Source organism: Impatiens glandulifera, chromosome 1, assembly GCF_907164915.1.
Source record: "Impatiens glandulifera chromosome 1, dImpGla2.1, whole genome shotgun sequence".
In the NCBI taxonomy this organism is placed as follows: Eukaryota; Viridiplantae; Streptophyta; class Magnoliopsida; order Ericales; family Balsaminaceae; genus Impatiens; species Impatiens glandulifera.
This window is the reverse complement of record NC_061862.1, coordinates 92291073-92363161: the sequence shown is the minus strand read 5'-3', so window position 1 is coordinate 92363161 and position 72089 is coordinate 92291073. Positions and strand designations below refer to the sequence as shown.

The 72089-nt window shown below is 27.4% G+C and overlaps 7 protein-coding genes and 1 non-coding gene across 10 annotated transcripts; 6 read left to right on the top strand and 2 right to left on the bottom strand.

Annotated features, from left to right (window-relative positions):
- The first annotated feature begins 13477 nt into the window (after positions 1 to 13477).
- TRNAA-AGC lies at positions 13478 to 13550 on the top strand. Its single transcript has one exon. It is a non-coding gene; the product is annotated as a tRNA-Ala (tRNA).
- Positions 13551 to 27358: 13808 nt separating this feature from the next.
- LOC124922268 (cyclin-D5-1-like) lies at positions 27359 to 29409 on the top strand. Its single transcript, XM_047463003.1, has 5 exons — positions 27359 to 27814; positions 27897 to 27983; positions 28070 to 28376; positions 28639 to 28772; positions 28851 to 29409. The coding sequence occupies exons 1-5, from the start codon at positions 27548 to 27550 to the stop codon at positions 29049 to 29051; spliced, it is 996 nt and encodes a 331-aa protein (XP_047318959.1). The 5' UTR covers positions 27359 to 27547; the 3' UTR covers positions 29052 to 29409.
- A 3635-nt stretch (positions 29410 to 33044) lies between these two features.
- Positions 33045 to 33723, bottom strand: LOC124922266 (60S ribosomal protein L26-1-like). The gene has a single exon (XM_047463002.1). The coding sequence runs from the start codon at positions 33656 to 33658 to the stop codon at positions 33218 to 33220; it is 441 nt and encodes a 146-aa protein (XP_047318958.1). The 5' UTR covers positions 33659 to 33723; the 3' UTR covers positions 33045 to 33217.
- Positions 33724 to 33816: 93 nt separating this feature from the next.
- LOC124919304 (cysteine--tRNA ligase, chloroplastic/mitochondrial) lies at positions 33817 to 38759 on the top strand. 3 transcript variants are annotated; one of them, XM_047459528.1, is made up of 10 exons: positions 33817 to 33927; positions 34239 to 34704; positions 34786 to 34849; positions 35443 to 35604; positions 36128 to 36298; positions 36657 to 36938; positions 37182 to 37307; positions 37631 to 37837; positions 38159 to 38260; positions 38338 to 38759. In XM_047459528.1, the coding sequence occupies exons 2-10, from the start codon at positions 34337 to 34339 to the stop codon at positions 38572 to 38574; spliced, it is 1719 nt and encodes a 572-aa protein (XP_047315484.1). In that variant the 5' UTR covers positions 33817 to 33927; positions 34239 to 34336; the 3' UTR covers positions 38575 to 38759. The 3 variants fall into 3 exon arrangements, with proteins under 3 accessions (XP_047315484.1, XP_047315485.1, XP_047315486.1); XM_047459529.1 differs by lacking the exon at positions 33817 to 33927 and having other exon boundaries at positions 34229 to 34704; XM_047459530.1 differs by lacking the exon at positions 33817 to 33927 and having other exon boundaries at positions 34491 to 34704; positions 34782 to 34849.
- A 3622-nt stretch (positions 38760 to 42381) lies between these two features.
- LOC124922265 (BTB/POZ domain-containing protein At3g49900) lies at positions 42382 to 45452 on the top strand. Its single transcript, XM_047463001.1, has 4 exons — positions 42382 to 42649; positions 42732 to 42798; positions 43876 to 44385; positions 44504 to 45452. Exons 1-4 carry the CDS (start codon positions 42513 to 42515, stop codon positions 45242 to 45244), a joined length of 1455 nt encoding a protein of 484 aa, XP_047318957.1. The 5' UTR covers positions 42382 to 42512; the 3' UTR covers positions 45245 to 45452.
- Positions 45453 to 54829: 9377 nt separating this feature from the next.
- LOC124919302 (adenylyl-sulfate kinase 3-like) lies at positions 54830 to 56996 on the top strand. Its single transcript, XM_047459526.1, has 7 exons — positions 54830 to 55225; positions 55501 to 55626; positions 55703 to 55852; positions 55933 to 56051; positions 56143 to 56227; positions 56468 to 56514; positions 56736 to 56996. Exons 1-7 carry the CDS (start codon positions 54928 to 54930, stop codon positions 56844 to 56846), a joined length of 936 nt encoding a protein of 311 aa, XP_047315482.1. The 5' UTR covers positions 54830 to 54927; the 3' UTR covers positions 56847 to 56996.
- On the bottom strand, positions 56940 to 58919 carry LOC124919303. Its single transcript, XM_047459527.1, has 4 exons — positions 58639 to 58919; positions 58398 to 58551; positions 58230 to 58300; positions 56940 to 57258 (listed from the first exon to the last, which is right to left on the bottom strand). Exons 1-4 carry the CDS (start codon positions 58840 to 58842, stop codon positions 57010 to 57012), a joined length of 678 nt encoding a protein of 225 aa, XP_047315483.1. The 5' UTR covers positions 58843 to 58919; the 3' UTR covers positions 56940 to 57009.
- Positions 58920 to 61158: 2239 nt separating this feature from the next.
- On the top strand, positions 61159 to 66866 carry LOC124919301 (peptidyl-prolyl cis-trans isomerase CYP65). Its single transcript, XM_047459525.1, has 11 exons — positions 61159 to 61490; positions 61594 to 61656; positions 61765 to 61868; positions 61968 to 62059; positions 62263 to 62352; positions 62453 to 62528; positions 62610 to 62977; positions 64382 to 64638; positions 65287 to 65575; positions 66134 to 66244; positions 66354 to 66866. The coding sequence occupies exons 1-11, from the start codon at positions 61363 to 61365 to the stop codon at positions 66549 to 66551; spliced, it is 1776 nt and encodes a 591-aa protein (XP_047315481.1). The 5' UTR covers positions 61159 to 61362; the 3' UTR covers positions 66552 to 66866.
- Positions 66867 to 72089: the final 5223 nt, after the last annotated feature.

The following is a 72089-nucleotide window of genomic DNA, read 5'->3' as shown; positions in this document are numbered from 1 at the left end:
TTAGCCATAAATTGCAACATTATGATAACAAATATTTTAACAAATGGCATAGTCCTTAAACATATTCTAAAACTCAAAGATAGTGTTGGTAAGATGATCAAGCTTTAGATTGAGAATGAAAACGGAACTCTGTTTTGACATGACTCCTGGTTCGAGAATCACCCTATTATTCATAATAGTGTATTCTCTCGTATTCGAATAAGACGGAAATGTCAAGTGGCTACTATCCAACAAGTCAAAAACGGGGAATGAAATAACCTTCTCAGAGGAATTCCAGAAGGTACAAGGATCCTCAATACTCTGTCTTCCTATCACTTTAATAATTGTAAGGATTCTCGAGTTTAGAGTGTTGAAAATGAAGGCATTGTTTAACTCGGGATTAACATGGAATATTGTTCGCGATAGAGGGGAGGTGGTTCCATGGTCCCATTTAGTGTGGCCCACGAAAGTTATTCCTAGACACCAATTCATTTTGTGGTTGACGTTCTGTGAAAGACTTAACACACACCAACGAATTAAGAAGTATATGAATATCCCGGATCTTAGCTGCCTTCTTTATATGGAAAGTGAGGAGACCATTGGTCATATCTTTGGGGACTGCCCATTTGCTTCCTTACTTTGTGGTAAGTTTTCTACATCAATGAGTCTCCTAAACTTTCCAAAAGAATGGACTAATATCAAGGAAATGTCAATCATCAAGACAAAAGGTAATGACTTTAGGTCAAATGTCTTCAAGTGCTTTATTGCAAACATTTTTTTTTATCATATTTGGATAGAGAGGAACACGATAGTATTTTCAAAGGTTCGAAATGATGTGAAGTTTGTTTGGATTGAAATTATCTTTGATGAAAACTCACTCATTCGAACGTGGAGGCGAATTCCCACTTATGAAAAAAATTGGTTGATTCGTCAAAATGGAGCATTGCATATAAGAAAGTCATCATTATTTCTGATTTCAAGACGCTTTAAGCTTCGTTGTTGATTTTTTACTTGAATAGTTTGTTATTTTGTATCAAACTACAATACAATTCCTATCCATGTTCTTTGACAAACATAATAACATTTTATCTAACAAATCACTCATTAATCCTATCATCCTAACAAAATTAATTTTTGTTATTTGGGGTCTAGTTTAAAAAATTAACTAAAAAAATTGTTCTTAGTAAGATTTGAGCCAATAACTAAATAAAATTTTTGAATAATTAACTATTTAGGTAGGTTGGACTGTCCTAGCCGAGAACTTGCTGAACTTACCCCAGGACCGGTCCTAACTTACTTTAGAGAATTCAATTGCACCAGCTTGGATTCACTAGTACTGCATTCCATTTTCAATTAGATAATCATCCATTTGAGGGTCAAGATTCAATGTTTATCATGGTTAATGGAAGTTTTCAAACCTTAAATATTACTTTTGCTTTCAACTTTCTCAATTAAATTAATTATCTCATCGCACTGTTTCAATTTTGGTTTGCTTAGCTCATGATCATATGGCGAAAGCAATTGCATATGCATAATGAATCTCAAATATAAGATGAACCACATTCTAAGACCAATTAGACAGAATATTCAATTGCATGTTCTATTTTTTGTGATTTTTCTACAAGGATGTTTTGTTCAACATGTGCATTTGTTTGGACAATAAAAAAGGTTTAAAGTTCATCCAGGGATTATGTTGTTTTGCTAATATAAACCTTATCTTCTTATGTTTTTAATCATATTCTAAATGGCAACGATGACATACTATTTTGTAACTGACGAAAATTATGACTAAATTAAATACATTTATTATTTAAAGAAAATTTATCCGTTTATTATTATTGGACCCGCAAACAAGCAGTTACTTACAAATATAACCATGATTTTTGCTGATAATAATTAACACAATAATTTATTTTTTATATTCTCATTAACTCATCGATCAAGGAGTTACAAAAAAAAAATATAGTAACAATATATTGCCTTACTTTATATACATATAAATATATATAGAGGATAAAGGTCAAATTAAATTTAATACCTCCTAAAATATTTTCATATTTAGAACTGTTCTTTAAAAAATTGGTCATATTTAGCACTTATCCATTAACAGAGTTAATTTAGAACTATTTTTATAAAATTTTGTCATATTTAGCACATAGACGGAATACATTAACCTAGCTAATTTTTAGCTTCTAATATAGTTTTTCCAAACTTTTTAATTACTTTAAATAGGTCCATTGATTTGAAATTAGGTTAATTTTGACCACATAATTTAATTAGTATGAAATCAAATCGTCCTATAACCTATTGTTTTAATTGATTACGGTCCTCAGCCAATTTTTAATGACCAATTAGGACTCTAATATCTAGGTCAAAATTTACCTAAGATCAAATCAAGGGATCTATTTAAAATAATTTATTTTTAAAATGTAAGAAGTGAAAATTAACGGCTTAGACGAATTAAGTGAATTATAAATTTGAAAATATTGTAGAAGAGTGATATATTTATTTTTTATTTTTTTTTAGCTTTGACACTAATCTAGTGGTATAATTTTTAGTTTTTATACTAGAGATTCAGATTAGTTAAATACCCATAATACAATAGTTTCAGATTATTTAAATGCCCCTAGTTTCGTGATTTATTGTCTATTTTAGAAGAAGAAAAAAACGATTTAGAATAAACTCGAGCATCTGCAAAAATAAATCTAAGTATTCTTGATGTAAAAAATGATAGTTTAGTAAAAGTCCAATTTCAAGTTCTTAGGAATAATTTTACTTTTCATTTATTTAAATTTAGAAATTTATCAAAACACAAATTTGTATGATTATTATAAGGCTCATTCATCAATATGCTCGGAGACAAGTTTAAATAATACGTGACTGTCAAATATATCAATAATTACGTGATTTTTATTGAATGAGTTAGTAAGAACGATGAAATAAAGAAAAGGTATTGGCAAAGAAAGAAGCTTACAAACATTAGAAGATGATAAATTATGAACAAAATAAACCTTGTCATAACCTCTAAAATCTGGTTGTTGAGTTTGATGTCCTATTTTTTCCAATTTTGATGTTTCTGTCTAAAGAGTTTTGTATTTTGTGTTCTTATGTTTGTCAAGATACTAATTTATTTTATTGGCTATTTATAGATTATACATTATTAACAAATGTTTTGGTTTGGTCTCCTTAAACAACATGCGACAATATCATAGTGTGATTAAACAATTAGTATCGTGATTAAATGAGGAAGAAGTTTTAATTTAAAACATTTCTTTTACCATCACTAGTAAAATATAATTTTCCTATCAATAACAATGGTATAAAAGTAGTGATGTTTTTTTTTTATATAACTTGGTGTTATTGGTATTAGTTAATAATTGTATTTTTCTGCTAGGATTACTATCTACAAAATCATATATAATAAAATGACACTTTCAAATATTTATAAACTTGAATAATTCTAATTTTTTATTTCAAAAGACAAAGTAGAAACATAACATAATTCAACTCATAATTTAGATTAAACTACTTCTATGATTCTATCTTGCGTGTCTTCAATTTGTCTTCAAACTCTGCAATAAATTAACAAACAATTCATTAATATAAAAAATACAAAAAAAAAAGTAAATTAGAATTATGAATATACTATAAAGAGTGATTTTTCATTTTTGTTCTTACATATCGCAATTAGTTTTAGGGTCGATGGGGATATTAGTGGTAAGGTGACAAAGAGGGACGATAGCTTTAGCATTTTTCAGATTGATTTGAAACTGGCCCGAAGTAAAAACTGCCTTAATACACCGACAAATTGCTTGGCGATCGGGTCTGGACCCAGCTGCAATTCTGTCAAGACCATGGGCAGCCGAGCAACATTGCGGGCTAGGAGTGGCAGGACCGGGTGCTCTTAAAAAAGAAAGGCATGGAAGTAAAGGTGTGACTGCTTGCTGACATGTAACCAAACTAGACGTGTGATGAACCATAGAGGTTGCAATGGCTAGAACAAATAAGAAACCAACAATGAAATTCTTATCCATTTTAACAACTAATCTTTAGAGGGAGGTGTGTTATTCTTGATTAAGATGAGTTTTTTTATTGGCAGTCTATACCTCTATTTATAATGTTTTGGAGAGGATAATTAATAAAAATCAGTCTACTAAAATTAAATTGATAATATAAATCTTATCTTTTATGCTTTTAATTAGCATTGCATAATAATGATGACAAATATTTTTTGTAACAGAAGAAAATTGATTTGGACTAATTGAATACATTTATTTTTAAAATCAATTACCATATTTAATATTAAAGACCACCAAATATGTTGTCAGTTACATAAAAATATAACTATCAATTTGTATGGTAATTAATTAACAAATTAAATTAAATTACCTAACTATATATATATATATACAAAATGTGGGAATGGATTATTTTTTAGTTTGTATTTACTATGTACTTTCATATTTTAACTCATACAATAAATCGATCAATATGATGAAATGTGATGTCAAATAAAAAGAGCAAAACTATATAAGAAAAAAAAATTCATATTTTGTGTTATTTAAAAGTTCATGCATTTTGTTTTGTTTTTTTAATAAGTTTAGGATAAAAGGATTGAATAAGAAAACATAATAATATAGGGTTAAAATGGGTACAATATGCAAACTAGAAAGATTTGGGTGAAATCAGACCCATATAGTTTGGGGGTCGAAAGGAAAAGAGGATAACAGTACAGGTGTTGTTTCAGAATACTCTATCCTAAATTCCTAATCTTGGAAAAATTAACTTGGTTCAATTCTCTTTAGGTGCATTGCATTAGCTCGTTTGATCCAAATGGGATCCCATGTGAAATGTTCCCCTTTCACATGTAGGGACAATAACGTAATTTTTTTATTATTATTATGTTAGTGCTCCTCTGTGAGAGAATAGAAAGAGAGAACAACCAATTGAGAGCAAAGGATATTTAGGGTTTTTTTATTATTTTATTTAGTTATTTTAACAATTTTCTAAAACACATTATTATGATTTTAATTATTAAATTATTCATTTTATCAATTAAAATATTTTTAATTTATTTAAAAAAATATATTTTTAAATATAAAAGGATATTATAGTAATTTAACAAATAAAAGAACCCAAATAATTTACTCTTTTTATATATAAAACCAGAATTTTTTAACAAAATTCAAGGAAATTGTGAAATAACCTAATTGCTGCAAACAATCTTCTTGATTTTTTTTTTTTTTCTAACATTACGTTAACTTTATATTAAATTGAAGTCAATCCAAATTTTATTTTTTAGCCTAGTTTTTTTTTTTGGTACATGATAGGGTAAACATTGGTTAGATTAATCTAAAATCCAATTCGTTTCGAATTTTAAATACTAATTTGGATCTGATCGAAGTGAGTTTGGATCAAATTAAATTCAGATTGAAATAAGATTATCCAAACTATCTAAATAAAAAAATATTTTTTCATTTGTTTTTTTTAAATTACATTTCACTTAAATATAAAATATAATATATTTTTTAGTTATTTCCGAATTACTTAGTCAACAATTGTTTTTAAAATTAATATATATATATATATATATATATATAATTATGTTTAATTTTTAAAGTGTCTAAATTGTAGATTGGAGAGTTAGGTTAATTTGGATATATATGTGAGAGTAATGAATATTTAGGTCGAATGGTGAGTTGACACGCCCATAAAATTATAACGGTTAAAAATAAAATTTAAAATATTATCACATTTTTACCGTAATTATTTTTCACGAATTTTTATATCTTTACTCGTGCTAGTTTTTTTAATATCAAATTTTAATGAATTAAAATATTTGAAAGTAAAATAAAATACTAATATAAATAAACATAATTAATTATAACATTAAAGATCTAATAATACCTTTTTATAATTAAACATATTAAATATTAAAATAAAATAAAAAAATTGTACACTGAATCTCCAATACTTTGCTTAAGTGAACATTTCACGGATTAATCTAATCGAATTACAATATTATATATAATATACTTAATTCAACTTTTCATTTTGTAATTAAATACAAATATAATTAATTAATTATTAATAAATAATTTTAAGTTGACACCTTACAAAAAAAAAATATACATATATTTTTATTTGAATTATTCCAACCATATTCAATCAAATTCATATCCGATTCGTATTAATTAGTAAAATTATTTGAATTAGATTATATATATATATAATATACTTAATTCAACTTTTCATTTTGTAATTGAATACAAATATAATTAATTAATTATAAAAAAATATTAATAAATAATTTTAAGTTACACCTTACAAAAAAATATACATATATTTTTATTTGAATTATTCAAACCATATTCAATCAAATTCATATCTCATTCGTATTAATTAGTAAAATTATTTGAATTAGATTTTACTCTACCTACTTATAAGTTTTAAAAGATGATGAACTATGAACAAAATAAACATTGACATAGCCTATAAATGTAAATCTGATTGCTGAGTTTGATGTCCTATTTGTTCCAATTTTGATGTTTCTTTATTGTGTAGAGAGGTTTGTATTTTGTGTTCTTATGTTTTTCTAGATACTTATTTATTTTATTGGCCATTTATAGAGTATACATTACTTATTAACAAGTGATCCGGTTTGGTTCCCCACACACATGTGACATCGTAGTGTGATTAAACTAAATGAAAAAGAATTCACTTAATTGTTTTTTTTTACTATTACTATTACTAGTAAAACATACAATTTCAATCCATCAATAACAATGATGTAAAAATAGTAGTGTTTTAATTTTTATTTATTTTTATATTGTTATTGGTATTAGTTAATATTTGTATTTTCTGTTAGAATCAACCATCTAATAAAAACATAATAAAATGACAAATATTCTTAAACGGGAATAATTCTAATTTTTATTTCCAGAGACAGACAAAGGAGCATTGAAACATAATTCAACTCATAATTTACATTAAACTCCTTCTATACTTCTATCATGTGTTGTTTCATCAAATTGTCTTCAAACTCTGCAAATAAACAAGCAATGCATTAATATAAAAATACACAAAACAAAATAAATTATAGAGATTAATGTATTATAAAGAGTTATTTTTCTATTTAGTTTAGCTCTCACATGTCGCAATTAGTTTTAGGGTCAATGGGGATATTAGTGGTAAGGTGACAAAGAGGGACGATAGCTTTAGCATTTTTCAGATTGATTTGAAACTGTCCCGAAGTAAAAACTGCCTTAATACACCGACAAATTGCTTGGCGATCGGGTCTGGAGCCAGCTGCAATTCTGTCAAGGCCATGGGCAGCCGAGCAACATTGTGGGCTCGGAGTCGCCGGACCGGGTGCTCTGAAAAAAGAAAGGCATGGAAGTAAAGGTGTGATTGCTTGCTGACATGTAACCAAACTAGATGTATGATCAACCATAGTGGTTGCAATGGCTAGAACAAAGAAAAGACCAACAATGAAATTCTTATTCATTTTAACAACTAATCTTTAGAAAGAGGTGTATTATTATGGTGAAGTTGAATTTTTTTTATTGTGAATCTAAACCTCTATTTATAATGTTTTGGAGAGGATAATTAATAAAAAAAAAACGGTATACTGAAATTAAATGTGATATTATAAATCTTAGCTTTAAATTGCAACTTAATGATGACAATATTTTTTTGTAACGGAAGAAAATTGATTGTGATTAGTAAATAAATTTATTTTTGTAAATCAATGACCATATTTAATATTAAAGACTACCAAATTACAAAAAAAAAAAAAAAATATGACCATCCATTTGGATGGTAATTAAATTAACAAATTAAATGCAATTACCTAACTATAGGGATATAAAATCATTTATCCATTAGAATATTATAACAATAAAAATAATAGGGATTAAGATATTTGTCTTAAGAAAATAAATTAAGACATACTTAATAAGAAAAATGTTTAACTCATCCATAGTTAAGAAATTTATGAGTTATGATTTCATAGACAAATTTTAAGAACAATGTTAAATTAAGTGTAGAGATAGGTGGTAAATTATAGTTTATTAATACTTTGTTTGTATGGATTATATGTAATTTATATTTTTCAACTAATTATAAAAAAAAAAATTTGCAACTAGTTATCAAGATTCAACGTCAAAACTAGAGTTAAAGTTATAAAAAAGACTTATTAAAAAAGAATTAAAATTATAACTTGAGATATGTAAGTGGACGCAGTGAATAATGGGTATAAAGATTTTATGCTCCAGTGTGACCCTGTTTCCTTTCACACATGGGAGGTCAACAAGATAATAAAAAAATATTTTCTTTTTTTATTACTTTATTCTCCTTCCTTATGAGAAGAAATTAAGGGAGCACGTTAAAATGAGAACAAAAGATTTCATTTTAACTTATAGATACATTAATCGTGGAAATGGATTATTTAAAATTAATAGTGTAATTTTCTAATGATTTTTAAGATAAATTATATATATCCATTACTTTGAGTTCAATTATCCTAAAGTGCATTTCTTGTTAGAAATTTTTTCATACATTAAATTCAAAGTTCTAACTTTATATTAAGCAAAATAAAAACAAAATCAATTTAACCGTATATACTTACAACTAACTTAAAAGATCATTTAAACTTAAGTTTTATAAAAAATAAAAAATAAAAATAGGTTCATTTAACATTTTTCTTAAACACAAAGTTAAATTTTATTTTTTAATTTATATATTTATATATTTATTAATTAAATATTAATATATTTTTTCTTTCCTTCTTTTTCGGTATTAAAATTTATCTCATTTCTAAACTTTTTATTATTTTTATATTAGTTTCTCTTACTTTTATTTCATCTTTTTTTATCAGTTCTCTTAATAATTAAATTCTCATTTTAAAAAATATTTTAACAACTTACTTATAAATTTTGTTCAATTGTAATATTTTTGTGAAGAATTTATTTCTTATTTAATTTAATATAAAAAAATGAAATTAATAATTTTTTATTCTTGACTTATAATAGTAATAAAGAATGTTATTTTGTATTATTATTCTTTTATTGTTTGATGAATAAATTGATATTATTATCTAATTTTTTATTATTAATTTATTTTTGTATTGAAGAATTTTTTGTTGTTAAAGGGATAAGTCACATTATTAAAATTTGGGACAAACAATTTTAAAATAACTAATAATAATATAAAAAACATAAAAAAAAAATAAAATAATTGATGATTATATATATGATTATATATATATATATATATATATATATATATATATATATATTAAACTGATTAATAATAAATACTTGAATAATAAAAATTATATATATATTAAATTTTATGAAAAAGATAAAAGTAAAGGGTTGATTAATTAATAAAAGAAAAGGAAAAAAATAGTAATATTAATTAATAAATATATAAGTTAAAAATTAAAAATTAAAAATTAAAAATTAATTATGTTTATTAAATCCGATTAAATAAATAATAGTAAATACGAGATTTAAATAATATTTTATTACTTCTAGTTTTAATATGGTTTAGTGAGGTAGTTATACTGAATTTTTTTCTTTATATTAAATTGAAATAAATCTGATTTTCATTAAAAACATGCTAAAACTTTTTGAAATGTGTGTTTGAAGAAAAAGAATAAAAAACATATATATATATATATATATATATATATATATATATATATATATATATATATATATATATATATAATTTATTTATTTGATATAATAATATAAAACAATTCAGTCTAAATTCATTTTTCATAAATAAAAATAAATATTAAATAATTATTCGTTTATTATATTATAAATATATTATAAATATATATATACATATTGATATATACAAATATTTTTATAATAAAATAAAAATATTTTATTAAAATATAATAACACATTAATAAAAAAAAATAACATATATTTACAATATTTAATAAATTAATAATTTTACAATTACTTATAAGATTATATAATATAAATTAAAAAAATTAACTAAAGTTTATCAAATTAAATTAATATATTAATAAATTTTATAAATAAAGAAAGTAATTAATTTTTTATTTCAAATTTTTACCAAATTTTATTATACTTTTTTTAATAAAAATTAATATTCATATTTAATAATAATTTTAATAAAATATATAAAACAGTTATAAAATTAATATTCTTTTATAATATATTAATTTTTGAAATTAATAATTAACAAATACATAAATTGTATAATAAATAAAATTAAATTATTATTATTTAATTTAATAAAATAATAATATAAAACATAAATTCATCCTAAATTAAATTTAAAAATAAAAAATTAATAATATATAATTATAAATTAGGTATTAATATATATATATATATATATATATAATTATAAATAAGAATATTTGTTTAATTAATAAAGATTGAAACAATATTAATAAAGATTAAAAGAAATCAATATATTATAAATTTGGTTAAAAAAGGAAAATAAATATTATAAAATAGTTAAAATTTATTTTATTAAAATTTTTAAAAAATTATTATAAAAAAACATAATTATTATTTAATATAAAATATATAAATAATTTTAAAATAAAAAATATATTTAACCTTTTCATATTAAATATTGCGTATTTAATTATTTATTTAAAATAATATTTATTATTTATATTATAATTAAATTATTTATAATAAGAATGTTTAATATATAATAAATGTAAATTAGAAAATAAGTAATATTTATTTTTTTATAACAAATAATAATATAAATGTTCTAAAAAATAAAAAATGATATTCATAATTATCCATTTTTATTTTTATTAAGATTGAATAAGAACTAAAATTATTAAGTATTGATATTAATTTTTTTATATTAAGAAAATAATAAACAAATATAGTTATATATTTATATATATAGTTATATATAATATTAATAAATAAAATATAAAGCTTAGTTAAAATATATATATATATATAGTTATATATGAAAAAACTATATTTCAAAATATAATAAAACATTAATAAATAAAATATACAGCTTAGTTAATATATGAAAAAACTCTCACTATTAAAACTGAATTTAAAAAATTTAATAACTTTTAACTTAAATATAAAATATTGTTTTTACATTTTGATTTGATTGAATAATATATTAAATGAAAAATATTAATTTAAAATATATATTATTTTAATAAAATATTTATATATAATATTTTATTAATTTCAAAACTAAAATTAATAAATTATTTATATTTAATATTTTATTAACTTCAAAACTAAAATTACGGTATACTCAAGAAAAAGAAAGAAAGAAAGAATAAAACATTTTTATTATATATTATTATTAAAATATTTTATGTAAATTTTTTTTAATTTAAAATAAAATAATATTAAAATATACATAATTTATTTTTAATTTTACACAAATAAAATTTTTAATTCAAAATTTGAATATAATATTTAATTGAAAAATGAAAATCTATATATTTGTTTTTTTATTTTATATTTATTTATTTTAAATAATTTAGTCAATTATTAATTTTTGTTTAGTTAACAATATTGTATGTATTCAAAAATAAATTAGTAATTTTAACTAAAAAAATGTAATTAAAATTTAATAATATTAATTTTTTATTAAAAATATTATTATTATTTAGTATAATAATATTTTTAAAATTAATATATTTAATTTTAATTATATAATAATTATCTTAAAAATTAATAATATATTGACAAGTAAAGTTTTATCGAAAAATAAATATTTTGTTAAATATTAATGTTTGTTTAATATAATAGTAATGTAATTATTATAAATTTTATATGATTAATAATAATGTGATAAAATATTGATAAAATAATGTTATCTTAATTCATAAATTTGAGAAAATGAGTTATATTAAGTAAATATACAAGTAGTTTAATCTATATAATAATATAGCAATGTAAACCTTTTATTTTGTTTTATTATATGTCAGTTTTAATTGTTGTGTTTAATGATCAATCTTATTATATAACTATAGTTTAGTTATAATATCATAAGAAAATTAAAATTAAAAAGTTTGAATCTAATAAATATGGAAATGTTAAATCTATTTGGTAATAAATAAAAATAAGAATTCACAATTAAAGATTGAATATTTTAAATAACCACTTTCTTGTTCACTACTATATATCATTTTCACTAAAAAAAAGTACATTTTTTTTGTTGTGTGAAATCAAACTCATAAGTTTCTTAAATTTTCTTTGAAGATAATATTAACTAATCAAATTCGAGGTAGATTAATTATTTTGCAGTTTTAATATTTTTTTAATTTGTCAAATTATATTTTTGACAGTTTTAATATTTTAAATTTTTTTTTTGTGACATTATGATAACTTACCTTAATTTTATTAGATATTATGTTTTGTTTGGCAGATTAACCAGAGCCGGCCTCGATGTTTGAAATGTCCCAGCCTAAAAAAAAATGTAATTTTTGATTGATAAAAAAATAAGTTTTGTGAGGTACAAATGATAAAAGGATAATTTTATGTTTTTTTCCAAACCACTAGTCTAGACTTATTTATGTTCAAAAAATATAAAAATTTATTCTTTATTTTATTTAATGGGTTGTTCTGGGGTGGGTTGCCCTATCCCGAGGCTTGCTGGGCTTACCCCTGAGAATAACTTGTTTAGTTGAATTGAATTTATTATTTAGAAATTATACAATTTGAGTTGTTTGATTATTATATATTATCTTAGTAACCATTTCTTGAGTTTGTGTTTATCATTTTCTTAAAAAAAAAAATAAGGTTATCAAATTTAGAGTTATTATTTTTTCAATAAAAAATTACTAAAATTCATTATTTGTATTAGTTTTTCACCTTTCTTAATTATATCATATATTATTCGATTATTATTTTACATAAAAAAATTTCGCTAAATTTGTCATATTTTTTAACATTTAAATTTTGTTTAGATGTGTTTGATTTTGTTCATGTTATTTTATAATTTATTTTTGTTTTTATGTAATTCTTTATTTGAATTATTAATAATTAATTTTTTTTTTTAAACAAAATTGATAATGTTGACATTTCTTTTCATTATTAAAATTCTCCAAAATAATACATAACAAACACACATTTTAAGATCTTGTTTCGATTTTGATGATTAAATATATTATTTAAATAATTTAATATATTATTTAATTAATTTTATTTAGTATGATATTATAAAAAACTTGATTATGGGTGATAAACTTAAAAAAAAAATTAATATATTTAATGAAAATATTTGTTTAGAAAAATAAATAAAATATATTTAAATTAATATATTGATTGATAAAAATATATAGTTAAGAAAATGTTTAATTATTTAACTAATCAAATAAAGTATTCAATTAATTTTTAACATGTCCAACTAAATGTTCAAACCAAATTGTTTATCATTTGGATAATTGATTTTAAGTTATAATTTATAAGTAGATTAGAAACTTAAAGAATAAAATATTGACATACAAGGGGATGTAGCTCAGAAGGTAGAGCGCTCGCTTAGCATGCGAGAGGTACGGGGATCGATACCCCGCATCTCCAATTTTGTTTTAGCTTATCGAGTTTTCATACTGTTTCGTTTTTTTTACACCTTATCGAGTTCTATCCCCTTCATGAAGTACCACTTCATTTGGAATTCGAGGTTATATTTCATTTGCAATACCAAAAATTGGTCCGAATAGGATCTCTAATCTTGAGTCTTCAAGTAGTTTGATTTGCTTTTCATTTTTATACTTTCATTTTTGTAAATGGTTATTTTCAAATATAATGGAATAGAGTTGAATTGAGCTAAGTAGCAAGGATTGAAAATGGAATTTGGGGGTATGAGATGATGCATAGGCCTGAAAAAATACATTTGCTCCAAGTGATTGATTTTTAGTGACAGTCTTTAATGAGTGTCTAATACAAATATAAAAAGTCTTAACCTACCAATTATTCATTTATCAATCCCTAAGTCTAGCCATGAACTCTAACTCATGGATAAACATATAATTATCAAAATATCAAATAATATAAATTTCATGGCATCAAAATTATAAATATAGTATTATTAATTAGTTGTTTAATCAATTAATAAATATATATTATAAATTAATATATTTTTTTCAATTATATAAATATTTTTATATATATTGAATATTATAATTATATATTTAATTTATGTATATATTTTAGAAATATGTAGATGAGAGATATTTAAAATATAAAAGGGTGAGTAATACTTACTAACAATAAAATTCAAAAAGTTTATTTTTATTTTTTCTTACCTTAATAATTTCTCTCTCTTTACCTATTAATTTGTAAATATATATTAATTTGTAAATATATATTTATATATTCTACCGGTTTACTTATTTATTTATTTATTTATTTATATATATATATATATTTTTGAAAGTAATAAGAGGGAATTAATAAATGAAATAATAAAATATATATGTTTTAAAATATACAATATATTTTTTTAAATAATAAAAATAATAATGAATAAATCAAATAAAATATTATCGAAGTAATTTGTTAAGTAGTATAATTATGTTTTGAAAAGTAAGATTAAAAATGAAAAAAATAGACATTTCTTTAATTTCATAATTTGTTGAGTAAATTGTACTAACACTATATACTGAAATTATTCCCTAATGAATTAAAAATGTTAATATCCTGCAATGCCTCGTTACTAAATGAAGAATGAAAACTTTATTTTATATTATATGAGGAGAGATAAAGAATAGAATTTGGGAAAATAAAGGAAAAAAAGAATAATGTGTTACTATATTAGTCGTTAAGGTTGATAAAAGAAAAAAGAGATAGAAATTTTATTATTTTTTTGGACAATCAAATTACTCACCTCAATCCTTCTCAATTCTTCAAACTAAATTCCACTTATAATATTACCTATTTCATTTAATATTTTTATTTTATGCACCACAATTTTTTATTTTTTATTGGGGGTATAGTTTTTTTTTTAATTATTTCCATTTTCTATTTATGTATTTCCTTGATAAATACCTTTTGCATTTATTAACTGTCTTGATGAAAAAATTTATGGGAACAAATTTATTTTGTTAGTAAATTTTTGTACAAAATAAACATAGAAGAAGTAAATATTTTTCGGCCCATTAAACAACTATATAACATCCATGGTTCATCTTAAAAATAAAATTTGAAATTAGCCCAAGTTAACAAACAAGTTTTAAGATTTGTTCATAGTTAAAACTTTCAAATTTCTAACATAATTATAACTCTAGAGAAGGGAATTTAACATATTTCAAATTTCTAACTTAATTTCAAAAAATATCTAATTCGAATTATTTTATAGCTATTACGTAAACTAGTTATCTTGTGCATTTGTACGAGTAATAATATATAAAACCGTGAAAAAAATATTACGGTAAAAATGTTTATGGCAGGTCAACCCATAATCCGATCCAAATATTCATTTACTCTCACAAATATCCAAATTAACCACAGCTCTCTACCCGATAATTCGGACACTTTAAAAATTAAACATCATTATATATTTATAGATTATTAGTTAAAAAGTTAAACTTATATTGTTAAAATGTCCCGCGTTCATCAAATTTTGTGTTGAATTTAAAATATAAAGTGTTATTAGTCTAGTTGGTTAAAAGTTTGTACTTGTTTTCAGTGGCGGACCCAGAAATATTTTCTCGGGGGGGCCAAATATATAGTAACGTAGCATTTTTTGGTGATCAATTAAATACATCTTCTAATTAAAATTTTACTCGATAATTACATAAAAATACTAACAAACACAATTATAAAATACTAATAAACACAATCACTAAATTATTCTTGTTCATGAGTCGGTTCAGAAGAAGACAAATTTATTTTACGAGATTCTATTTGTTGAAAATATTACAATATTTGGCACATTTTCAATTGTTGAGAAAATATCTTTCTCAACATATACAACTAAACTATCATTCATCTATTCATCTCCCATTCGATTACGCAAATCAGTCTTCACGGTCTTCATTGCAGAAAAAAACTCTTTCAACGGATGCAGGTGCAACTGATAAAACTAAAGCCAACTCTATCAATCGATAAACCAATGGAAAGACTATATGTTTTTCTGTTGCAATCAATTTTTGAGCAAGAATTCCCAAGTCTTCAATTTAAGAAAATTGAGGATCATCCCGCAAATTAAATAAGTAAGCCCGAAGTTGTTGTTCCAAAAATAAATAATCACTGCCTGTGAAATTTTTGGGATAAAGTTTGGCAAGACGAATGAGTTTACGAATATCAAATTGGGAGAATGAATTTCTGGGAGGAAGACATGATATGCAGCCAATTTTATTATACCTGACAAAAGATTTCCACACGATAATGATGAAGATTAGTGATGAGTTCCTCTTTTCTTCTCCGCCTATCATTGCTATCAATTATCATATGTTTATTCATATCAAATATTAAGATCGAGTGTAATTGACAAAAACTGTTAACTTGGTCCAAAATATCATGTCATCCATCTTCTCTAAATTTTTGTAATTGATTTTTCGAACTCGAAATCAATGACATGCCTTGAACTATATTTTGCTCTCCTCTTTGTAGGCAAAGTGACAACTCACTTGTAATTCCCAATAATTTTTTCATCAAATGCAAAATATGAAAATCTAATTTAATAGATTTCAGCCTAACTATTTTAACTTGTTTATTAATATTAATTTATATTTTCTTATAAATTTTTAAAATAATAAACACTATTAATTTATATTTTCTTATAAATTTTTAAAATAGTAAATACTATTATTATATGTTAAAATAAATTAAAGGTGAGGCCAGGGTTTGATCACCTGACCTCATCTTCAGAGTTTGGTTACCAAACCAACTGGACTAAGACTTACTTGTCAAATATATATATAAAAAACAATTTATCTTAAGGTTGGGGGAGGCCCGGGCCCCCCAAGGCCCCCCTTGTAGGTCCGCCACTGCTTGTTTTGTTAGGTTGCAAGTTCAAACCATACCTATAACATTTGGCAATCCGGACATTTTAAAAATTAAACATTATATATATATATATATATATATATTATTATATATATATATTATTATTACTTTAGGTTGTTTGAAGCTAAAAGTATAAATTATTATTATTATTATTTTACCTTAAATCATATAATACTATATATGTCTAGAATGAAAAAAAAAAAAATCAAATTTCTTAGTGTGGGATTGTGGATTAAAAGTGTTCACGGTTAATTGAAATGGGCCAAATAACTTACATTCAATAGTTTATAACTTGAGAAATGAGAACTATTAAAATTGAGTTTATTTTCAAAAGTTAGTCTTATTTATTATTATTTATATATAATTAAATATAAAATTAATTAAATAATAGTAATAAATAATACTAAAAATTAATAAATAACCCTTTTGTCATCTTTACAAATTCAATCAAATGAATGAATAAATAATTATCTTTTTTTATTTCATAAATATAAATTCACTTTTTTTTTTAAATTATATAAAATCGTAAAATTATATATAAACTCGTAAAATCTTATTATCATAAATTTAAAATCATAAAAATTTGACTAGTTAATTTTTTTTTATCTAAATCGACTCTCACTTAAATCATAAAAAAAGATTGATGATGTAATTTAGAAATTTACTGACTAGGTACTCAATCATATCTCTCAATTTTGGAAGATTTCTATTTGAATGAGATATTTTCTCTTTTTTTAATGACAAAGATGGATGAGTTAGTGCATCATAATAATTTATATTGAGTTTAATAAAACAATTATGAAAATTACTTTGAGAATCAAGGAGTCTTATTTAAAATGTGTTTAACCTCGATTGAGTTTGTCCCTTTGAAAATTAATGTTGGTTTCTATAAGAAATTGTTAAGAACTCTCATTATTTTTTATGTAGATAATTCGAAAAGAAATAATTAACCACAAAATCTTTACTAAATAATGAATATCTAACACATGTTGGAGGATAGATTTGATATTAAAAATAAAAAATTTATGGGTAAATTAAAAAGCTTTCGGCCTTGTGGGGTCACTTATAAAGAATGACATAAAAGGGTCAAAGATGCAGATCCATTTTGGGCTACTGTTTTCTTGGTTGGATCTCAGTCAATGGTTTCATCTTCCAATAAGTAACACCTCTTAGCTGTATGCAATTTCAAATAATTTCTTTCTTTTTAAAAAATAAAAAAAATTACCATTTCTATTCTAATAATTTTTTTCTTTTGACAAATACAGAATGCAATCATTTATTTTTCAGACCTAAACAAGCATAGGCCCATTATTTATAAATCTCATTGGGTGATAGTCATTTTTTCTATATAAAAAAAGTGACTTTCATGCTTTTTGTGATGAATGAAAAAAATAATCTAAATGGTTCTCCTACCATTGAATAATTCAACAATTAACCAAGTAGACATCAAAGATTTCTCATTAATTAATTAAAGTAAACTAAAACACAATTATTTGTTATTTTCATATTAAACAACTATCAAACAATATGTCAATCTTTGAGTATTTACCCAGACAACAATTATACCAATGTCATTGCAAAGTTCTTCATTGTTTCTTGGCTTGCCATTAATTTCCATAGCAAATTTTAAACATCTTCATTCACAATTAATAATATGTAATTATTTGATCAACTTATTAATACAAAATAAATATAGAAAAATAACATTAGCTATAAAAAAAAAGACGATGAGGAAGTGAGGAAAGTTGCGTTTAGTATGGGACCGTTGAAGGTACCAGGAATGAGCACTATTTTATCAGAATCAATGGAGCGTGGTTGTCCCCTCAATCTGTAAGTTGGTTCGCAATGTGGCTTGGATGGGCTGTCTCGCTACTTCCTTAGTTGTGCCCTTTCAAAGCCTAGACCAAGGGATAAGAGTTTATTAACTATAGCAGAACTCGAATTCTTCAGTATGTGACAAAATATTTAAATAAAGACATTTGAAATAGAGTATACGGTTTTGAGGTCCAATTTGATGTGCATCAATGATAGGTACAAAAAGGGAAGGAAGATGTGCATGATTTTTTGTTGGATTAAAAAAGGCATGAAATCACATAATGATGAAGATGTCAATCAAATCGTATTATTATGAAAATGTCAACTAAATCGTCACGAGATTATATCATGGTGAAGATGTCAAAGATATCACATGATCTTTATCCTAATTATTAGTTTCAAAAGTATATATATTGTAAACAAGAAGAGCGTGTGTAAGACTAAAACCTAGAACAAATAGAGAGAGTTATAGTTTGTAATACCTATTATAACTCTATTAAATCGATTTTCTGAAAGCAGGACGTAAGACATTGTTGGTCCGAACATGAGTAAGATTTGTGTGTCGTTATTTCGTTATTTCTTATTTTTACGCTATTGTTCTGTATTCCACTACGGTTGCTATTATTCCTCTTTCATTCTTATGGTGATAGTTTTCACTACAAACTGGTATCAGAGCCAAGTTGGCATAAGGTGGTCGCGGTTCGATTTTTTTGGTGAGTTTTGTTTTCTTGATTCGGTCAATTATTTTGAAGATTTACGATGGAGTTGACTTCTAAGGTTGATATCGAGAAGTTCGATAGGACAAAGGACTTTGGGTTGTGGAAGATGAAGATAAAGGCACACTTAAGCAACATGAGAGTTTCTAAAGCACTCGATGGAATTGCAATTACCGACCTCGATGGATGCGGTGAAAAAGATGAAGGTGTTTGAAAAGGGACTATAACACCTTGATTCTTAATATTAGTGATAAGGTGTTACAAGAGGTTGTTAATTTCACAACGACAATAGAGGTGTGACTTTAGTTAGAGTCTTTGTATATGACTAAAACATTGTCGTCTTGAATCTACATTAAGTAGAGATTCTCCATGTTTAGAATGACTAAGGGGAAGGACTTGTAGACGCATCTCGACAATTATGTCAAGATTCTCCTTAATTTGGAAAACATCGGGGAGAAATACAAGGATGATGATAAGGCATTGATGCTTTTGAATTCTTTATTGAAGTTGTATGAGACGTTCATAGACATACTCAAACATGGGAGGGAGAATCTTACCCTCGATGATGTGATGAATGTGTTGAGATCGAATAACCAAAAGAAGAAGAATGAAGAGAGTAATGTAAGTGGAGATGGACTTTTGGTTCGAGGAAAAACCGAGAGGAGAGACAATAAAAGAAATAAGAAGAGGCATTCGAAGTCTCTCAGGAAGAAATCTACTAAGTGCTACAATTATGACAAGGAGGGGAACTTTAAGCGAGATTTTCTAGATTTGAGTAATGACGGGAAGAAGAGTAGAGAAACAACGTTTGTTCAAGAGGTCGAGAATGGGTACGGAATTGTAGAAATTCTTGTTGTCTTCACTAATCATTCCGACAAGCATTGGATTATGGATTTCAGGTGTTCGTTCCATATGACACCTACTGAGAGTTAGTTCGAGACCTATGAGAATACATTGGTGGAAGATGTTTTGTTATGTAAAAACAAGTCTTGTAGGGTGATAGATATCAGAATAGTGTGTTTTAAGACGCATCATGGAATTGAGAGGGTATTGAAGAACGTACGACACGTCCTAAACCTTCGGAGGAATTTAATCTATCTTGGCTCACTAGACCAACTTGGTTTTGCATGGAAGGGTGAGAAGAACATATTGAAGATCACAAAAAGGTCGTTAGTGATAATGAGAGGCATGTGAGAGAGGAGTCTTTACGTTTTTCAAGGCAACACTTTGGTTGGTGATATGGTGGTAGTGACGGAGCCTCGAGAGGTATCGCCCACGAGTCTATGGAAGAAGAGATTGGGGCACGTAAGTGAGAGGGGTTTAAAGGAGTTGAGTAAGAGAGACTATTTTGATAAGGAGAGACTTGATGATTTGGAGTTTTGTGTGAACTGTATATACGGTAAATCTATGAGGGTGAAGTTTGGGTGGTCAGTTAAGGTGACTCGGGAGACGCTCAGTTATGTTTATCAAACTTATGGTGGCTGGTAAGGATTGTAACTCCAAGTGGAGGTCGGTACTTTATCACCTTCATTGATGATTGTTTGCGCAAGGTTTGGGTATACATCTTGAAGCACAAGGATGAGGAATGTGTTAAGTTCAAGGAATGGAAAAGATGATAGAGACTCAGACCGGGAAGAAGGTTAAAAAGCTCTGAAAAGATAATAGTTTAGAGTACATAGGCGAGTAGTTCAATAATTTTATCAAGGAAGAAGGAATGGTTCATCACAAAACCGTTTGACAGGCGCCGCAATAGAATGGCTTGGAAGAGCGTATGAACATAATGTTACTTGAGCGTGTCTGGTGTATGTTATTTGAGGCCGGTCTACCAAAGCGGTTTTGGGGTTAGGCGGTTAACACTACAACTTATCTTATCAATCGTTGTTCATTGACGACATTGGAATGCAATCCATCATAAGAAGTTTGGAATGACGCTCCTCCAAAACTCGACAGCCTGAAGGTATTTGGGTGTGTGGCTTACATGCACCAACGGGATGGAAAGTTTGATCCGAGAGTGAAGAAGTGTATGTTCTTTGGATACCTTAAGAGGAGTAAAGGTTAGAAACTATTTTACAAGGATGGGGAGACGACCAAGTGCATCATTAGGTGACATGGTCTTTAAGGAAACCAAGTCATATTATGGAGCAACACAGTCAATCGAAGTTGGCGAAGTCGTTAGAAAGAGGACCGAGTTTGAGGTGGTATTCCTAGGAGAGATTACTAAAGAATCGGTAGACACATGGGAGGCTAGTGAAGAGAATGAAATAGACGGTCAGGTAGAGGAGGAAAGTACGGATTCGAAAGAGAACCTTAGATCCTACTAGTTAGCCCGAGATAAAGACCATAGGACAACCCCGGCTCCGAAGAGACTTGTCCAATAACTCGATGTTTCACAAGCGCACAAAGCCCATCGACATTCGACTTCACTGCATTCGAGATGTCATAGCGAGTGAAGCGATAGTTGTGAAAAAAGGTTCACACATATGAAAATCTCATAGATATGGCCACAAAGGTGGTGACGAAAATCAAGTTTCAGAAATATTGCGACTTGATTCACGTCACAAAGGTTGGAACGTAATCGGAGAAGTAGAAGGATCAATTTTAGGGTGTTCTTAGTGATGAGGCCCATTCATTTGACAATAGACATAGAGGCAATGTGGAGAATTTATGGAATTGGGCTTTGGGTTTTGAGGCCCAATTTAGTGTGCCTCAATGTTAGGTAAAAAAGAAGAAGGAAAATATGTGCGATTATTTATTGGATTTAAAAAAGTATGAAATCATATAATGATGAAGATGTCAATCAAATCGTATTATTATGAAAATATCAACTAAATCGTCACGAGATCATATCATGGTAGAGATGTCAAAGATATCTCATGATCTTTACCTTAGTTATGAATTTTAAAACCCTATATATATATATATTGTAAATGAGAAGAGTGTGCGTGAGACTAAAACCTAGAACAAATAAAGAGTTAGAGTTTATAATTTCTATTATAACTCTAGTAAATCGATTCTCTGAAAGCAAAAGGTAGGACATTGTTGGTCCGAACTTGGGTAAAATTCTTGTGTCGTTATTTCGTTCTTTTTTATTTTTACGCTATTGTTCTGCATTCCACTACGGTTGCTATAACCCGTTTTCATTCTTAGGACGATAATTTTCACCACAAGACATCTATAATAATATCATATATCTTAAGGTTTTTTCGATTTGAGGTTATTTAAATAACTCAATATTATCAAATATCATTTCACTTCACTCTCATCAATCAGATAACTCAATTCTACAACTTAAATGTTAAAATATATTTTATTTTATATTATTATTTATTATTTTATTATTATACATTAATATCTTAACTATTTTTATCAAAAAAAAAAAAAAATCTTTAATTTCTTCAAAATTATCCTGTCATTACTTTATAAATAATTTATGTTATAATTAAAACCTTAGTCTAATGCAAATAATCCCTAATAATTTGATTGTAGAGTTCCCCATATCTTCTTACTATTAAAAAAATAAAAAGTGAGAAAATGGAGAAACACTAAAGAATATTAATATAAAGTCCACTATGGAGATAAAAGAATAATGAATGAAATGCACGTTTTGGACCCTTGGCTAGGCCAGGCAGGAGCGTCGTCAACTTTTGCCTTATCATCATCATACATATACATACTTCATTTACTTCACTCTCTCTCTCTCACACACACACATAGTCAGAGATGTCACATGGAGAAGATAGGTTTAGTTTGATTCAACTTATTTGATAAAGTTTAATCTTTTCAGGATTTCTTTTTCAGCTTATTGGTGAATATCTTTCATACCCATTTTATAATCTATTTATTTAAACTACTATTGTAATTTAATTATATAATCACAAGTTATTTATTACAAAATAAGGTTAACCAAACAAGCTTTAAATTTGTGGGGACATGCATTAGCATTAGTCTAGCTTCTTTATCAATAGAGTACGCTCCCCCTTTCATTTTCTACTTACAACATTCACGTGTCATTCAAATCCATTATTACATTTTCTTTGTTTAATTTCACATAATTAAAGCTCTTTTTTTTTTTTGATTTCTTATAATGTTACAATCCTATATAGATATGGTTTTGTGCAAAAATATAGGTTATAATTACCTTTATGTAAATTATACAAATAGATGGCCACCATGTTTATACGTGTCTTAGCTTGTTGGGATTTAAGATTTTGTCAATTCGTGGCCCCCTAACAAACATGTGAATGTACTAACAAAATCTTAACTCATTAATTTCGGATAGATGATTTTCGTTTTCTCTTTTATAGAAAAAATTATAAAGAAGGTGATTAAAAAAAAAAATTGACATTGAAATGTGACTTTCTTTTCGTCACTTAAATTTGAATTTATAGTGTATTTTACTCGGTATGATATTCTATTTAGCCTTATTGAAATTGTTGTCTTGTATTGTTATAATCCGAATAATACTCACTGTCAATGGTGCGTGGTGCGTCGTTTGTTGTGTATAACATTCGATTATGTTGATAATTTGTTTTGTGTTCGTTATTTCTTAGTAACAAATGAGACGAAGTAATCGAATTTAAAATTATTTTTCGAAAGTCGATCCTCTGCATATTTTAGTTATATGAGTAGATAGAAAATTATTATTTGATATTTCATTATTCGTTTAAAATATTTGATAAAAAAATTTAAGACACATTTTTATTGTTTAACTTATTTTACTTTCATACTTAATAGTTATTAGAGTCATTCTCGACTTTCAAGAGATTGTTTAATGATTAGATCTTCTTCCTATTGTTCTTGTAAATTGAATTTCTAATTTATTATTTATATTCACAAATAATTATTTTAATTTTATTTATGTTATTTTGTATTAGTTGTAAATTAATATTGTATATAATTTTTTTAATTAAATTAAATATAAATTAATTTTTTATAAAAAAATAATAATATCTAGAATGGGTTTAAAATTTGATTCTTACTAAAACAAAATATTTAGATTAAAATGAAGATTATGAGTTTTGACAATAAATTATTATGTTATAAAATTTTATCCTCTTTTTTTCTAGATTAATCAAATTTGTGTAAAATGTATCAACTACTGTGGTAATAAAATTTTAAAATAAAAAGAAACCTATATTTTTATTATCCTAATATCTACTTTTTCCTTTTAGGTTATAAAACCCATAGCACTACAAAGTTGGTGGAGGCGCGTATTTATGTCATTACTAGTATGGGCCTATGGCCCCCATTATTTGAGAATTTCAATAAGTGTCCCTTTTTTTTATTAATATTATAAATTTTGTTAACAATCTTACAATAAATATATATATATGTTTAATCTTTTACAATAAAGAAAAAATAAATTAAAAAATGAGAAGAACAATGGTGAAACAACAATTTGCTAGATCAACATGGTCAGTCTCACACCAACCAAATCGAAGATCCGAAACAAAAAAGCACAAGAAAATAACGTGTTTCCACGCCGAATGTAATCAAATGAAACCGAGCCACAAGTCCAAAGAATACTAACAAACTGAATTAATCAAAGATCGATGATTACAAAAGAGAAAAGCATACTATAGAACAAGACAAAAACCAAACTCATCTCATTAAATATGATAATCGACTCCACAAAGCCATCCAAAGAACCGAAAGGTCCGAAACAATCGAGCTAATACAAACTAAAAAATATGGGTTTCAAAAAATAGAATAAAGCGGATAAAAACAACCCAAAACTTTACTTTGTACACTTATTTGTGGAGAAGATTCACTTTCTCGTACTTAAGGATTGTAATTTAATTTAATCAACACAAATTTAAAAAATGAAAGGGCTTGATTGATTTAATTTATATAAATATAATCTAAATAAATCACATCAAAACACAAAAAAAAAAAAAATAAATAAATAAATAAATAAATAAATCTTAGTTTTTAATCATTTTTTAAAGGTTATTAGGAATCAAATGATCATCAATTTTATTAATCTTCTTTTTTATTTTATTTAAAGAAAATCTAGAATCAAAAGAAATTATTAATAAATATTTTATTTTGGATGCACTTATTGTATTTTGATGCCCCACACAATATATATAAATTTGGCTATTTGTCCTAATTCCTTGATCACGATATGACACTGTGTATGTGGGTGGGTAGGGACTTGTTAATTTTCAAAGATTTTTTTTTTTTTTGTTTTTTTGTAGAAGAATGGGTCTACTATTTAATTTTGACTATGTTGTTGCCCTTGTCGAAGAGCATGTTAAGTTTTTAATTAAAATTATAATTGTGTAACTATTTGGATTTCTCATATTTTTATTCAACTATTCATTTCTAAACCTTAATAATAAATAAAGATCAACATTAACAAATATCATTTCAGAATATATATTAGACCGGTAATAAAAAAAATATTCTTATTTAAAAAAGTTGTAATACATAAAAAAAAAATTTGATTAGGTAATAAATTGCAGTATTTGGTTTGGCTTAAGCCCAATCCCTGCATAAATTAGTTAATCAATAAAAGTAACTTATAAATAAGTTTAAGCAAATAAATTGAATCAAACATGTTTTTAATTAATTATTTAACGAGTAATAATGATGTTTGATAATTTTGATTAGTTAAAGATTTTTTTGATAAATATATTTAAAGGGGTATTAATATATAATGATAAATAAAAAATAATAATTTAAAATGTAAGATAATTTGATTAATAAATTAAATAATAGAATAAATAATAAATAGAATAACATTGAATAAAATAAAATTATTTAAATAATTTCTAACCAATTACTCCTAAATGATAAATATTAACAAATGATATTGCAAATAAACAAACTATGAATAAACTGAATTGTAATTTATATTGGTTGGTTGAATTAAAAGATGTGATTAGATTAGTCCTCCCTATCTAAATTACAAAAACAAAAAAAAATATTAAAAATTTTTAAATGATAAATGTTTATTAAAAATGAAAAAATTCATTTAATAACACAACAATCAAGCATGACAATGTGAAAAAAAAAAAGCATACTTAATAAGTTATCGAACTCATAAATTTTTGAAAAAAACGATTAATTTCCCGACACGTTTTACTTCTACTGGTTTTCTTGAACGAATCTTGGAAAGCGTCATAATAATAATAATAATAATAATATGAATGATACGCATATAACAACTACGATTTCTCTCCAACCAGATAATCTACCAAATAAATAATTGGGATGATAACCCAAATATGTAGGTCTGCCATATCAACCGCATCAATCCAAACTTCTCAGCAACTAACCAAAGACTCGAGCATCACCCAATAAATCTCATTAATACTCCACAAAAAACTCAAAATACTAGTCATTTATCGACAATACAAAATAAGTGAGTTGTTGATTCAAACTCTTCTTGACACATACGACAATGACTAATCATAATACAACATTTTTAACTCAGATATCATGAATTCATTTTTAATAAGAAAAATATTTTACCATTTATATTATAGATAATATAAATAATATTTTTATTAAGAAATATTTTAACTAACCACAAGTCAAAATATGGTAAAAAAAAGGTTAAAATTTTAAATTAAAGAGATAAGATAATAACTTATTAATTGAATTGAAAAAAGTATTTGACAAATTTAATTTAAAAATAAATAATAAGTGGTATCTAACAGTCAAACAAACAAAAAGAAAAAACACTTGTCTTTTATTAACTCATTTCAATGCAATTATTTATTAATTTTGTTTTAGCTAACTAAATTATTCGATAAATTGGCGCTAATATATTCTTTTTGTATTATTTATCTTATACATAATCTCTCTAAAAAATCTCCCCTGTTATATTATCCCATCACTCAATTTGGCGGCATCAAAACCGCTGCTCATCTGCAAAACCTCCATTCTTCTTCTTCTTTCTTCACTCCTCTTAGGAGAATCTCCAATCGCCATAGATTTCAGTCCTTCAAATCTCCAACCATTTGGCGGTCTGATTGCAAAACTCGCGTTCATTATCTCCTGGCGCCGTATAAGGCGACAAAAATCGAGATGGGTACTTCCGATTCCCCTTCCTTTAGTTTCCCTGACCTCCGATGTTTGGAAGATGAGTTCAGTTTGAGTGAGAAAGAAGACCCATATGCGGACTTGACCTCCTCCTCCTCATCTTGCTCCATTTCCGAGATCGATGATGAATATTTCCAGGCATTGATCGAGAGAGAGACCCTGTTCGATTCAAATCACTTTACATCTAAAGATGTTAGCACATCTAGTTGGTTGAAGTCCGCTCGTCTGGAAGCTATAAAATGGATTCTAAATGTTGGGTCTTCTCTGTAACTGTTTAGTTTATTTTCTTTTTGTTAACATTGTGAGAAACATCTAACATGGGTTTTTGATGCAGACAAGAGAGTTCTTTGGATTTCAGTTCAGTACAGCTTATCTATCATTAGCATACTTTGATCATTTTCTTTCAAGGAGATCAATTGATGTAAGTAATGAAATGATTGTCTATTTGATTTAGAGTCATATGTTGATGTTGTTGTGATTGTGATTGTGATTTGTGAATGATGGTAGGAAGGGAAACTATGGGCTGTTCAATTGTTATCAATTGCATGTGTATCATTGGCTGCGAAAATGGAGGAAATGAAAGCACCTGTTTTGACACAATTTCAGACGGATGATGATGATTACAAGTTTGAATGGAGTTCAATTCAGAGAATGGAGTTATTGGTTTTGAGTCATTTGCAATGGAAAATGCATCTAATCACTCCATTTTCATATTTGCATTACTTCATTACCAAATTATGCGTTGATTTTAGAGATTGCAGTCTTCAAGACTTTGTTTCTATGGCCGTGGATTACATTCTAACCATCACAAGAGGTACTGATGATCCTCTATTTATATCCAGTGGTAATATGCTTGAAGTAACCATGATTTGTTTGGTATAGTTTAATCCAAATAAAGGTATTTTGGTAAAAGTGCTCAAATAAACTATTTGTTTGAAAAGTTAGATCAAACAAGACTTTTTATCCATAATCCAGTTCTTTTGTAAACAACCCTTGATCAAAGATTTAGTGGGATTCACCCTGGTTGTACCACTTTTGGTTTGAACATTTTTGTTTTTTTTACCATTTTGTTGCAGAAGTTAATCTTGTTGAGATTAGACCATGTGTAGTTGCAATGGCAGCAATCTTGGCTGCTGATGATGATCAATTGACTAGAAAAGCAATGGAGACGAAAATGAGTTCAATTTCATCTTGGAATTCCATCTTGAAAGTTAGTATCGTCGATTTATTATTATTATTATTAATCTGATCGATGAAATCATGATATTAATGTTTTTGTTGTATTCAGGAACAAGTATGTAGGTGTTACGATTTAATGGTTAAAATGAAGAAGGTAAATAATTGTACACCTGAATCCGAAAAATGTGGGGATTGTTCTTTTTCTTCTTCTTTGGCTGTCAAGACCGGTGCAGGCTTTAAAAGAAGACTTAGTTTTACGATATCAAACAAGGAATGTTTGAGACCTTATCGTCGAGTTCGACGGTCATAAAGGGTTGTTGATTTTGAATTATATGAGGGTAAAATAGTTCTTTAATTTATTTTATTTGACTGTCATTGATGAAGCCTCAAGCTCTCATTGAATGCTTCTTCTTCTTCTTCTTCCTCACTTTGTCTTTCAAAAGGTTGAAAGCCAAAATAGTACTGATCAAGAATGATGTGATAATGGTTGCTCCTGTAAAAGAGGAGATGGGTGTGTAAAATGTGTTTGTTTTCAACTTGCAATATTGGTTTTGCATTTTGATTTATTTTTGCTAAGATTGCATTTTGATTTATTTGTATTCAGCTATGGCATCTATCATCTATGTCAAGCTATCTACAAAATAAATGGAGATTTTGCCTTTTATTTTTTTTTTGTTATGTCAGTTAACAATTGGAACTACTATTCAATTAGTCAAAATTGAGATTTAGAATTAGAATGGATGGTCACTTGTCAAAAGTATTTCATTTGAATCATAAAATGTTAAAAAAAAATGTAAAAATTATTTTTTAAGTTATGTTATTATTATTATTATTTGTATATGTAATCAATTATAAAATTAATGTTAAGAAATAATAGTTATAAAATTAATTATATGAATTCATTGATTTTTTTAACTCAAAGATTTAGTTTATGTGGGAATGGTAAAATTCAACAATGGATGAGTAATAATTTATTTTAAAATTTATTAAAGTATAGATTTGTAAAATTTATAAATTTCTAAACCTGAAACAATTTACAAATTCGTAAAACAGTAAGAATTATATAAATTTGAACAGTTTCCAAAATTTTAATCTTTACACAAATAGTAAGAATTTATGTAAATTTGAACGGAAATTTTAATTTTTCTTAACTAAATTTTGAGTGAAACTAAGACCATACACAAATAAGGGTATAAACGAGTCAAGTAGCTTAGTATAAATTCGGTTTGACCGAACTCGAATCGAGTAGCTCGATATTATAATCGAGTTCGAGATTTATATTTATAATTCGAATAATTTAAAAAATTAAAATCAGACTGTACAATAGTTTTGGAGATATAACTTAAATATAAATTAGAGATAAAAGTTATAAGATAAACTAGATAATGAGAAAAAAGAGTTAAATAAAAAATGTTTGAATCTTCTTCAACCATATATACCAAGAATCTTATAATAACAGCTTTGGGGCTGGAGGTTAAGCGATCCAGGAGTAGGATAAGGGCCCACATTTGTCCTTTAAAATAGGCCCAGCCCAAAACCTATCACAATACAGGGCCATGGCCCATTAGGATCATTCCCAAAACTAATGAATATGCATAGAAGTATAGAACTACTAAGTCCACTTGCATATTTCAGATCTTACAGATAGATAGATTCTTCATCGATCCTTCACATCTACTATAGTTACTACACTTTCGTATTTGATTTGTTTTACAGATTATAATCAGTATAGTTGCTTTTATTTTTCTAAATTGTTTTTGCACGTTGAAAAAAAGTCTCTTAGACCATCTCCAATCCACAAACCCATTTCTAAATCCAAAATGCAGTAAATGTCACTTCAAACAGTAATTCATCTCTAACTCAAAAACTCATTTTCAAACTCAAAAGAATATTCTTAGAATATTCTTTTCTTATACTAACTTTTTAACCTTATTAATATTATCTATATATTTATTAACTTTACATATTTAACCCTAATCTTTTTTTATTTTTAATAAAATTAAAATAAAATTAATTATATATCAATAATTCATACTTAACATATAATTTAATAATATATTTAAGTAAATAAACATATTATACTAAAATTTAAGTTATAGAATATAACATAAAAATATATAATAAAATTAAAAATAAATTAAATAAAATTTAAGTATAATAAAATTTAATATTTAATTATAGAGCAAATGAAATGTTTCAAATAATTCATATAAACAAGTTTAATATTTAAATTAAAGAGTATATATATTTCAAGGGTTTATTTGAAAATTTATAAAAAAAATAATTGGGAAATGAACCGTAATTACGCATATATGGGTTTTTTTTGTTTAGAGAGAGAGTAAATTCTCATTTTGGGTATGCGTATGGTGGCCGGTTGGAGCAAAAATGGGAATGCGTTTGCGTTTTGGTGTCCGGTTGGATAAGGCCTTAGGGTGGTAAACTAGTCCTTTGGGCCGGCCCATTGTAGGGTAGGAGGAGTTTTGTTTGAGACCTTGTATAACTTTTCAGAGATGACACACATGGTTTAAAACTCATAGTTAATCTTAAACATCCCGGAGGTTGAGTCATATATACATCCTCATCTAAGAAAACATTACTTATCAATTTGGTGGATAGGCCATTGTTTAAGTCATAGGAAGATCCAAAATAGTATTGCCACCATGTTTTATTACAATGATATTCCAGTCTAATCATTGTAAAAAGAAATTTGCAAATAAATATAGTCATAAGAAACAAAAGATTTACATAATCTTTGAACAAGTAGGAAATTTTTTTACAATGATATTCCAGTCTACTAATCATGTGAATAAATGAAGTCATTATCAAAAAATCTATCTATACATTGAAAAATGAGTAATCTGCAAAAATTAAAGGAGCATTAAAACATTTTTTCTTTAAACGAGCATCCTTATCCATGACCCAAAAATAGGTCATGATGCTAGTTATGGTTGATCTTGTCAATTTATCATGACCAAATGGTTGGTGATTCCATAACCAAAAACCACAATCATGTCATTGGGTCTTGGTTTTTGTCAAATTATGACAAAAATCACAACCAAAGTCATCCAATCAAATGCTGCCATTTATCGGAATCTGATTGGTTGCCAAATATTTTTATCTCTTATCTTTAAAACCCGATTTTAATATTATTTATAATATATATATATATATATATATATATATATATATCAAAATTGAAATCTATAAATAGAGATCGCTCTTGCTATTTTTCGGAGAAAAAAAAATCACAATTTTCTCTATTTTTACTAATTATTCTCCTTTGTTTACAATTATCCATAATTAATACTAAATTATTATGGATAACTACAACAATAATCCAAACACTTCCGATGATTTTGATCCCGAATATGAAAGTTTTTAAAAATAAAAATAATATTTTTTAATTCATGATCAAGATTTTGTTGGTCATGAATAAGCACAATGACCAAAATCTTGGTCTTAAAGCTTTTTTCATGATCATGACAAAAAAATAGGTTATAGATAAGAATGCTCTAAAGGACCCATGCATAATCTTTCACATTTTAAGAAAATTTATTTTCTTGAGTATAAATTTTTATACTCAATGGAGTATATAATATAATCTGAATATTTTTATACTCAAATAATGCAGTGTTGTTTGAAGGAAGTGAGAAGCTAAATTTTACTATTATAATTCCTAAAAGGGTTATCATCCACATAAGTCAGACCAAGGATGAAGCTTAACTTGTGCATTTACAATATCATCTTCTTCAAAAAAAATAACAATTGAAGTAACAGAGAATGAAATTGTTAGATGAGATTGGTGGAAGTTTTGAAAAGATATGGATCAAAATGGTGGCAAAATTTGAGAAGCTTAGTTTTATGTCATCTTCAATAATCATGCACAACATAACAAAGTTAAATCCAGATTCAAAATGACTTTTTAAATAGTCTCATTATGAAATGGCTTCTTTTCGACCATTCTAACATCAACTTTCAAGGGAACAGATGTTCAATAAAAGAGACCAACATACCAGTTTTGGTACTCTAAGAAGATTTGCTCACATTATAAACTTGTTCAATTTAACACAGCAAAATCATGACAGAAGAACCCAGGATTGTGTAAACAATATACACATTCAATGAGTGTGTGTTTGATAATACTTTGGGTTTCATTGGAAAGCAGAAAAATCAAATCTTGTGGGTTTTCCAAGAACATTATTAAGAGCCCACAATTGGCATAATTTATAGAAATCACATAACCCTAATACTCTAAACAGCAATAAACACAATAAGAATAAGAAATGGATCAGAAAACGTGAGATCAATGAAACAAAAACATTGTTATAGGCGTTGAATCAAAATGCCAAAGCTAAAGATGTTTAAGTCTATGTTTAGCAATGATTTCAAAATCCAGGTAGTAAAACCCTAAAATTGTAGCAAAACATAAAACTCAAATGAACACAAGGAGAGATACCCATATAAAAGATGATGAAATCAATCAACATTTTCCATGACATCATCAGTAGTGAACTTTGTACCCTTCTCCTTATCAGCAGCAGCGCGGCCCTTCGCCTTGCGGTCGAGAAGAGATTTGCGATCCTTATCGAGGCGGAGCTTGGTAATAACAACCTTAGATGGATTGATTCCAACATTAACAGTTGAACCATTAACCTTCTCACGAGTGATGCGCTCAATGTGGATCACCCATTTCCTCCTGTAAACCTGCACGATCTTTCCTTCACGGGCCTTGTAGGTTCCACGGACAACCTGAACCTCATCATCCTTTCTGATAGGCATAGATCGAACATTGTACTTCGCACGGAGATCTGCTGACAGAGGTGCGCTCATCAGCACACGTCGAACGCTAGACGGAGCTGTGAAATGAGCCTTCCTGTTCTTCCTGCGGGAGCTGGTTACTCTCGGGTTGTACTTCATTTTCGCTCTCTAGAAGCTCCGCTCTGCAACTCCAATGGCGGCGGAAGATGAAGAGGGTTGAATCTAGGGTTCTTAGAAGAACTTATAGTGATGTTTCTAAAAGGGTTTTCTTTCTAATAGATTTCGGCCCATTAATAATAACAATCAAAGCCCGGCCCAGAAAATTATAAAAAAAATAAAAAATTGCAGATAGAAACGAGAGATAAGAGTGAAAGCTTCCATTTTTGTTACCTTGTTGCTGCTTCTTCATCATCTACTTTTAAATCCAGGTATATTTACTGTAGATTACAATAGGGTTTGTGTTTAATGCAATGAAATGGGATTTTGATGAAATGAATGACTGAATTCTTGCTATTTGAATTGATGCTTCTATGGTGCTTTTGATTGAGAAGTTGGATTGAGTATTATTCATGATTGATTTGAATTTTTTTGATGGGTTTGTCAAAAGATGTGTGAATTCAATTGCTCAGTATCTTGATGAATTGAATTGTGATTTCATGAAGATACAAAGTGTGACGGATTATTGGTAAAGACTATCTTTTTGTATAGCTTATTTGTTTACAAGAGTTCCCCGTTGCAGATAATGCAATACCCATCTCTGTTCTGGGCCTCTTCTAACTTCTAATCTAAGAACCTGAATCTGGAGAGTGAAAAGCAGAGAGAAAGGGTTGGTTTCCAATGCTTCAACTCCTAAAATGTTGCAGTCCATTGATACCTATCCGCCGTTCTTCATTCTCTCGCTCGCAGAAGCTGAGTCAGATTCTCCGCCACCAGATACTTGTTAACTGTGAAAAGTTAGGCCTTCATAGAACCACAGCTCAAAGGTTCAGTTGTGTCCCTCGAGCTCAGTCTTCAATACATGGAGACATACCAGAAGGAAAATCGCTGATGGAACTATGGGTGTACAATACAATGAGCAAACAGAAAGAAGTGTTCAAGCCGAAGGTGCCTGGTAAAGTTGGCATGTATGTCTGTGGAGTCACTGCTTATGATCTCAGTCACATTGGCCATGCCCGTGTCTACGTTTGCTTCGATGTTCTTTACAGGTTCATCTCTATCACAACTCTTTTGGTGAAACGGAGATGAGAGATAATTAATTTGTTGAATTTTGTTTCTGAATTAGGCAGATATCTTAGGCATTTGGGGTATGAAGTTTGTTATGTTCGCAATTTCACTGATGTTGATGACAAGGTGAGTGATGCTTTGTCTCCCATCTTCTGTATGCTTTTAGTTGTTAAAAGAACCCTAAAAAATCCATTCCATTTTCTTTTAGTTATGTAGTGTTAAGGAGAAGAACTTATCACCTTTCAAACATGAGTTCATATACTCTACCACTTAACTAAATTAGTCTTCATACTTATTTAATTATTTAATATCCTATTGGATTCAATAACCAATTGCTTGAGACTAGACTAAGTTTTGATAAACACCGTTTTCAAATGTGATCAGATCAACACCCACATGAGAAAACTGACTTAAATAGTTTTTTCAAATGATACCAATTTATTAGTCCTTATTGCTTCATTTTTAAAGTTCAGATACACCCCCATTTTCAAATGTGATACCACATAGATCCATTCCCACATGAAAAATTGACAGAAATGGTCTTTACAAATGAAGTATACTTATTGCTTCATTTGTATGTTAATGATGGAACAGTGATGGGATATGTTGGAGGCAGATTAGTTACTTTTTCATTTTGGGATGGTGGGAAAGTTGAATATCTCATACCAACAGCTTTTTCAATATGTAATTGACAGGACTGCAATTTTCGAATTATGTAGATAATTGCCAGAGCAAATGAATTGGGGGAAGATCCCATCAATTTGAGCAAACGTTATTCTGAAGAATTTCTTAGGGATATGGAGCACCTTAACTGCTTAAGCCCTTCTGTGCAGCCTCGTGTCTCAGATCATATGCCCCAAATTATTGACATAATCAAGCAGGTTAGTCAATTTTCTCTGTCTCTCACTAAATCAAGTTCTTGGTAGTTCAATACCTAACTTCTTATCAATCTTGATGTGAAAGCTGTTCACTTTACTATACCACATTGGCTGTTTTGGCATTCCATTTTTCATATTGGTGTCCATAAAAATCTACATTTGTTTTGTTTGTAAATTTCACAACGATATAATAAATAATATGTTTCATGATCAGAACAAAAATACCAAATGAAACAAAACTACACTATAATTTGGATCATTTGGATCATGATCCAAAAGATAATCTGGATCATGAACCAAAAAAGAGATCTTGTATGAAACAAAAAAAAGAAGTCACTTTCACTTTTTACTTTAGCGATGTTTCAATGGGACTTTGATGAAGATTGTGACAAAATCCCAGTTTTCAAATAGGCTCATTTATTCGGGTGAGATGCCAGCTCATTGACCCGTCTCCAAAACAGGCCAATTGTTGATTGAAAGATGTTTCAAGATATATATAGACTTTGACTCGTCTAATGATTCCTAGATTCTTGGCAAGGAAAGCGCCTACATAGTTGACGGTGACGTATACTTCTCAGTTGATAAATTCCCAGATTACGGGCGTTTATCTGGTCGAAAGCTTGAGCATAATCGAGCAGGTGAAAGGGTAGCTATAGACACAAGGAAGAGAAATCCTGCTGATTTTGCTTTATGGAAAGTAAGTCTTCCTATTATTTGGATGATTAATTTCTTATTTGAGTTAATAAGTTTATTTGATGATTGTTATTTAAAATCATTTAACTATCTGGATTCAACTCGAAGCCTCAAACTAAGTTAAAAAAATTAACCCAAAAAATCTGGTTTAATTGCTTAACTCTTAATCTAGTAAAAAGTCATTTTAACCCCTACAAATTAATTAAGGGAGAAAAGTCTTTAAATAATCAACCTAAGACTTAACTCATTCTGCACTTAAAATCCAATATTCTTGCATTTAATTCAAACACATGCCTTAATGATCATACCATATGGTTACACGACTATCCTAATCAGCATGGCTGTTTTTACACGCACTGCAGTCTGCTAAGGAAGGAGAGCCATCCTGGAACAGTCCGTGGGGTCCAGGAAGGCCAGGTTGGCATATCGAGTGCAGTGCCATGAGTGCTGAATATTTAGGTTTCCAGTTCGACATACATGGTGGAGGTATGGATCTTATCTTCCCTCACCATGAAAACGAAATAGCACAGAGTTGTTCTGCTTGTGATGACAGTAATGTTCGTTACTGGATACATAATGGTTTTGTTACAATTGACTCCGAGAAAATGTCAAAATCGTTAGGCAACTTCTTCACTATCCGTCAGGTATTGTCATTCATGTGTGTATTCATACCGCGCATCATTTGTCATTCATGTGTGCAAAATTGAGATTAAGGAATGTAGATATTATTTAAGAAATAACAGAGTTAACCAAGAACTGAAGATGGGAAGGAAGTAATTTAAGCCATTTTAGAAAGTACAGAATACAAAACAAGCCATACAACTTGAAGAAACAAACAAGGAAGTACATACATAACTGTTCGTTTATTTTTTAACACGTCTATACAGGTTATAGGTCTTTATCATCCACTTGCTTTGAGATTGTTTCTAATCGGGACTCATTATCGAACCCCGATAAACTATTCTGATGTACAGCTCGAAAAAGCTTCCGATCGAGCTTTTTATATTTATCAGGTATCTATCTATCTATGCCATCTTATGTTATGTTTGTACATAATTAGAATTAGAATTAGAATTATAATTCCAATTTTGTAAGGATTGGAATTGAATTACAATTTAAGTATTATATTTGGAGAAATAATAGAATTGTAACACTGAAGTGGGAAATGATGGAAATGAAACTTTAAAAAATTATTTAACTATAAATCTAATTTCAATTCCTTATTTTAAGTAAACAAACAAAGGATTTGTAAATGTACCCTCATTCCATTTACAGTCCGAACCATACATACCCAAATGATTTTATGTTGAAAATCCCGAATTATTTGTTTTTCCAGACATTATATGATTGTGAAGAGGTTTTAAGAAGTAAGGATAACGTCGTGAAAACAGAAGAATCTATTCCTCAAGGTATTATAGATTGCATCAACAGATTCGAGGAAGAAGCTCGGTCTTCGATGTGCGATGATCTTCTCACACCTGTCGTCTTGTCTGCAATGTCTGAGCCATTAAAATTTATAAACGATTTGCTACACACTCGCAAGGTATATATATTTATATATAGGCCTTGTTTAATGTGGGTTATTTGGGATTAATTTCAAATAACCTGAAGCTTGTTTGATATTTTTTTTCAAAAATAAATCTTGGTTTATTTGGATAAATCATTAAAACATCCTTAGTATTTAAATTTTAAAATTGTTATAAATGTAAGTAAGGTCGCTTGACATTTTAGTTGATGATTTGATGGAAGAAGTGATTATTTTCAATAACCTACATTAAGCAAGATTATTTGAAAATAACCACTTGGTTATTCAAATAACTCTAGATCAAACAAGGTTTATATGAGGGAGTTGAAAAAAATGCAGGGAAAGAAGCAACAGTCAAGAATAGAGTCACTAGCTGCGTTAGAAAACGTAATCAAGAGTACACTAAATATCTTAGGACTCAACCCGGGTAGCTACGGACAGGTATACTCAAAGAACAGTTATTCATAAAACGGTTTAATAATTTCGAATAATAATGATATGTTCAACAAACATGACAGATTCTAGAGCAGTTGAAGGAAAAGGCATTGAAGCGTGCAAAGATTACTGAAGATGGGGTTTTGAGAAAGATTGAAGAGCGGGATTCTGCGAGAAAGGAGAAAGATTTCGAAAGGTCTGATTCTATAAGGAATGAATTGGCTGCTGTCGGTATTGCTCTTATGGATAGTCCGAATGGAACTGCTTGGAGGCCGACTCTTCCTCTCGCATTGCAAGAACAGCCAGTTGCTGCAACTTAAATTGGCTAAGAAATTTTTTCATAGGTATTTATTTACCCAACTATTGATGAAATGATTAGAGATGTTTTGGTATTTTTGGATGAACCCATTATATTCAAGCTGCTTTATTGTATTATATGAGAACTAGAGGCATATGAAGTGACCTTGATTTTATACTATTTATTTATGCTAGAGTTTGAATTAAAGGCATATGAACTAAAGGCATATGAAGTGACCTTGATTTTATACTATTTATTTATACTAAAGGCAAAGGTGGGGTGACTTTGAATTAGTAGACAAAATCAAGAACAGTGCTCCAAACAATTTAAGTCAATCCAGATATTTTTTATATCTCATTTATTTATGTTTGCAGCATTATTGGTCAACAATCTGTTGACTTTTTTTGGATCAATAATAAATGGTTAATGCAATAATATTTTTGACTAAATGGAAATAAGTAGCATTATTGGTCACTAAATGGTTAATGCAATAATATTTTTGACTTTTTTTTGGATCAATAAGTAGTAAAATAAGTAGTTTTATTATTAATATGTTTTTCTTTTGAAATGGTTAATGTAATGATATTTTGATATCGACAAGAATGAAAAGAGTGATAGGAAGAGGGAATTTGAGAGAATGATGTCTTACTATATCACTAGTTGGAAAAATAATAAAGCGTACGAAGAGAGAAATTTTGTTATTTTTTCGACCAATTAGATTGTACCACGTCATTACCTTCTCCATTCACTCTTTCAAATTCTCTCAATCATTTATTTATAATCAAATAAAAAAAACTCTTTTACTTTCTTTTGTGAGCAACAGAATCAGTTTTTCTCTTGATAATCAGATGTAAGTTGAAAATCTTAAATATGCACCAAAGAGAATCAAATGGACTTACAATGAAACTCCAACAAAATTTATAATTAAGATCATGTTTAGATTATTTAGAAACGAAAATTGATAAAAAAAAAAAAAAAAATATTCTTTTTGATAAATTTTAGATTAAATTATTAGAAAAAAAATTATCAACTTTTTTCAACTAGTAGGAAAGATTTTAATTTATTTTTTTAATTATTTGTATATTTTCCAAATATTACTGCGCAAATTTTTTTGCGTAATTTAAATATTTTCTATCAGAAAAATTAAATAAATATTAACTTTTTATAAAAGGGTGTTAATAGATTATAGATATCTTTATGGGTAATACCTAGCTATATAGATTGAGTTGTGGTGGTTCAGAGTATATTTCTTCACGGGTAACGATACTTGAATCGGGCATTACAGATGGTATTAGAGCCGATCCGGTGGTATAAACAAAGTGTTATGGGGAGCACCTCTTGAATCCCGTGAGAATAAAGTGTCAAGTGGGTCACTAGAGTCCTCACCGGGGGAGTGTAAGACTATAAATGGGATCGCGTGACTAAGTTAAGGAGATTGTGATAGCACACATCAGGAAATTATCATAAATATAAGCTTTTTTTTTAAGAGTGGGGCTAATAAACCATAAATATATTAAATTATTAATATGTACTTTTTAGTTTGAGCGGTGGTGGTCTAGTGATTTGTTCGACGATATTTGTAGTCTATTTTCTTATTGACAAATGTATCCGAGTTCGGCTACATAAATAAAAGTAAAAAAAAAATGTATCCAAACTCTTGTTTGCCAAAGATTTGAGTGATAAGTCCTCTACTAGTCATGTTTCTTGGATTATTTAATAGCGGTACTTAAGGTATTATTTTGTAATTTTGTGCGGCTTATGTACATGAATTCATAGAGGGAACACCTTGAATCAGTTCTGATATAGTCTTTTTCAAATTAGTCAAAGAAAAAAATGTAGTCAAATTTGATTTCATATATAGGTAACCAAGATTGTAAGCATGAATTCATATTTAAAGAGATAAACTCCAATGAGTAGTTAAACAAACATTTCTCAAAATTCTAGGCCTGAATTGAATTTTGCAACAAGTGTTAGTTTGTTATTAATTCAAATATAAAATTAATGTATTTATTGTTATACTATTAATAAAAAAACATGTTTACCTAATACATGTTATTCCAGCATTTTTTTAGACTACTTTAAAATTATTATTTGAATTATAAATTATACTTATTTTAGCAATCAAATAATAATAGTTTTAAATTAAATATGTACTACAAATGAATAAAAAAAATTCCTTCTATAATATATATAGTGTTTGAAAAACTTTCCTTATGACCAATTAAAAATATTATATTGTATTATTAACAAATTAAGATCATTATAATTAACTGAAAATATTACATACATTTTTTTTCTTAAATTAAAAGCATATTATAATAATAAAAAAAATTACACTACATTAGATGTCTAATTGTGGTATAATCATACTGTTGGGATTTACGAAATAGGATGAGTTTTTTTAGTGGCAAGGAAAACATTGTAATCTTATTTTTCATTTATACAAATTGGTCAAAATAAAATATTCTTTATCTAGGTTTTACCTTTTCAACAATATTATATCTCTAAAAAAATTTTATATATTCATATTAAATTCAAATAAAATCACACTTTTAATTTTGACAAAAAAATGTAACTATAACTTGAAAAAAAAATCACTTTTCAAAAAAAATTGAGCGTGTTTATGTTTTTGCTAACCTAATTTTTAAAAAATAAATAAATAAATCAACTAACTAGTTAAATTGAGAACACTATAATACATTTTCATATTTTAGTTCCTTCACAATTGTAAATATATATATATATATATATATAATTTTATAAAATATTTTAGATAAGACTTTTACCAGTTAAATTATTTAAACTTAGAGACAGGAGTTAGGGTGAATCGAAGCTCATAAAAAAAAATATTTACGGTATAAATGTGACATTACCATTTAGTTTCATAATTTTTTTAATTTAATACACTATTTTTTTTATCTAATTTAAAAAAAAAAAAAAACTTACTTTTATATACTCTTATTTTATTCATAATTTTTTCGTTATTTTGTAAGTCTTCTAATTTTTTTTTCATGCCCACCCAACTCAAATTTTTGAATTCGTCCCGGTTTGAACTTAAACTAGTCGGAAAAAAAAATAACAACCTTATCATATAATTTAAAACCCTAAAAAACTATGTTCAAATGACCAATTGGAGCCAAAATTCTTTAAACAAAATTTGAAGGTGACCAAAATTTTTTTTTAGATGTAACTAGTCGAGCCTATAGATCAACAAAGTACAGTCTCTTAATGGACGAAGATAATACAAAATAAATAAAAATATCCAAATCAAATCATAAATATGAAAAAATAAAAATAAAACTTTGGTGAGCACATTAATTAATGGGACCTAGTACAAGGACTAGACTCGTGGGTCTCACTCGAATTTAACATCACAATTATTAATCCCTAAAAATCCAAAAAAAAAAAAAAACTGCTAAATGGCGTATCAAACACACCCCATAATTCCATTGAACTTTCTAATATGGTAACTGAAAAATAATTCCATAATTAATAGCTTTTATTGCATTATCAATATTTAATTTATGTAAGACTAAATTCAAATATGATCCCTTTTTATGGAATTAAAGGAAAGAATATCTAAAATGAAATTTTATTATAAAGCTCATTAAGGAAAGATTTCCATAACTCCCAAGTAAATATCAAGAGAATCACATATGTTTACAAGAACGAGTATCAAATTATAATATATTTAAAAATATAAGGACTTATTTTTTAAATTTAATGTAGTGCGTTAATTAAGGGAAAATTGCATTTATAGCTCTGTATGAATATGACCGTGACCATCCATTGTCATTCAATTCACCAACCCAATTTTTTTGTAATAAATAAAAACTCTTCAAAACCCAAAATAATTTCTCTCTCTATTTTACGACCGACCCTAGAAAGAGATCCGACCGGTGGCCGGTGGGAAGATATAGACGGCGGCGGTGGCGGTTACCGGTGAGTTTTGAGTGAAGAATGAAGCCTTCTTGGAATGGTTTGGGAATGGTGGAAACTATATATGAGGATGAAGATTTAGAAAACGATGTCGTTTCAACATCTTCTACTCTTTCTGTCTCTCCGAGTCCATCTGATTCTAGAGTAGTAGAGCCAAGGTAAGGTAGATTTTAACGGTAATTTAGTTTACTTTTGAGAAATGACGGTTATGTTTGTCGTATTGTTGTTGTTGTTTTTTAGGTTATTGATTGATAGGGAAGCAGATGTGTTGGTACATGTTGAAGATTCGCATTTCTATTTGCATAAGGTAATTTTAAGGTTTTTCATCTTTATTTACCCTTGGTTTGTTTATTTCAAATTCAATTTCAATATATATATATATATTAGGACTAGGATGTGGATTCTCAAAGTTAGAAAGATTTTGAAATTTTTGTGGGTATGTAAATTGGTTATTTGCCAAACAAAAATATTTATGATGAATTTTGAAAGAAAGGAAACACAAAAAGATAATTTAATTCGTATCTTTACAATAAATTTGTTTGAACAAATTCTAACATATAAGTCTTTTGTTAATAACATTGCTGCTACCTAAGATTTCGAGTCAAGAGATTATTTCCCGGGCTTATTTGGTACATTTTTTTTATTTTTGTTAAAAATCAAAATAAATTATCAATAATCCATGATTTTTCATTTGGATAATTTTTACAAGTAATTTTGATTGTGACAAAAATTCAATCTTATTTATAGGAAAAAAACAATGGAATTTGAAAAATCCTTGTAATGTGATAATTTGTAACTGTCTAACTCAAACATACTCTAATATTTTAGATCATTACATTTTTCACTTTTTTAAAAAAAAGAAAATATATAAAAATTGACATGGATTATCAAGCTATTTTTACTTTTTATTTATTTATAAAAGTGTTAGTTTTGGAGAGTCTTTGTTTAAACTAATTTATTTGAATTAAAATTAAATAAATATCAACAAAAATGTAGAATATTATTTTTTATAATATTTTAAAATATTAAATATAAAGAGTATTTTAATCTTTTGAGGAAAATAACTCAAATAATTTATTTTTTAATTACTTATTAAAAAAAATTATTTCAAAGAGAAATAAACAAACCATTAGAATATGAGATAATAGCTTTCTCCGAATTGCAAGAATGGGGAATGATTCAGCTTTCTCCAAACCTACTTTCATGTATATGCAGTCCAAGCCATTAAACACCTACTTATTATTTATTTATTTTTATATATGTAGCTTAATTTTCTTTTCTAAATAGTGTCAAATAAGAATTAAAATTTCATCCTGTATTTCTATTTCATTCTCTATATTTTCAATTTTATTTAATTACTATTTCTTCAATTTTAAATTTTCAGGATATCTTAATATCTAAGAGTGGTTATTTTAATCGTCAACTAAAAGGATCTTCTGAAATCACCATTTCTCCTCCCCTAAAGATAAAAGCAGACACTTTTACTCTCATAACAGACTTTTGTTACGGTTCAAGAATTGTCATCACGCCATTTAACGTTGTTGACATAATAGTAGCGGCTGAGCAGTTGGAACTAACATCGGTCGACGACGATGAAGACCTTCTCGAAAAGGCCGACACCTATTTTCGCCAATTTGCCTCGTTATCCGATGATTACGCTTCGGTCGTTTTTCGCTCATGTTTGTCATTGCTACCCGAATCTGAAATTACGTCATTTCTCGTAAGTAGATGCATACACGCCTTGAGTTTGACTACGAATATGGACCATGTTTTACGTTGTATCGACGAGATAAAGACCGTGAAAACGGAACAATTTGAATTAATTGTTGAGGCATTGCATCATCGGCTAATGGATCATGACCTTATCTATAGAATTATTGATTTACATCTCCAGGTAAACATGTCTTTATCATTATTTTTTTTAATTAATGAATTTTAAAATAAAACAAAAGTTAAGGGGTCTTTTTTTGAAAAAAAAAACAATAACAAATTTATATCATCATCGTGAACAGGTAAATGGGGAGAAGTTAACGGAGGAGAAAAAAACCCGGCTATGTAACTTCATAGACTGCGGTTCACTTTCGCCGGCGGCAATCATGAACGCCGTCCAAAACCCTAGAATGCCTCTCCGATTCATGGTCCAAGCCATGTTCATAGAACAACTCAACACTCGTCGAGCACTCTGCTCGGCCGCAAAAGCCCACCCAAATCCGATCCCCATTGCCAATACCAGTAAAGTGATCACATTAGGGTCAATTCTCCGGCAAGATGCTTCAAACCGTCAAGTGGGTCAGCTGAGGGAAGCAATGGATGTCACAAGTTCCCGAATTCAAAGCCTGGAAGAAGAACTGGGTTGTCTAAAAGAGGTTCTTAGGGAATCAGAGAATCGAAATCGTGGGTCTGTGAGTTTTAGGATGATTCGACCGGAGAGTAAGATTGATAGAGGATCGGTTTCATCAACTGAGTTCAGGGGATTTCCTAGGAGAGGTAAAATTGTTGAGATTTCGAACGAATCATCAGATGGGTCGAATCAGTTTGGCGATTCTTCGACGAGTCAGAAACAGGGGATGATGAATTTTAGGAAGAAATTGATGATGAGATTGAAGAATGCGTTTCGAAGAGGATCTAGCTCAGGAACAGAGACGAAAATGGATAAGAAGAGAGGAGATGAAGAATTTGACGGCACCGGCGGCGGCGGCGTCGGAGAAGTTTTTATGATAAAGAAGAAAGAGATAACCAGTCGCCGGCGGTGATCTCACTTTCCGGTTAAAAGCTTTACTTTGTCTTTCTTATTAATTAATGAAATGTAGATCTGATTCTTCTTTGAAAGTCTTCAATATTGATGAGAATTTAGAGATTCAATGCAATTAGAATTATTAGTGTTATTTAAGTTACCACAATTAAATTGTTTATTTTTGAAAAATATTAATATTTAAATTTAGATAAATTGATGTTAAAATCGCTCACACATTCCTACTGGTTCAATAATAAACATCTTATAACTCCAAAACACCATTGGCTGAATTGATTATTTTATAAATAATGATGATCATTTTAAAAATTAATTAAGTCTATACTTAATATAAATAAGTTTAAAATATATTAATTAATTTAAATATACTTTATTTTATAATCTTCTTTTCTTACATATATAAATATACTACAATATTTCTTATACTTTAATAAATCTTATAACTATTATTTTTTTATTTTATTAAAAGATTATATAAAAATTCAAATTAAAGACCAAAATTATGGTCGGATGGATATAAAGTCAATTATTAATATTGGTTTAATATAAAAAAAAATATTTTATGCATACACATTTAGTTGAAAAATCTAACTAATTAAATCACTTAATTTTTATAATTTTATCAATCTCTAATTTCAATTCTCACTAAAAATACACTATTGAAATTAGGAAAAAAGTTCACTTAAAACGTATGCAGAGTCGACTTCGAGTTTTGGGCTGACCCAACTTAAAATAAATGTGAATTTTGATTGACAGCTAAAATAAAAAAGATAAAAAAAAATTTGGTGAGGTTAGAACAACTAAATAATAATCTTAAATTTTCATCATAAACCACTATGATAGACATTTTTATGTTTAAAAAATGCTAGAAATGTCTTCTTTATTTTATTTAATGGGTTGCCCTAATTCGGAGTTTGTTGGGCTTACCCTAGGGCCGACCCTAGACATATGTACTTATACAACTTGCTCATTTAAACGTATGAACTAATAACTTAAGGAAAAAAGTTCACTTAGACCTATGTACTTGTACAATTAGCTCACTTGCACGTATGTACTAATAAAAGGTCATTTAAACATACATACTATTAAAAATTAGCTCATTTAGCCTCTTTTAATAACCATAATTAATTTTTATTTTTAAATTTATATATTTATTAATTAAATATTAATATATTTTATTTCTCTTTTTTTTTTTATATTAATTAAACCAGATAATTTATTTCATTCTTAAATTTTTTATTAATTTTATATTAGTTTATTTTTTATCTTCATATTTTTTATCATTTTTTTATTTCTCATAGATATTAAATTCTTATTTTTTTTAAAACTTTAGTAACTTATTTATGAATTTTATATTTTACTATAATATTTTTTAAAGAATTTTTTATTTAATTTAATAGAACAAAAATGAAATTAATAATTTTTTATTTAATTTTATTCATAACTTATAGTAACAGCAAGTAACATTATTTTATCTTGATTATTACTCTTTTGGTGTTTGATGAATGAGTTGTTATTATTATCTAAATATTAATTAATTAATTTTTATGTTAAATTTTTTTTATTATTGAAAGTATAAGTTATTATTATATTCAATCATTTAGACCAAATAATTTTAAAATAATTAATAATCCATGTTAATAAAAAAAATATATAAAAAAATATATATAAAGTTAAAATAATTAATAATGAATGCTTATATATATATATAATTAAAATAATCAATAATAAATACTCATATAAAAATAATAAAATATTTATAAAAAAAATAAAAATAGAGAGTTCTTTATTAATAAAAAAGAATAAAAGAGAAAATATATTAATATTTAATTAATAAATATATAAATTAAAAAATAAAAATTAACTATGGTTTACTAAAAAAACTAAATGAGTCAATTTTTGATAGTACGTATGTTTAAATGAATTTTTATTAGTACATACGTATAAATGGGCTAGTTGTACAAGTACATATGTCTAAGTGAGTATCTTTCCTAAAAAAATGTCATTTAAATATATGTACTATGAATAGGCTCATTTAATCTCTCAAATACACGTGTTGATGTGACCCTTTTCTTTTGATTCCTCTCAATAAAATTTGTTATGAAACATTTTAGGGGTAAACACCTATCCGAATAAGTAGGGTCAATAGTTCAACATTTAGGCAGTAACTTTTAGCAATAAAATGAATTTGTCTTTTAGTAAATTATAGATAATTTTTATGTTTTTATTTATATATTTATTAATTAAATATTAATATATTTTTTCTCTCTTTTTATTATTAATTAATTAATTAATTCTTTATTTTTATTTTTTTTATAAATTTTTTTATTATTTTTATATGAATATTTATTATTGATTATTTTAATTTTATCTTATATATATATATATTAATTATTAATTATTTTAATTTTATATTTTTTTTATGTTTTGTTATATTAACATTGGTGATTAATTATTTTAAAATTGTTTGGTCCGAATAATTAGATATAACAATTATTTATCCTTTCAACACAAAATTTAATTAATTAATAATCAAGAATTAAATAATAATAATAACAACAAACAACAAAAGAGTAATAATCAACCTTAAATAAAAAATTATTAATTTTATTTTGTTTATATTAAATTAAATAAAAAAGAAATCCTTCATACAAATATTACGATAAAACAAATTTATAAATAATTTGCTAAAACATTTTTAAAAATAATTAGAAATAAAAATTGATAAAAAAAAATAAAAATGAAATAAAAAAAATTAATATAAAAATAATAAAAAATCTAGAAATGAAATAAATTTAAATGGTTTAATTAACGAAAAAACTGAAAGAAAATATATTAAATAAAAAATAACTTTTATTTACTAGATGAGCCTAAATTAGTCTCATTTTTTTATTATTATTATATGTACGTTAAAATAATCTTTTATTAATACATACGTTTAAGTATGATAATTATATCTAAATAAACTTTTTTTTCTTCAAATTAGGTAAGAGCGTTAAATTTTGAATCATCTCTCATTAGGGATGAAATGGGTGGAGGCAGTACGTTAATGCATTTATTGTCCTCTAGAGTGATTTTTTTACTAATGTATCACCGGTTCAATTTTGAAAAATTCTTGCGGTACTGTTTATTGGTTAACCGGTTCTAACGGTTCCGATTAACCAATTTTTTAGCGGTTTAACCGTAAACCCGTAATAATTTAATCATATATATTTGTATTAGTTATTTTGTAAATATTAGATATATTATAAATAATATTTAATAATATATATATATATTTATTATTTTTAAATTTTAAATTATAATTTATATAGAATTATTTAAAAATAATAATTTATATAGTTATTAGTTTAAATATTAATATTTTTAAAATACATTATATTGTTACTATAATATAATATATTATAACATATTTCTAATATTATAAGATATATAATATAATATATTATAACATATTTTTAATATTATAAGATAGATAAAAAATGGAGAATAACAATAGTACTTATGTAAATAAAGATTTTGAAAAAAAAAATATTTAATAAGTTTAATATTTAATTGAATAAAATTGAATTATCGGTTCACAGTTAAACCGGTTAACCGACCGAAACCAGTAAAACCAAAACCGGTAAAACCGATATCAATACTGACCGGTTAACCAATTTGTAAAATAAGAGATAAAATCAGATTTAATCGAAACCGTTTAACCGACCGGTTGAACACCCCTAGATTCGATAAAGAAAAAAAATTATATAATAAAATTATATAAACGGAATATTTAATATAATATATATAAAAAGTTTTCAATATAATTAACTGATCAGATGAATAATAAGTTTTCAATATAATGTGGTAAAGAAACCAAAACTATGTATATTTTCAATAATTATCCTAGATATATTCGGTTCTTAATTGAATATTTTAACCTTTTTATAGAAATGACTAGAAATGCGTGTGACTTGTTATTTAATTAATATGATTATGCTGAAGTAGTAGGAATCCATATGGTGAGAATAAGATAAACATATGGTGACCACGTCTAGTAAGTTGTTGTAGAAGTTAAGTAATAATATAAAATAATTAAAAAGTTATTGGAGTTTCCTTTCAAATATCACTATAGAGCACTTGAGTTATTTATTTATTTAAAAGAGTAGCAGGAAACTTCACTTCAACTTAGTACTAGTGATGTCAATGGATATCAACAAATTTAATACATGCAGATCAAAGAGTAAACTTGAAATCCATCGTATTCAGGGATACAGGGATAGGTATAAGTTATAATCGACACCAAATTTCATATCCAATTCATACATAAAAAAAATAGCTCATTATATATTAAAATTATCATATATATTATCTAGAACTTTATTATTCCAAACATCTCTTCTATCCATGTATAAAGTTTAGCATTTATTGTCTTTTTTTTTTTTCCTTGCCTTAAGTTGATAAATTGCATAAGAATAAGAATGATGAGAGAAATGTTTCTTCTTTTTGCCCTTTACATGGAATGATATTAAGAAATTAAGAAAGTCAATTTTATCATCAAACTATATTGAAATATTCACATATATCACAGAATTAATTTTTATTCGTTCATACCACTTTAGTTGAGTTTAATGTTCATTTATGTCACTAGTTAACAAAAACATCAAGGTCTGTTAAATTTTCCGTTAAATGATAAAATATTTGATTAACATGTCATTTTTCAAAATTGATATATATTTATTTTTATTCACAATTCTAAATAATAAAACACTTACATTTTATGCATGAACTAAATAATCTATACATTTTGAGAGGCATAATAATAATTCACTTTTTTTTAATTAAATATTTAATTTTATTAACATTCCTAAATAATAAAACAAACAACTTTTACCTTTCTTTGTTACCCTAATTCACTATGAAATAAATTAAAAACATACCTAACATTAATAAAGATTCATATAATATCATAAATTAATTATATAGCAGCAAAATTCATCATTCCACATATTTATCCAAAATCATAATAATGTATTCATTACATATATCTACTCAAATTCATAATAATGTATTCATTACATACATCTATCCAAATTCATAATAATGTATTCATTACGTACATCTACTAAATGTTAAAAGTCTACCTCCTTACAAAAACTTCATATACCAAAACCTACCAATTCATTTAGTAATTTGTCTTTTCTAAACAATTTTCTTTTTTTTTTTTTCATTAACTGCATCTTCTTGCTGTCTAGTTGAAATAGTTGTTGTATCTCTTCACATCAGGCCTTGTACCATGTTGTAATTGAGTGACATCAATAATAACTGGTCCATCTGCACCTTTATTTCCACCAATTTCTACATCTTTATCTTCACCAATTCTTGCATCTCCACATAAATGTGTAATTGTTCCGGTATCTGTACCAATTAATGTAATGATGGATAAAAAATTATTATTTTAAAATATACAAACCTAAAATAATATCATAAGTTATAAGCTTCTTAATATTACCCAAAATATTCTAAAGTAGACTAGGAGAAATTTCTTGTGAGGATTGTCTTTGTGAGAATGATTATTGTGAGGATTGACCTTATGAGAATGGTCTTTGTGGGGACTCGTCTTGTGAGAATGTTCTTTGTGAGGATTGCCCTTGTGAGAATGGTCTTTATGAGGACTAACCTTGTGAGAATAGATTCCATTTCATAAAATGGTAAGTAAATACTATCCTGATAATGCATTTTTGTTGATAATATAAACCCTAATCAGATAGATTCACCTTTTTAAAACAGTACATTATTCAGAATTTAGATATCATAACTGGGATAAGGAAGTATTTGGAAAAAGAGCAAGAACAATAATTCAGAAATAACACTAGTAAAAAAATCATTAATAGTAACCAAAAATAGTAACTGTTTGTTCAGCGGTTGATATTAGAGGGGTAATACCAACCGTTTTAAAAACACCGTTAATATAAAGGGGTCAATATCAACCGCTCTTAAAAACGGTTGATATTAACTTATCTATATTAACGGAATTTTAAAACGGTTGATATTGACTCCACTCTATATCAACAGTTTCAAAAACCGTTGATATTAATCACATCTATATCAACCACTTTAAAACTGTTGATATTAACCAAATCTATATCAACCATTTTAAAAACCGTTAGATATAAATGGGGAAATATCAACCGTTATAATAAGACTTATTCTGATATATATTTTGTTATATTATATTTTATTATTGCCGCAAAACGTTTGAATAAATTTTATTCTTAGTAAAAAAGAAATTATTCAATATTTTTATTAAAAGTTGTTATGAGAATTTATTTGTAATTTTTGAGTTTTTTTATTTATTTTATATGAGGAATAAAAGTGAAATAAGATAAAATATATATATATATACACACGAAGGAATATTTTTTTAGGGTATTAACAAAATTTAGTGTTTATGAAAAATATAAATATTAATAAATTTTAATATTTAATAAGAATAAAAAATATTATTAAAAAGCAGAAATTAAAATTTAAGATTTAAAGAAAAAAAATTAATAAGTGGAGAGATTAGAGAGAAACTAGTAAAGATATATAATCATATATTTTTATTAAATTTAAAATATAATTAATAATTATTTATATAAATATATATGAATTTATTAATAATTAATTATATGAATTATATATATATATATAATATAAATATTAAATAATAATAATAATAATAAGTAAAAACACTAAAATTTTATGACAATATATTTTAAATTTAAAAATATAATATAATTTCATATTTTATGTAATAAAATAAATATATATATATATAATTAAATTTGAAATATTCATATTTATTTAATAATATATACATATAAAATATTTAAAATTTAAAATTTTTATATTAATTAATTTGATTTGTTATTTAATAGAGTAAATATATATAATATTACCATTTTAAAAATAGTTGATATTAAATATTTTTTAATATTTTGAATTTAATAATTTATATTTATATATAATATTTAATAGTTAATATATATATATATATATAATATTTAAGCAATTAAATTTGTTAAATATAATATATATATATGTATATATATAATTAAAATAAATAAATAAAATATCATTAAAATCGTGGGTTGTTATACAAAATAATTAATTAATTCTCCATTATCTGATAACTTCTCCTTAACCAACCTTGATAACTTCTTCTCTCCTCAATCACCTCTCTTCCCACAACCTTTATTTTTATGACCTTGATTACTTATTATCTCCTCAATCTCTCTCTCATCCCTCAACCTCTCTCATCCCTCAACCTTATGCTCTCAAATCCAAGAGACAACTCTCCTCCTTCAAATCAATGCTCTTAATTCCTTTCTCATTTGTCTTATAGGTAAAATTATCAGGTTTTTGATATACACTAAGAAGTTGTTAAATAGATTAGACAGATTCCTCCAACAATGTTTATATTATTAACTTTAATTTTAATTATTTATGTTGTAAATGTCTTTATATGTAGGTATACTAAATTTGTACGGAATTAATTGTAAAAAATAGGAGATAGTTAATTATGAAGAAAATGAGGTTTATGTGAAGGAAGAAGAAATAGATGATAGAAGATGAAGATAAGGAAGAAGAGATAGAAGATGAAGATCAAGGAAGAAGAAATAGATGATAGAAGATGAAGATCAAATTATTATTTTTTAATTTTTGTATTATGGATTTTTTTTTATTTAAATGTAGTATTTGTATGTAATGGAATTAAATTATTTTAATGTTATTTGGAATTATATTTAAAAATTATCTTGTCATTTGAAATTTTGTATAAAATAATTAAATTTATTTTAAAGTGATCTTTAGTTAAATAATTGAAATATTTTTTTTATAAATTCGGAATAAAAAATGTCAACAACCATTATAATTAAGAAATTACAACCACTTTTATAGTTCTTAATAACAAACGCCTATAAAATGGTTAATATTGAGTAATGACAACATTTTTTAAAACAGTTGATATTGCTTAATAACAATTGCATGTAAAACCGCCCCAAAATGGTTGATATTTCATGTTTGAGCAATGCCTACGGAGGCTCTAGTAACGGATGTCAACCGCTTTTTGAGCTGTTGTTATTACTCAATACTAACCATTTTTTGTTTAATAACAACAGTAAAAACCGTTGATATTGACCTTTTTTTTACTAGTGATAAGCTTTCAACAGAAAGAAGAAGATTTGTAAACTTCATTACATGTCATCACCGTTTATTGTGAACTTTGTTTGAGACTGGTCGAAATAAGAAGACAGAGTTGAGGTCTAAGGCTCGGCTAAACGTCAAGGTTCGTTGTGGTAGGGTTCTGAAATCAAAATCTCCCCTCTCATTGCCCTCAATGCTCTCTCCAACTCGTACCCGTCTTCCGTCGGTTCCTTTCGACTCAAACTTATCGAACCCGTCGTAAAACCACTACTCCAATTTTTCAAAAATTCTTTTGAGAAATCGAATCCTTCAAAGAATAAGAATCAGAGAAGAAGAATATTGGGCTTAGTGAATTAGGGTAAGAGAGGGAAATTGTTAACACCTTTCAAAGGTTTTATTATTTAGAATTTTAAATAAAAATAAAAATAAAAATATAATATATATTAATTAAAAAAATGACATGTCAATCTCATTTGTTATCTCATTTAACAGAAAACTGAACGGGCTTGAATATTTTGTAGAGTAGTGACATAAATGAACACTAAAATCAACTACAACGGTATAAACGAACAAAAACGAAAATTGGTGATCAAGTGATATACGTGAATATTTTTATTATAATTCGATGATAAAATTGACATTATTCCCTATATATATTACCCTTTTATCCTCCAGAGAACTAGTAACATGTGATCTCATGATGAATGTCGGGTTAAATGAAGAATGAGAAAAAAAGAGTAAGTGACATATTTGTGTAAATTTCATGTTAAAAATTTAAGAATTTTTGAATTTATTTATATAGGTTGTAAATATGAGAATTTTTTTTTTTAAAATAAATTGTCCAAATAATAAATTGTTAAAATAAATAATAAATATGACAAATAGTTTAATAAAAAAAATATAAATATGGTATTAAATTTATCGATAAGGATCACATTTATCTAACCATTAGATTTGATTATCATACCTAACATTTTAGTATAAAACCGTGTAATTTAGTGGAAATAATAGTTTAATCTGATGTATTTTAACAACCTCTCTTACTACTTGATTTAGCTATTGGATTATGAAGTTTTCTTCCTTAATATATATTTAATTTATAAAAATACAAAGTAGTCAAAAAGAAGGTTTAATTTTATTTAGTTTGACTAAATTTTTTATTTTGGAAATTATAAAGTGTATAATTTAGATAGACTTTAATTAAATAGTCCTCATTTGATTCTTCATTCCAAATAATAATAATAATAATAATAATATTGTATTTTTTATTATGAAAAAAAGTGATAATTAGATAATTTCGTGGCAATTTCTATAAACTGAAAAAGTATAGAATTTTAATTGAATAAAAATACTACATTTATGGACTGAAAACGCTTGTTATTTATGGTAAATAATAAATAAATAATAGTACACCCTAGATAACTGCCAACCTCCGTTTCTGTATTAATTTTCTCCCTCCTCTCTCTTTCTCTCTCTCTCTCTCTTCCCGTCCGTCTTCTCCGTCGATCAGCTTTAATGATTTCAACAGGAAATCCGGTGATCCATTCCGTCTCGCCGGAGTTTGACTCAGACCACTTACCTTCGTCAAATTTGCGCTTGTTGAGGCTATCGGCGCCGACTAATTTTGTCTTCGGCAACGGCAACGGCAACGGAAACAGCGTCTCCCTTCAATGTGCCAAAAGAAGATCAGGATTTCTTTATCCTGTCAAGGCTATAGACGATTCTAAGACATTCTGCCTCAATGCTAAAGCAGAATCACGGCCGAGCTTAAGCCGATCAGGCGTAGATTCAGACGATAAGCTATTGAAGAGCGGTATATATATATATATTCATTCTTATTCTTATTCCCTGCGTGTCTTAAGTTCTAAAGTAACTTTTATCTTGAATATTCTCTATCTATATAGCTTTTAACCTTTTCGATAATGTTCATAAGAACGTCAGTTCTAATTTGAATTTTGAAAAAAAAAACAAGTTAAATAATGAAACTCCTCTTGAATCTCATCTTAAGTGCCGATCCACCGTTTTCTCATGCCGATCTGGAATTCCTTATTTGATAATGAAATATAATATGCACCGTTATTATTCTAGGTGGAATTAATGGCCATGTGTCTAAAAATATTGTCTGGCACAAGTGCTCTGTTGAAAAAATTGACAGGCAAGAATTGCTTCAACAAAAAGGATGTGTTGTCTGGATTACAGGTCTCAGCAGTTCAGGTTTGAATTATCCAGATTCATGATCTCTTTTTATCCATGATTTGTGTATAGAATCACAAATTGAGTCAATTTTCAGGTAAAAGCACTGTTGCATGTGCCTTGAGTAGAGGTTTGCATGCTCTAGGGAAACTGACATATGTGCTTGATGGTGACAATGTTCGTCATGGACTCAACAATGATCTTGGCTTCAAAGCCGAAGATCGTGCAGAAAACATTAGGAGAATCGGTATGTTTCAGTTCCTCTTAACTTTATATAAATTCCCTTAAATTTCCAAGTTTCATTTTCCTGCAATTTTTGTTTTTCAGGGGAGGTAGCAAAGCTTTTTGCAGATACTGGTGTTATATGCATAGCTAGTTTAATTTCTCCATACAGAAAAGACAGAGATGCATGTAGAGCAATCCTTCCAGAAGGAGATTTCATAGAGGTCTGCAATTGCAATTGCAATTTGATTTCATATAAGTTCTTCCCCAATTTGGGTTTTGCTTGCTTACAGATTAAAAACAAAATGTTTATAGGTATATATGGATGTGCCTCTACAAGTGTGTGAAGATAGAGATCCCAAGGGTCTATACAAACTTGCTCGATCTGGAAAAATCAAAGGTATGTTTTTCAATTATTGATCAAAATTGGTTTCATGCTTTTCTTGACATGGTTAAGTTTGAAGTCTTGTCACTCACCACTCTTTGGAAAAGATACAATTTTTTATAAGTTAGTTTTGTTTTATTATTATTATTCTTATGGTGACATCAGAATCAATTGAGCAGTACATATTATTGCTCATATTTGAAATTAATTTATAGTAATCCCCATCAAACAAGGTTTAATACTTGTGGCTAACAGGTTTTACTGGAATTGATGATCCATATGAGCCTCCCCTAAATTGTGAGGTATGTTATGTGACTGATTTATAAATTTTCATTTCCATCTCCATCCACATTTGAAAACACTTACTACCAATAAATTTCTGAATTAGTATCAAAACAGATAGATATCTCATAGAAAAAATGTGTTTTCGGATGGGTCCACTCTTCTTTAGGGTTTCTCAACTTTTTTTTTTGTTACTTATCAAGACATTTACTCTGAAGACTTGCTTAAATCGTTTTTTCAGATAACTTTACGCATAGAAAATGGCGAAAATTGCGAGTCACCAGAAGAAATGGCTACAAAGGTGATAACTTACTTGGAAGGAAAAGGGTATCTACAAGCCCAAAATTTATGACCAGAAAGACCTACTATGTTTTAAGTTGCTACACAGAAAGGTTTTCTTCTTTGCTTTCTATGTTAAAATGTATGTATTAAATAAGAACAACAATTAAAAGTCTTAAATTAGTTATATAGAAAATAGATCCAACAATTGTATCAAATTTCAGTATCATAAAATTTCAGTGTTTTATTCCAAGTAGTTTTTCCTCCCATTTCTTAGTCCTTTGCATCTCCCTTGCTATGGAAGGTAACCACTTCTCGCCTCTCACTTTTTTGAGTTCGGCGATTCTTTTTTCTTCGTTTTCTGCAGATGCTTTAGCTGCTGCAAGTCTAGCTTCTCGTCTAGCCAATGATCTTTTCTGTGATTCTCTTGCTGAAGCTATGATATTGTTTCCATCCACAACTACCGATTGGAGTCGCTTCCTGAACTGTTGAGTTTGAAGCAAAAACAATAGAATCTTTCAATTTTTTTGACATTCATTCCTCAATCCTAAAAAGCTTATAACTATATAAAACTTGAAGTATATTTATAGTAATTAAATAAAAACTTGATTGGAGTATTCCTCAACTGTTGAATTTCAAGCAAAAACAATATAATCTTGCCATTCTTCAACCCTAAAAACCTTATAATTGTAATAAACTTGAAGAGAATAATTGACAAAAAAATATATTCTAAACGGTATTAATTGATCTTGGGTCTTTTAAGGCTATATTTTAGGTTTTAAAATAAACTCTTTTGTCAATTAAAATACTAAGTTACCTTACTTTTATTAATGTTTTCTTAATTCATCCTACAAAAATTCCATATAACCTACTTTGTTTTATCAAAAAGTTTGTTTTATTAAAACATAAGAATCCTAAAAAACCCGAGACCATGTTTCAATCATGGAGTTCTTAGTGAAAATCGAAGATGTGAACTTTTAGTCTATTAGGCAAACCAAATTACCACGATTGAGCTAATTGACAATTGTTTTAAATAAGCTCATTTGACATGTTAAGCATGCATCAAATTCTCAATTTGTTTGTCCCACTTTAAAAATGACTTATTAAAAATTGAGCCTTACACAAATTATGCAAGCAAAACTAATTTTGATACAAGTTTGGAAAGAAAAAAAATTGACTTCTTTTGTCAAAATATTAAGGGTATTTGAGTAGTTGCACAAAACAAGTTTCTTTCTTTCTAACCAAAGACGTTAATTTTGTTGAAACAAATAGGTAGTGCGAGTGATACGAATTAATGTCAACAAGGTCATAGGTTCAAGTATTCGTATGTATTCTAGAAGCAAAACAAATTTTTGATACAAGTTTCCGAGTCAAAATGAGAGGTTAATTTCTCTTTTCAAATAGATTTGAGCATATAAACAGATTAGAGAAATAAAATGGGGGTATAAAAACAAACCTTTGATGATTTCTCATCGATCTCTTCAGACGGAACAAGTCTTGGTCTCTTCTTCGGTCCTTGAATCATATCTACAACCAAACCAAAATCAATAAATTTCATTTCAACAAATTCGTTCAACTTCAAAAATTCAATCCAATAAATTCCAGACACACCAACAAATCTTACTCATATGATGATCAAACACTATTCCAGAAGGAGCAGTTCTAAATAATCGAACTCCACTCTCTTCAACTACATGATCAATACTTATCACGTCTTCAGTTGGATCACTCACAACTTCAATTGACTTATCTAACATCTCCTCCAAAAGCTTCAATGCCTGTTCATATCACTATCAAAATCAAAACCCTAATTCCATTTTGTTTTATTTTCTGATTGCAGTTATGAGATGAAGGAAAGAATTGACCTTGATTTGGTAGTGCTTGATCTCACGCGATTTGGTATCGTCGTTACGGGAAGAGCTGGTATCTTTTGTTGTTGAAGGGATTGTGACAGAGGCGATTGAATCTATGGCGGCTTTCCAATTGGCGTCACCGTCTTCTTCCCCGCTACTACTACTACTGCTGCTTCTGGTCGGACGTACTTCGCCATCGCCGCCTTCACCGCCCATTTTTTGAGTTCCGGCGAATGGAAAAATTGTTAGGGGAGAAAACTTGGGAATAAACTAGGGAGACAATCTTGCTTGGGCCATGGGCTGATGGGCCAAGTTTTATCTCTTTTTTTTCTTATGGTAAAATTTTTATTTTATTTAAATTTTTATAAAAAAAATATATATACAATATAGAAATTGACAATTTATTTTTGGTCTTGTTTGGATTGAATTTTTTTTAATTAATTATTTAAAACGGTAATAATTTGTAATAATTTTGAAGAGTTTTGAATTTTTATTTTTATTTTAGTAAAAATGGTAAAAAGTATTAATATATAATGATAAAATAAAAAGTTTTTTAATTAATAAATTGAGTTATGTGATAGATTAGTAGAAGAGTGAAATGATGTTTTTTTTATTGTTAAAATAAACCAAATTGAATGCCTTAATTAGGGTGTTCATCGGTTCGGTTTTTGGGTTATTTGAATTTTTTGGTTCGAGTTTTTTGATTCAAGTTTTTTGAATTTTTATTTTTTCTAGCTTTCGAAAACTGAATCAAATTCGAATATATTCTAGTTAAACCGAGAATTCAAATTTTATTTTCGGGTCGGTTTATTCGAGTTTTTCGGTTTTAATTTTTCGAATTTTTATTTTTTCTTGCCAATTCGAAATTCAAATAAATTCTAGTAAAACCGATAATTCGAATTTTATTTTCGGTTCAAAATTCGAATTCGGAGTGAATTCGATTTTTTAAATATATTATATAATAAATTATATATAATTATTTAATTATTTGTAATAAATTATATAATTAAATACATAATTAAAATAAATAATAAAAAATAAATTCGGTTTGGTTTTCAAATTGACGCCCTAACTCGAAAATCAAATCGAAACCATATTTGAATTCTAATTTGTTTAAAATTTAATTCAAAATTCGAAAAAGAAATTTGAATTTGAACACCCTAGTTTTATTGTTGAATTTTTATTGATTGAAAATTTTATTTTATTTTTTAAAATGAAATTTATTGGAATTGTCCATATCATTATTTGTAATCCTATCATATCCTATATCTGATGAAATATAATATAAGACGGTATTTTATAAATTTGTTATTTTTTCAACAAGTTTTGATCTATGGTGGACCTCCCAAATGAAGTTATGACATGTGGAAGGGTTAAGATGGCTTAAGTCCACCATTAATTTTTTTTTACAAGTGACTTGAAGGTTTGTAAACATGTTGCCTCCCATTGGATTACATCTTCATTATTTTCTTGAAAAAACACTTTTATTAATAATATATATATCTTTTTAATATTAAATATTAGTACTATACACTATCTATTAAGGCCTGAATTAATATAAATTATATGAAAGTATTTTTAAACAACTAATGTTCAAATTTCAATCTATTCTTCTACTCATATCATTTAAATAATTAATAATTAAAATATTAAATGACTTATTTTTTACTATATCTATTTATCCTATTAATAAAATATGTTGATAGACTTCGTTTTTAATATAGTGAAAAAAATGTTGATATTCTCGGGATATATATGTTACCAAAAAAATATATATTTTTACGGTAAAAATAAAATAAGACATTTAACATTTTTATTAACTTTTAATTTAATTCATTATTTACTTATCTAATTATTAAAAATAGACAAAAACTTACGTTTATTCCCTCATTTTATCCATAAATTTCCCGTTATTTTCTTAAACATACCTCAAATATTTTTTCAAGCCTACCACAACTCAAATTTCTGGGTCCGTCCCCGTCCCCCGATTAAACATTAACAAAAAAAGGAAACAAAAAAAACGAATAGATCTTATAGGATTCCTAAAATTTTTTTTGATTATCAATAATTGTTCATATGTTGTTGTGGCATGAATATACACACAAATTCTTATGTATGGATTATGAGATTCTATTGATACAATGATGAAATTTATGAAAAAAGAGGACCGAACAAATTGACCAAATGGATAAATTAGAAAAACGGAAACAAAATAATATAACCAGAGAGAAATAATTGAGACTTGATAGAGTGAATTTGGGAGAAGAAATGACTTGAGGCAATCTGATTGGTCAAAAAAATAATTTTTTTTTCTCTTATCAATTTTTTTTTTTTTCAAAAAATGTTTGAAAAATATTTTAATATTATTTTTTTTTCAAAAAATGTTGACAAATATTTGAATATATTTTTTTTATAAATATGGTATATTTTCATCAATAAATATAAAATATCACGTTTTAACGATTCGGTCCGATTGGGTTTTCTCTTATTCAGGCGACCCGGCCGGTTTGCGTACAAATCCAGATTTTCTCTCGGGTCACTGAAAGTTGAACAACGGATAACTTTTGACGAAACATAGAGAGGAGCTGAAGGCGGCGGCGCGGCGGTTTCGATCTGAATAGTTAAAGAAGAAGACGGCACCAGTTTCTTCCTGAACTATTTTCTCTTTCAATTGGTGCGAACTTGAGGAGGTAGAACAGGTGAAGCTCTACTTTTTGGTAAATCGGAGAGCACGAAATGGGGAAGAAGCAACACAGCAAGGATCGTATGTTCATCACAAAGACGGAATGGGCCACCGAGTGGGGCGGCGCCAAATCCAAAGAGAATCACGCCCGCTTCAAGAGCCTCCCTTTCTATTGCTGCGCGTGCGTTTTCTTCCTCTCCTCATATCTGTATCTGTATCTACATGTACACATATATGAACCCACCACGTCAATTTTGATTCTTTAATGATGTTTCGTCTTGTAGTCTCACGTTTACTCCATTCGAGGATCCAGTATGTACACAGGATGGCATCGTCTTCGACGTAATGTATAAATTCTTAGTCCTATTCACTTAATTTTGTGTATGTATATTCAAATGGTTCAGTCTGGCTTCGTAAAGGTTATGAATTTATCTGGTTCATTCAATTTTGTCCAGGAACATAATCCCTTACATCAGGAAGTTTGGTAAACATCCTGTTACAGGCGCTCCATTCAAGCAAGAGGATCTCATTCCCCTTACTTTTCATAAGAATTCTGAAGGCAAGTTTGTAATTCAAATTTCATTCTTCTCTTAAATTTCAATCCACTAGAATCGTGTATATTATAAGCTGTTGGGTGCTCTCTATTTATTTCTTGCAGGTGAATTTCATTGTCCAGTGTTGAACAAGGTTTTCACAGAATTCACGCACATAGTGGCTGTAAAAACTACTGGAAATGTGTTTTGCTACGAGGTTGGTTGCATATATTTTTACCGTAAATAATGACCCCATTTGGAAAAACTATCTGTTTTTGGATCCGGATCCTGATGAAAGACCACAATAAAATTTTGATTGTGTGACTAATTTTGAGATATCCACCCAAAAAAAGTGTTTCCAGAAGGGCTGAATGTGTAGCCCATCCTAACATCACTTTCTTCATCATCTTTCTTTCACAGGCAATCAAAGAACTAAATATTAAAACTAAGAATTGGAAGGAGCTTCTAACCGATGAACCATTCAAAAGAGAAGACATTATAACAATACAGGTTATTAGCTACTTTAGTTTCTGATCTTTGATCCTTGTTTTTTTCATTATTTTCTCACTAATGAAGATTTTGAACAATGGATACACATTGGTCATGCCAGAATCCCAATGCGATCGAAAGTAGGGTTCTTGTGGATTTTGATCATGTTAAAAATGACTTGAAAGTTGAAGATGAAGGTGAGCGCCAATCTTTAGAATTTATATTATTTGTTTGTAGTTGTTATGATGTGATATATTTTGTAATTTGTATTTGTCCAGAACTTCAAAAAATGAGTTCAGATCCAACCTACAATATTAATGTCACTGGAGACATCAAACAAATGTTGAAAGAACTTGGGACTGAAAAAGGAAAGGAACTTGCATTGCATGGAGGAGGTGGAAGCAAGGCACAGAATGAAAGAGCTGCTGCTCTTGCTGACATTTTGGCTGCGAGATCACGCATCAAGGAAGATCCCAAATCAAAAAAAAATGGTGAGACTAAAGCTGGTTTTAGTGTTGTAGATGCTGCTTCTGCAGCAGTTCATGGAAGAAGTGCAGCAGCAGCCAAGTCTGCAGCTAGTGATAAAACTGCTGCTCGGATTGCCATGCACATTGCCGGTGAGAGGACTCCTGTAAACACCAAAATGGTTAGTTTTCTTAGATCTTGTTTGATGAAGTTTTTTAAATAAACAGTTTTTTGAAAGAAAAAAACTTGTTTGATGAAAAATTTATTATTCTGGCTTATTTGGGTCAAATATTAAAAATTATCCTTTGTATAAAATATTTAAAACGTTATAAAATAAGGGTAATTTTTTATTTTAGTTGATGATTTGAATGATGATTGGATACGAGGTTATTTGGATTAACCTTCATCAAACAAGGTCGTAGTTTGTGCCTTGTATTGATACATTTCCTTTTCCAGTATCAGTTGCTTCAGAGAAACTTATCAACCTCATCTTTCAAATCCTGTTGGTCACGATTATGTTTTTTTCTATATAACAATGCATTAAAGCATCAGATATAATTTGTTTCAATATGTGTTTGCTGCTATATCTTTTTAATCTCAAATTTAATTTCTTTGTAATGAGTAGCTCTCAAGAGGCAGTCTCCATGAACGAAACATTAGCCGGAAGTTTAATGGAATAAAATGCGCACATACTATTTCAGAACACAAGTGCTATCCTACTCTTACCATATTCCTTTTATATGGTAGCATAAGATGAGACGCATTGAACTCAAGTAGAGTATAGATCAAATGATAAAAGTTTTGAAATAAGAGGTTGAAGTCTCAAGTTCAATTCTCACTTAAAGCACCATGATTGAAGTCTCAGAAAGAAAAAGAAAGGATGAGACACCTTGTGATATTTGAAGCGTTATCCAAATCATGCATATTTTGTCCACTTGCACGCAAATGTTTTTTGTTTCTAGTTTGCAAATGAAAAGACATGGAGCTTGTTTGATCATGATTTTTTTGGGTCTTGTCCAAAAATCTAGTTTGATAAAAAATAGGTTATTTGGGTTTTATAATTGGTTTAATTACTAAAATGTTATTTTGTATTTAAAATTTAATAAAAATAAAGTAAGGGTATTTTAGTTGATGAAATGAGTGATTTGATAGTTAGAATGATAGTGATGTGATAGGATGTGGAATGTGGTAGGGAGAAAATTAAAAAAAACTGGTAAAACTCCAAATTAAACGAAGCCATGATGTAAGATGAGTTGCTTTGGTAAAGGTAAATATGGAATGTCGAGTGTCATGAAAACTCATCGAAGAAAAATAAGAATTGTTTAAAGGGATAATCCTTCCTATAGAAAAGTTCTGTGACTATGACATTATAACCATCTGTCATTGATCTTATATGCTGTATTTTTTCTTTGACTAACGACTCTGTTTTCTGTCCATTTTTTCTTTTGCATCTTATCATTGAAGGAAGTTTTACTATAGAGCACTCACTCTATAATAGTCCTACAAGACCATCTCTTCTAGTTATGCTTTTATATATAGGGATAAGTAGATGCTATCTAATTGGAACTATTCTTTCCATTTCTAGGTGAAGAGCCGTTTTACCACTGGTGCTGCTTCAAGATCATTCACTTCAACTGCATATGATCCTGTTACGACAAATGATTTTGAATATGTTGCTGCTGAGAAAAATCCCAAAAAGAAAGGTTATATTCGGCTCAATACCACGCATGGTGATTTGAACATTGAATTACACTGTGATTTAGCACCAAGGGCGTGTGAAAACTTCATTACACTATGTGAGCGTGGCTACTATAATGGAGTGACTTTTCATAGGAGCATAAGGTATGTTTTCACATTTTTATTTTATAAAAAATGTCATTCATAAGGCACGGAGTTTGAATAAAAATAGAAGAGATTTACTGTCAAAATGATGTGAATATCTGGACATAAAAAACCAACTGATTATGAAAAGAACCAAAGAATGCAACATGAGGACCTAACGATTTAATAACAACTTAATGGTATCAAAGCATCTTAAAAAGACCTACAAGCTTCACATTCTCTAATGTTTCACAAAGGAAATAAAAGCCTTTGGGTTAAGCGATTGGTCTTACTTCATCTTCAAAGGTTTGGCCTTGTTTGATGTGGGTTATTTGAGATTAATTTCAAATAACTCACTATCCAATCAATAAATCTACTCATCAATCACATCATTAAAATTATCAACCAATATACCCTATATATATATATTCATTAACTATTTATACCCCTATTGTCTTTTTACCCCAATAATCCCCAAATCACATATTTCTCAATAACATAAATCAAACAAGATTATTTTGAAATAACCACTTGGTTATTTCAATTACCCAAGAATCCAAGATCCAACATGATCTTTGTAGTAATCAATCGTTGCATATAGTTGCTTAGTTTGCACTTTTGTTTTTTTCATTTTATTTTGAACTAAGCTTACTGCTCATTAATCTGTAGGAATTTTATGCTCCAAGGTGGCGACCCTACTGGAACTGGAAGAGGCGGAGAGTCCATTTGGGGGAAGCCGTTCAAGGATGAGTTAGATTCTAGGTTGGTTCACTCAGGAAGAGGTGTTGTAAGCATGGCAAACAGTGGACCACATACAAATGGCTCACAATTTTTCATCCTTTATAAGTCAGCAAATCACTTGAATTTCAAGCACACAGTTTTTGGCCAAGTTGTAGGTGGGTTGACAACCCTTTCAGTAATGGAAAAGGTTGCAGTTGATGATGATGACAAACCTTTGGTAAGTTTTCCTAATAAAAAAATTACTATAACTATATATTTGATGAGTTGTGGTGAAGCTGTCATGTTGATGGTGTTTTCCACCTATCTTATGAAACCTAAGTAAATTCTTCCTATTTGAATGTGTATTTGGAACTTTTTATTGTTGGCATGAACTTCTGGGCAATTTGTTGCTATATTGAGTCTATTTCAAAACTAGTATTTTGTCACAATGTGGGTCACAATCACGATCCCATTACAAAATGCTTTTTGGTTTACACTTGTTTTATGGATCATGATTATAGTGACTTTTGGCTTTAGTGTAAAAATTATTTTCTACATTATATTGCAAGCCTCCTTTAGTTATTTTTTGGAGCATGGTCTAGATTACTCTACATCATTTGGCAAAATAACAAATGTAGATTTTTCGGGATCATTGTACATTTTTACTTTGTACATGATCATTTTTTGGGATCATTGGTCATGATGATGTATTCCTGGGTATATCATCATTGCACCATTTTCCATTTGTACAGTCATTGGAACCTTGCTGATGTTCCTTACGTTTGTTCTTCTGCAGGAAGATATTAAAATAACTAGTGTGACAGTGTTTGTCAATCCATATACTGAACCTGATGAAGAAGATGAGAAGGAGAAACAAGAAATAGAAGAAAAGGCTGACGGAGAAAATGTTGGTTTAAAGATTTTAAATTTTAATTTTATACACTATTTATCGTCCAAGTCCCTTTTCATCTTTTTTATATAAAATAATTAAAGGTATTATCATCTTCATGTTTCAGGAGAAGATGGGCTCATGGTTTAGTAATCCTACCGAAGTGCAAGTTGGCGGTGGTGGTGTTGCCAAATATTTGAAAACAAGGAATCAACAAGCTGTTATTTCTGCTGAAGTTACTGCCACTGAAACTGAGACAGTGGCTGGTGCCAAGAAAAGGAAACTAGCTGGTACCTTAGAATATAAAAATTTCTCTATGTTTTAACGTTTATTCACATCCATGTGAAGATTTCTCGAAACATGCTGAGCTGTAAAGATATAAAATGCTTTGGAGTTCATTCCTTATAAAAATCAACACAATTGATTGTGTAGGATGGATTAGTCTATTTCCCATGTTGTATAAGCTTTAGAAACAGAAGGAAGTGAAGCATTGGACCTAATCAATCTTCTTTAAGAATATTTCAAATGAAAATCAAGAGATTTTCTCCCCTCTATCCTTCCTTTTTGTGATCAGATGTGGAAATGTCAATGTAGCACAGTAGCATAATGTCAGCACTTTTTTTTCCATATTTTTTCGAGTAATTCTCATTCATAATTACAATGTATTTATTGCAGTTCTTTTCTTTTTTTATTTATGCATTTCTGTGTGAAAATGCTTATTTTTCTCCTTGTTTCACACTTATAATATCTTTCTTCATCTGAAAATACCTTGATTTAAGTTGAGGTTAGCCGCCTCCTCTAGGAAAGACGAAAACTCTGGTCTAGAAAATCATTCTTCATCGGAGGTTGAGGAGGCCTGGGTTTTTTATTTAGTCAAGTCAAAAAGAGATTTTTTAAGTATTTCTTATGATTCCAGATTCAGAGCAACCATCTGTGGGATCTCATAGGTGTTAGGTATGTGGCTCTTATTAATTCAATACTTTCTTTTCATGCCCTTTTTTTTTTTACCTGATTCTGGATATGTTATTTTCTTGCGGTCTTTTATTTCGGCACCATTGAACTTATTACTGAAGGATATCTTACAATATGCTTTGTTTGGAACTACTTGACTCTTTCTTTAAATTTGTTTGAGGCATGAAAGGATATCTTATAATATGCTTTTTTTAGAACTACTTGACTATTTCTTTAAATTTTATTTGAGGCATGAAAGGTATATAAATATATATATACACACACCTGTGTTGTAAGTTATCTGTTGCCAGCTTCTTGTATTTTCTATTATTATTTCAAAATAATAGTGTACTTGCTTTCTCTCATGTATGTGCTTTTGATTATTGAAAGGAAAATATATAACCAAACCCTAGTAGGTACCTTAAGTGGAAAAAGTCTTGCCTAAGAGATCAAATGTCTCAGGTTCGATTCGTACTAAGAACTCCCTAAATTGAGTGGGAAAGTCTGTCTCATTATGATTAAACAGTTGAGCCGTTTGTTTATTATGTAGTTCAAACAATGGAGAGTTTCTTGTCAAAGTAGTGTCTTTATCTTTTCCTTAATTCTGATATTGAAGTTGTTGAATTCCTGTCTGTCTACCTTTTAGAATCATGTATATGCTTGCATCTGTATTTCAGCAGGTGCTTCATTCTTTATTTCTTAACTTAGATGTTTTCTTAATGCCTTCCAAACACTATGCAGTCTAATTCTTTGAAGCTTTTATCAGAGTGATATCGAGTATCGATATTCTACCCAGACCAAAATCGAACCGTGAAGAAACATAACAGGTATAAAAAAATTCAAATAATAAATATCGTGTTTGCAGGCAGTTCCACAGTATTATTCATTTTTATACAAAGTGAGTTCTTTTTCCTTTAATATACAGTGGGATATAAATTTTTTTTAATAATTTTTCTTAATATAATGTATTATTTCAAATGACTTAGTCATTTTGGTAATATATAAATTGAGATGTAAAGCTTTGTTTATGGTGGAGGATGTTGACATCTTATCTAGAAGCTCATAATACTCTATTTTAGTTATTTTTTCTTCCTTTTGCTTTTGAAGCACAAAACTTCCCTTAAATATAAAGTCTCCAATTACAATAAAAGAATGATACAAGTGGGATCCTTATAGGTTTTCAACTTGTATTTCCTTCTATGCTTTTCCTCTTTTTCTTTTCTTTTCTTTCATTTTTTTTTTCTTTTATGATGTTTTTACTTCATAAACAGGTGGAACAACTGATGCCTGCTCCCCTTTCGATACTTCTATGAGGGTTGGCATTTATGTGCTATTCTAGCATCGATTGTTCATTCTCTTCTAAAGGTTTGTTTGATTAGGTATGGTTCAACTTTATCGCATTGCCTATTTTCTTCATAGTTATTGAAAATCCCTTCTTTGTGTTGCCCCCATACCGAAAAGAGGCACAAAACAACTTGAATTGTTGATATCCTTGTCCTATTCGATTTTTGGATCATACTCAGAATTATTTGTAGGGTAGGTAATATGAAGTGAATTATGAAAATCTCTACAAATCTGAAAATTATTATCTAGTGTCTTGAAATAGTTTCTAATTAGCTCTTATGATCCTTAGTAGGTTTAGGGTTTACATTACTTTGGTTTATGCTATGAAGGTTTGAAATTATTTGAAATCACCTAATTCTTTAAGATAAAAGGTTTAAGGTGATTTCATATATTTTATATTTTTTTAATTTGATTGATTGCCAACGTTATTACCAACGTTTGTAGCACATAAGTCAGAATAAAAAACTATAAGGGAATAAATAAGAATAAATAGTTTGGTAACTTATATCAAGAATCCTAATGTTTTTGATCTTTTTATTGGTATTGCTCAAATGCAGTTTTAAACTAATTTTATTATAAAAATGATTAGGAAATAATTTAAGAAATAAATTATAAATTTTATTTTAAAAAGAAAACTATTTTTGTTTTGTTATTGTAGTAAAGTTTAATTTAATATATATGAAAAATAATGTCTCATCAAAATTTAAAAATAATATTAGACATGGGTCTGTAAATATAATACTTTAGAATTTATTTTAAAATTTTAAACACATCAATTGGAAGTGATATTTTAAGCACAATTATAAAATATAATAAATAAATAAAAAATACAAAGAGAAGAACAAAGCACTAAAACGACTAAAAAAAGCACTAAAACGACTGTAAAAACTATAAAAAGATTATTGCGTTGCATCTGGATAAGAATATAAATAAAAAATTATAATAATATGTATTTAATGTTTAAAATTCTTAATAAATTATAAATAATATATTAAAATAAATAAGAAAAATTTTCATTCTATTTTTTTTTTTAAAACAACACATCTTCTCACATATTTATTTCATCACATTTTTTCTCTCTTAATGAACCTCTTATATAGTGACTTTATACTTTTAATCAATTATTTGATTTATATTTTTTTTAACATTTAACATTGTGATCTCACATTTTGGTCAATCAAATATTTGATATATATTTTTTTAATCATTTTTAATTGTTACCGGCTTATTATCTTTCGACAAACCACATCTCAATCACACTTGGTTAAAAAATTGTACTTGTTTTGTTATGTTACAATTCAAAACATACCTATATCGTTTTTAATTTTAATTTTAACCGTTTAAAGTTTATGGACATGTCAATTCACAATTCGACCCAAATATCTATTTACTCTCATATATATATATATATCAAAATTAATTACAACTCTCGACCCGATAATTCAGACATTTTGAAATTAAATATATATATATATTAATTAGTTAAAAAGTTAAAAAAACCTTGCTAGTTTACTTTAAAGTTGGTTTGTTCTGTAACATATTATTATCGTTTTTAGCAAAAAAAAAAAAAAATAAAAAAAAAATAAAAATAAAAATAAAAAATAAAAAATTAATGAGTTATTGAGATGCTAATTTTGCCTGTCTAAATCAAAAGAAATTTATGACTACTTTGCTAATGCTAATTTTTATTTTGTTGGTAGAAATTGTAGATATGTATTTTCTCTTTTAATAAATGAGTGGGGTTGTTCATGGTTGAACTTTTAAAATTTTGTTGTGTCTATGATAGAGTTGGGCAATGGGTTGGATCAACACGAACTAAGACGATATTAGTATGTAACGACACAATATTATATTATCTTATTTAGGTCGTGGGTTGAACACGACACAATTACGAGACGATACAATCACAACACGATTATGAGTTTATACGATCGTAACACGGTCACGAGTCGACACGGACACAACACAAATATACACACAAAACGACATAAACACAATTAGTCAATGGCTTAAAACTACTCAACTTTAGATTAACACTTTCTCTAATTTATTTACACTCTCATTCAATTAATAAATTATTTAATTTTATAAATATAATATATAATTAAAACTAAACCTACTATATTAAAATATTAACTTAAATAATATAGTTAAACATAATATTTTAAAAAAACTATTTTATTTTTAAACTAATATATTGAATTAAATATAAAGAACTTTTAATATTCCTTAAAAAAAACTTTTTTGACCATTTATTTTTTCCTTTATAAAAAATAAATTTATTTATTCCTTTCTAAAAAATAAATTTATTTATTGTATTACTTATTAAATTATAAATTATTTCATAAAAAATATTTAATAATATTAATATTCTATTATAATTTAGAACTCTAGTTTGTTAGTGGTGAAAATCCATCTAACACTTGGATAAATTTATATAATGTTTGATGCTGTTTATTTAATCTGAGACAATTAACTGATAGACATATTATATATAATGAAATATGCCTAAATCTATTGTCGTATATATCAGTTATGTCTAGTATTGAAGAGATTCCATATATTAAATAAAAAGCCTATAAATATTGAAAGTATTACTTGTCTACTTGTGTTGTAGACTTGTAGTCATGTAGATCTTATAGAAAAAATCAACTTTGTTGCTGTTAAGAAGCTACAAAATAAATATTGAAGATTAAGTAAATAAATAAATATAAGATTGTAAAAGTTGAAGAACAAAATGAAAATATTGCATAACTATGTAACTTATGTTAGAAAAAGAAGAAGTTGAAGAAGATAGAAGTTGAAGACTTGAACTCTTGAAATAAGGTTGAATGGAGATATATAAGAGGGAAACATTTATTACAAATTAATGAAATTATGTTAAGCGTGCATGATATAGGTAGGAAATGATGTTAAGAGTAATGATAAAATAATTAAAATATTTATTTAATCTAGTTAATTAGTTAGTAGTTGGAATTTGATAAGTCACTTAAATTTTATTAATATATATTAATATTTAATATATTCGGGTATCGGGTTTGGGTTTCCAACACTCCCCATCCACGACCCCGAACCCGATCGGGTATAATTTTTCACTCCCCATCCCCGACCCCGAACCCGATTTAATATACCCGAACCTGATCATCGGGTATACGGGTACCCATTGCCATCCCTAAGTCTCCCCTTGATCGATTGGAAGAAGATGAAGAGACCTGTGACCTACTCTCATTGTTTGAAGAGTTGCAAAGGATTACCTCATCGCTGAAATGGCTTCAAAGAATCGGGTACAAGATGCTAAAGCTACGTGAATTGGTCGAAGCATTTCCTGTACAACAAACAATTTTACTAAATGCAACAAATTTATGTACTAATAATAAATGGCTTGTTTGTTTCTTTACTCCTCACACTGAAAGTGGATCTTTGAAGTTTTGGCTCCACTGGAAATCTGCAACTGATGCTGTCAAAGCATCATAAACACTTGATGCCTTCATCAGTAATTCTGAAAATTGTTTTTTTTCATATCCATCACAAGAAATAAGAATGATTCTGAATCTACATAATGTTTTCA

What these genes read in the sequence shown, in the direction of transcription:
- LOC124922268 (XM_047463003.1), top strand. Translation starts at nt 27,548, where the DNA reads ATGGGTACTTCCGATTCCCCTTCCTTTAGTTTCCCTGACCTCCGATGT. An exon ending in TTTCAAGGAGATCAATTGAT is followed by an intron (nt 27,984 to 28,069) that starts GTAAGTAATGAA and finishes GAATGATGGTAG; the next exon opens with GAAGGGAAACTATGGGCTGT. An exon ending in CATTCTAACCATCACAAGAG is followed by an intron (nt 28,377 to 28,638) that starts GTACTGATGATC and finishes ATTTTGTTGCAG; the next exon opens with AAGTTAATCTTGTTGAGATT.
- LOC124922266 (XM_047463002.1), bottom strand. Translation starts at nt 33,658, where the DNA reads ATGAAGTACAACCCGAGAGTAACCAGCTCCCGCAGGAAGAACAGGAAG.
- LOC124919304 (XM_047459528.1), top strand. Translation starts at nt 34,337, where the DNA reads ATGCTTCAACTCCTAAAATGTTGCAGTCCATTGATACCTATCCGCCGT. An exon ending in TTATTGACATAATCAAGCAG is followed by an intron (nt 35,605 to 36,127) that starts GTTAGTCAATTT and finishes AATGATTCCTAG; the next exon opens with ATTCTTGGCAAGGAAAGCGC. An exon ending in ACCCGGGTAGCTACGGACAG is followed by an intron (nt 38,261 to 38,337) that starts GTATACTCAAAG and finishes CAAACATGACAG; the next exon opens with ATTCTAGAGCAGTTGAAGGA.
- LOC124922265 (XM_047463001.1), top strand. Translation starts at nt 42,513, where the DNA reads ATGAAGCCTTCTTGGAATGGTTTGGGAATGGTGGAAACTATATATGAG. An exon ending in TCTAGAGTAGTAGAGCCAAG is followed by an intron (nt 42,650 to 42,731) that starts GTAAGGTAGATT and finishes GTTGTTTTTTAG; the next exon opens with GTTATTGATTGATAGGGAAG. An exon ending in CGCATTTCTATTTGCATAAG is followed by an intron (nt 42,799 to 43,875) that starts GTAATTTTAAGG and finishes TTAAATTTTCAG; the next exon opens with GATATCTTAATATCTAAGAG.
- LOC124919302 (XM_047459526.1), top strand. Translation starts at nt 54,928, where the DNA reads ATGATTTCAACAGGAAATCCGGTGATCCATTCCGTCTCGCCGGAGTTT. An exon ending in TACAGGTCTCAGCAGTTCAG is followed by an intron (nt 55,627 to 55,702) that starts GTTTGAATTATC and finishes GTCAATTTTCAG; the next exon opens with GTAAAAGCACTGTTGCATGT. An exon ending in CAGAAGGAGATTTCATAGAG is followed by an intron (nt 56,052 to 56,142) that starts GTCTGCAATTGC and finishes AAATGTTTATAG; the next exon opens with GTATATATGGATGTGCCTCT.
- LOC124919303 (XM_047459527.1), bottom strand. Translation starts at nt 58,842, where the DNA reads ATGGGCGGTGAAGGCGGCGATGGCGAAGTACGTCCGACCAGAAGCAGC. An exon ending in TCAAGCACTACCAAATCAAG is followed by an intron (nt 58,552 to 58,638) that starts GTCAATTCTTTC and finishes TGATATGAACAG; the next exon opens with GCATTGAAGCTTTTGGAGGA. An exon ending in TCGATGAGAAATCATCAAAG is followed by an intron (nt 57,259 to 58,229) that starts GTTTGTTTTTAT and finishes CAAACTCAACAG; the next exon opens with TTCAGGAAGCGACTCCAATC.
- LOC124919301 (XM_047459525.1), top strand. Translation starts at nt 61,363, where the DNA reads ATGGGGAAGAAGCAACACAGCAAGGATCGTATGTTCATCACAAAGACG. An exon ending in GGCATCGTCTTCGACGTAAT is followed by an intron (nt 61,657 to 61,764) that starts GTATAAATTCTT and finishes AATTTTGTCCAG; the next exon opens with GAACATAATCCCTTACATCA. An exon ending in ATGATGATGACAAACCTTTG is followed by an intron (nt 65,576 to 66,133) that starts GTAAGTTTTCCT and finishes GTTCTTCTGCAG; the next exon opens with GAAGATATTAAAATAACTAG.